Source organism: Balaenoptera musculus, chromosome 1 (assembly GCF_009873245.2).
Source record: "Balaenoptera musculus isolate JJ_BM4_2016_0621 chromosome 1, mBalMus1.pri.v3, whole genome shotgun sequence".
Classification (NCBI taxonomy): Eukaryota; Metazoa; Chordata; class Mammalia; order Artiodactyla; family Balaenopteridae; genus Balaenoptera; species Balaenoptera musculus.
Window position 1 is genome coordinate 101408622 of NC_045785.1, and position 71932 is coordinate 101480553.

At 43.6% G+C, this 71932-nt stretch overlaps 1 protein-coding gene across 3 annotated transcripts; it reads right to left on the minus strand.

Moving 5' to 3' along the window:
- Positions 1–3535: 3535 nt before the first annotated feature.
- On the minus strand, positions 3536–46692 carry TSPAN2 (tetraspanin 2). Of its 3 annotated transcripts, none has more exons than XM_036834427.1 (9): positions 46559–46692; positions 31074–31176; positions 22567–22664; positions 20980–21054; positions 19582–19680; positions 18286–18357; positions 15922–16005; positions 7276–7362; positions 3536–4066 (listed from the first exon to the last, which is right to left on the minus strand). In XM_036834427.1, exons 1-8 carry the CDS (start codon positions 46625–46627, stop codon positions 7297–7299), a joined length of 666 nt encoding a protein of 221 aa, XP_036690322.1. In that variant the 5' UTR covers positions 46628–46692; the 3' UTR covers positions 3536–4066; positions 7276–7296. The 3 variants fall into 3 exon arrangements, 2 of the variants coding, with proteins under 2 accessions (XP_036690322.1, XP_036690313.1); XR_005017521.1 differs by lacking the exon at positions 3536–4066 and adding an exon at positions 14601–14770 and having other exon boundaries at positions 7287–7362; XM_036834418.1 differs by lacking the exon at positions 3536–4066 and having other exon boundaries at positions 6057–7362.
- Positions 46693–71932: the final 25240 nt, after the last annotated feature.

Genomic DNA, 71932 nt, shown 5'->3' on the forward strand with positions numbered 1-71932 from the left:
ATGATGTGGTAGATATACATAATGGACTACTGCTCAGCAGACAAAAAGGAAATCTTGCCATTTTCGGCAACATGGATGGACCCCGAGTGTATTATAAGTGAAAAAGTCAGATGGAGAAAGACTGCCAATCACTGCCATTTGATTTCACTTATATGTGGGGAAAAAAACCCCAAAAAAGCCCATAGAAAAAGATAACAGGTAGGTGGTTGCCAGAGGTGGAGGGTGGGGAGGTAGGTGAAATGGATGAAGGGGGTCAAAAGGAAAAAACTTCCAGTTATAAAATAAATAAGTCGTGGGGAGGTACAGCATGGCGACTGTAGTTAATAATACTGTGTTGCATATTTGAAAGTTGCTAAGAGAGTAAATCTTGAAAGTTCTCATCAGAAGAAAAAATTCTGTAACTATGTGAGATGACAGATGTTACCTGGACTTATTGTGGTGATTATTTTGAAATATTTACAAATATTGAATCATTATTTTGTACACCTGAAAGTAATATAATGTATGTCAATTATACCTCAATTTTTAAAAGGTTGTTTTTTTATATAAGAAATTACCTCTCCCCCCTTTATTGAGCAGCAAGTCTGAGTTTAAGTGCCATAAAAATTCTTATATCATGGTATCTTCCACTCTAGTTCTAATGTTCAGTGTTGGGTTCTTCCTTACCCTCTCATTTCTTTTAGCCGATTCTTACTTATCTTTTAACACAACTCTGTCTCACTTTCTCTACTTCTATTACCCTCCTTTCACCTACCATTTTTGCCTGGCTAACATCCATGTCCCTTCTTTTGGTAGCTGCACCTTGATTTTCCTTTGGGGGCTCTCCCCCCACCCTTTTCCAAGTCAAATTGTTTGAGTGGAGCTGATGGAGGTAGGCATGCTACTTAAGCTCAACCAAGCCTGACTGATTAAGGGGGGGACATATGACCTAATCTCTTCCAGTAGGAGTCAGTCTCAGGGCTTTAACTGTAACTGTTGGACAAAGAGGAGTGCTTGGCCTGTTGGGGTTTCTAAGCTGCTAGAATGTGAACCTAGAGCCACTGCTAGCCATCTTTGGCATCTCCTAGAAACAGCCAGCCTGAGAATAAAGCCAACCCAGAGAAGAACAAGAGAGTGAGGAAAGGGAGACCTTCTGATATCAGTAGGTCTAATGTGAAGCCAGCTTCAACCCTTAAAGAAATCATAACTTTCCTGTTCTGCTTAAGCTAGAGTTGGGTTTCTGACACTTTTTCAACTGAAAATTACTGATTGCTTCAGCATCTTTTCCACTAGTTTCAAAAGATGCTCCTCATCCCATCCTCCATTTCCTCCAGGACCTTGCTGTTTCCTCTTCTATCTTCTCTTGCTTCCTCTTTATGGACTCCTTTGCTTCAGTATAAAGCATCCTTGAATGGCTTCTCATCCAAAAAAAAAAAAAAAAGCAAAAGCAAAAACAAGCAAACAGCTCTCTCTCGACCCTGTGCAACCTTATATTTATTTACCTCTCTCTCCTTGAATTCTTATTCCAGGTTCTTTGTGAAATAGCCCTGTCTTTGTTTGGGTTGCTATAGCAAAATACCACAGATTGGGTGGCAAAATGACAAAAATCTATTTCTCACAGCTCTTCCAGCTGGGAAGTGCAAGGTCATGGTGCCAGCATGGTCATGTTCTGGTGAGAGCTCTTCCTGCTTCATAGCTGGCTCCTTCTTACTGTGTCCTCACTTGGTGGAAGGGGCAAGGGATCTCTGTAGGGTTTCTTTTTATAAGAACACTAATCCCATTCATGAGGGCTCCACCCTCATGACCTAGGCACTTCTCAAAGACCCCACCTCCTAATACTATCACAATGGGCATTAGGATTTCAACATATGAATTTTAGGGAGAAACAATCAGACCAGAGCAAGAACCTTACACTAAATATTTACTTCCTCACTTCTCATTCTCTTCTTAACCCATTACAATTTGACTTCCACTCCTATCTTCCCTTGAAACTGTTTTCAGTAAGGTCAACAAAGACTTGTTAATAGTCCAACATTCAGGACAATTTTTAGTCCTGATCTTCCCTGACCTTTCTGCTTCCCTAGAGGGCCCAGTGGAGGTCACATATCTGGAGTCTCAATGTAATACATCCACGGCATTTATAACCAGTCCTAATGAGGCTGAAGTCAACATTTTCTCCTGTCATGGCTTTATACCCCTTTTCTCTAAGATGACTCAAAATCTATGCTGTGGTGTTTAGCAGGCAACAGTAATATAGTTCTGGACTATACTTCCTTCTGGGAATGTAATTTTGCTTGGTGCTGTAGGGGTGAAGGTTATAAACTTTGTGAAGGAAGGGCTAGTGTTGTGATAATCTTATGTGTCCTGTTGACCTTGTGGACACTTAAATGTAGAGCATATGAGAAACTTCAATTTGTATTCATTCGACCTTGGTTGTCCTAAGGAATTACACTCATTGCATTAAAAGACAGTTTAGATGGCAGCTATTGAAGGAATGCAGGTAGCTAAGAGACACTCCAGTCTGAGATTAAGAAATGCATGGGGAGTAAAGAATTGTTTGGGGCTTTTATCTTACTAGAGTAGGAGATTATAATTTTTTAAACTTTATCACTGAAATCTTAAATATGAGAGGTGGCTCATATTGTTCAAATCTGGGCATTACTACTTTTATGTTGCAGATTCCTCAACTACAGTTCTAGTCTAGACTTCTTTCCTGAGCTTCAGAGTCATATATCCAGTGCCTGTTTATATATCCTCTTGGATGTCCTGTAGTCATCTCCAACTTGCATCATCACTACAATCTGCTTTTCCTCCTGTACACCACTATCTTCCAGCTGCCAAGAAACCTAGGCATGACTCTAGGTTCCTCTTTCCCTCAATTTCTCTTGCATCTGTCTACTACTTCTTGGTAGAATTTGCAGTTCATTAGTTAGAAATCCTCATGACTCTGGCCTTTGCCCTCCAATCATTGTTTATACTAAAGCTGAGTAATCTTTAAAAGGCTGAAATTTGATTTTGTAAAAATTAATTTGATTAAAATCAATTAATCAAATTAATTTGATTTTGTTTAAAAATTTCCCAAGGACCTCTGTACAAAACCTAAGACTCCTTAGCACAGTTTAACAGGGCCCTTTATCAACTCAGTTCTTGACCTTCCCTCTTTGAATGTTTCCATGCTTTCTCTGTTTCAGGGCCTTCTTCATACTGTTCCTCAGTAATCCCCTTTTCTTTTCTACCTCTATTACTTTTTACTTGACTCATTTGTATGGGTTCTTCAGGACTCAGTGTGGTGACCTCAAAATTCAGGAAACCTCTTTCCTCTGACCATCCTTCCCAAGGTTGAATGGATTCACTCTGGGTTAATGATTATCATAGCACTTACCTCATGGTAATTATACTTGCCTTTTTTCCACTCTAACCTCCTTGAGGACAGAGACTTGTCTTGTTCATCTTAGCATATCAGCATTCTTATAAAGAGTTTTTTCAACTGTACAAAATAGTAGTTCCAAAACAAAGTAAGAAAACAATTCTAATATTAGAATGGGTTGCATCTTACAAGGCAGAGCAGGCCCAGAGAATTACAAGGCAGAGTAGGCCCAGAGAAAAATATAGGAACTGTAGCTATGGCTCTTGATATATAGTCTTTAAATTAAAATAGAATTGGGAAATATATAAAAAACTATTCATTAATTCAGCAAATGAATGTGTTCAAATAGGTATTTGGTATCATGCAAAAGTATCTTTAGTTATACACAATTACACATGTTTGATTTATAATTAACAAAAACTCATAAACATAATAATTGTAACAATAGGTAATATTCATTAGTGCCAGGCATGCTAGGCACTTTGTTGGTTATTTCTTTTAATTTAATTTAAATTTCTTCTATTTAATATAAGTAAAACCATCATAAATTATACAGGACAAAAACAAAAACAACACCAAAGTTTTGGAAGTGTTTCTGGCATATTAGCTAAAAACTTTGTGAAATCAGCATAGATTTTGCTTTGCAACATTCAGGACATATTACTTCTATTCTTCATGTATTCCATGTCCGCAGGAGATAGCCATCTGAATAGTGGATTCCTGAAATGTATTTAGTGGTTGTTGTTAAAATGAGAAAACCAACAAAATGATTAATAACAACATTTTGCATTGTAGTCTTTTTACCTTTCAAAAGACAGCTACATACAGTACCTCACAAGTACATTTTATAGAAAAAAAAAATTCTTGTTGAAAGAAAATAGAAACCATTTGTCTGTCTTAAAATATACCTTAACACAAATTTGATTTTGATGAGCCCAAACTAAGATGATGTAGTTAAATGACTAGCTTCAAGGGTTCACTAGTGCTCCCTCCTAGGGGTGGAGAAAATGGGGCTGCTGAAATCAAGGGGCTGGTGGTTACATGGGAGTGGTGAACCGGGAAAGCTGGGGTGCACCTCCTGAATACTCAAGGGCTGCCCTTGGGGCCATGGAAACCACATTTTACCCATGACACAGAGGGGGTCTCTTCCTTTTAATCTCTGATAAACTTACTTCAGAAGGGAAAATATGCTATCTCCTTCACTGCCATCTTTCCAGGAGCCTCATTCTCACCACGCCAAACCTACTGGCACTGCTCACAGGGGAAAGGAGAGCACCTGTCATTGATGACTGCACAGGCGGTTACACTGGCCTCTGTATCTGTGTGTAATTTTACAGGTTGTACTATGGATGACAAAGGAGCTACTCTGGGGAAAAGAGGTGTAATTCAGGTGAAACAATATCAATTGAAATATAACTATATGCAATAACTTTGTTAGAGTGTTGTTTTTAAGCCCAGCTGCTATTAGTAACACTATAGAAAGGTTACTACTCTTTCCTTTTTTCACCATATTATTTGGGTTGATTGATAGTTAGGCATTTAGATAAGTTGAATGAGTGTGTATAAAGATATAACAGGATTTTAAGATAAATCAAACAAGAAATTCTGGTACATAGAAAATTTAATTTGAAATAAGTTAAAATATTTCATCAAGAAGTTTTAATTCTGTGCCTTGGCACCATACATTTAAGAAAATCTTTGGGCCTGATCTCAAATTAGGTCAGGTAAACAGATATAACCAAAACTTTATACGTGTGTGTATATATATGTACACATATATGTATACATGTATGTGTGTGTATATACATATATATATACACACACACGTATACATATGTTCAAGCTATATATGTATATATATTCAAGAGATATATATTCAAGATGCATATGTAGATTCAAGATATATATGTATATAATTCTACCCTCACTCAGAGATGAAATTCTCTAATTTTACTCATGGCACATATTTTAGAAAAATTACTCCCAAAAGTCACACTTTAATCACATGTGGAACAAATCTCTACTCTTCCACTTTTAGCTAGACTTCTTTAAGGTTAATTCAGATATAGAATGAAACTCACTTTTGTTGAATCCCAGAAGATTCTGAGCTGGAAGAAACCTAAGTATGCCCTTAAGCCTGTTTCCTGTCTTCAGGCAGACAGGTGAAATAAGCCACCAAGAGAGATGGTGGCTTTTTGTTCTTTACTTAAAAAGCTCTACTTCTCAACTACCAGGGTAGAAACATCTATTTCATGACGTGAGTTTCTTAAAATAATCTTTCTGTTAGCTACAGACACAGCAAAGTAGCCATGCACAATTAAATTTTTGGCTTGCTTCCAGTCTGACTTCTTTTCTAGAAATCTTCCTCCACAGTTAGTAGCAGTAGCAAGTATGGCAGGAGAAATGTGGTTCCCTGTGGGAGTGAGATTATTTCAAATGGTTACGTGTTCTCAGCAAAATGTTTTGTAAAACTTTCTCGGAGTGCACACTCTCCTTTAGTGCAGACCCAAAGATTTGTGTTCTCACATGAGTACAAACTTACTTGGGGGTTTCCAAAAGTCCCCCATACTTTCATTTTTGTGTGGCCTTTTAAAATGTAATTTGAAAAAATCCATGATTTACTAAATGTACCAAGTTGCTATTTAAAAATGGACGTATATGTCAATTTAGATTGTAAATTTGGGATTACAATGAAGCGTCAAGACCATAAAGAACACAAACATTTTATTTTTATAGGAGACCTGCACAGAAGGAACATATTTCTGTTGTGTGTGTATTTTTGTTTCCTTAGCTTGTCTCTGTTGTGTGCACAAAACTAGGAGAGGATGTTTTTCTTTATTTTGGTTTGGCTAAGGATGCTCATGATATAGTATATTTTAAGTGGCAAAAACTGTAGTTCTTAATCTATAAAGAAGAATTCTCTAGGTGAATAAATAAGAAAAATACCAAAAAATTAGGAAAATATGTAAACTCAAGTTATGAGGTATTTTAAAGATACAGTGCCAGTAAAAATTCTCTTTCCCACAATTTGCAACTGCCAGATCTCTTGCTTTAGTCTTTCTATGCTTACATCTGAAGAAACACAGAAAAGCTGGAGATAAAAGCCCTTTTGTGTATGTGGGGGTTACAGTAGTTCAGAGAAGAGTCAGAAAAGGAAAGTCATAAAGCAATATTTAAATGTCTTTATATAAGAACAAAAATATTTCCTTAAAAAGTTGTTAAAAGATTTTCTTTCTAGTCCTAAAAACACTCAGTTTTATAGGGCATGTGATTGTCTGTGTGACACCTCTTTCCAGAGCAAGGTTTTTTTTGTTTTGTTTTGTTTTTTAAATACCAGGAAAGTATGACTTAGTCAAATTAGATTTTCCAAGCTATATTTAGTTTTACAGATGTGTTTAGTCCTAAATTCTGGGGAGAGTATGTATATAAAAAAAATCCCAGGAAACCCTTACACCTAACCCAAACACAGTTACTTTTAACACTGCACCATGATCTCTCAATTCCTGTAGCTTATTGCTTCCATAAACTAGAAATCCCTGAATTCTCTGTATCTAACTTCCTATGGCTAGAGTCTGAGAAACTGACCCACTATCATATTTTTTTCCTAAATAACCAAGTTTTTAAAGTTTATCAAAGCTCTTTGATCTTTTTCTGAGAGTTAAATATGTGTTTCTCTCACATAACAAGAATCAGGAATTCCCAGCAAACAGATTTCATTATTCATATACCAGAAACATGCAGATCACACATGAATATGCTTCAGTCAACATACATAGGCATTCACTCAAGGGGTAAACCAGTAATGAGCCAAACATACATACATGTGCAAATGTACAATTAACAGCAAATTATTTTAGATCCTAATGTCCTTTGAATATTAAAAATGAGCCAGGAGACAGCTCCTGTGACATTTGTATGCTCTAGATTACAATTTTCATGTAGAAGTAGCTTCATATGACATCTCGTGAATTTCGTATCGCACAGCAAAGGACCATGCTGAATATCATGCCAAAGATCTGAAACAGAAGGAACCACTTGTTAATGACTTTCAAATGATGAAAATTGATTAAAAAAAAAGGCCAGCAAACTGCTTGCATGTTTAACTCATATTAACAAATAATTATAACCAATAATTACTGAATATAAGTGGCACTTTCATATGTGCTATTTAATTATGGCTACTGGTTAAAGACTTCTGTTAACTGCTTAAAATACATTCCTATTTTATTATTGTTAAAAAATAGCAAGACTCTGCTTTAAGAAAATGGCTCTATTTCTAGCTTATAGGGCAGTTCTTAATAATTATAAAAGACTCATACACTACTGGTTTTAGAATTTTATATTTCAGGTTAATCCCAGATCTAATTTATATATATATATGTTTTTGAAATTTTGAATTTTATTTTATTTATTTTTTTATACAGCAGGTTCTTATTAGTCATCCATTTTATACACATCAGTGTATACATGTCAATCCCAATCTCCCAATTCATCACACCACCACCCCCAGCCCCCCACCACTTTCCCCCCTTGGTGGGCATACATTTGTTCTCTACATCTGTGTCTCAATTTCTGCCCTGCAAACTGGTTCATCTCTACCATTTTTCTAGGTTCCACATATATGCGTTAGTATATGGTATTTGTTTTTCTCTTTCTGACTTACTTCACTCTGTATGACAGTCTCTAGATCTATCCATGTCTCTACAAATGACCCAATTTCATTCCGTTTTATGGTTGAGTAATATTCTATTGTATATATGTACCACATCTTCTTTATCCATTTGTCTGTCGATGGGCATTTAGGTTGCTTCCATGTCCTGGCTATTGTAAATAGTGCTGCAATGAACATTGGGGTGCACATGTCTTTTTGAATTATGGTTTTCTCTGGGTATATGCCCAGTAGTGGGATCGCTGGGTCATATGCTAATTCTATTTTTAGTTTTTTAAGGAAACTCCATACTGTTCTCCATAGTGGCTGTATCAATTTACATTCCCACCAAGAGTGCAAGAGGGTTCCCTTTTCTCCACACCCTCTCCAGCATTTGTTGTTTGTAGATTTTCTGATGATGCCCATTCTAACTGAGGTGATACCTCATTGTAGTTTTGATTTGCATTTCTCTAATAATTAGTGATGTTGAGTAGCTTTTCATGTGCTTCTTGGCCATCTGTATGTCTTCTTTTGAGAAATGTCTATTTAGGTCTTCTGCCCATTTTTGGATTGGGTTGTGTGTTTTTTCAATATTGAGCTGCATGAGCTGTTTATATATTTTGGAGATTAATCCTTTGTCCATTGATTCGTTTGCAAATAGTTTCTCCCATTCTGAGGGTTGTCTTTTCATCTTGTTTGTAGTTTCCTTTGCTGTGCAAAAGCTTTGAAGTTTCATTAAGTCCCATTTGTTTATTTTTGTTTTTATTTCCATTACTCTAAGAGGTGGATCAAAAAAGATCTTGCTGTGATTTATGTCAGAGTGTTCTTCCTATGTTGTCCTCTAAGAGTTTGATAGTGTCCGGTCTTACATTTAGGTCTCTAATTCATTTTGAGTTTATTTTTGTGTATGGTGTTAGGGAGTGTTCTAATTCCATTGTTTTACATGTAGCTGTCCAGTTTTCCCAGCACCACCTATTGAAGAGACTGTCTTTTCTCCATTGTATATCCTTGCCTCCTTTGTCATAGATTAGTTGACCATAGCTGCGTGGGTTTATCTCTGGGCTTTCTATGCTGTTCCATTGATCTATATTTCTGTTTCTGTGCCAGTACCATATTGTCTTGATTACTGTAGCTTTGTAGTATAGTCTGAAGTCTGGGTGCCTGATTCCTCCAGCTCTGTTTTTTTCCCTCAAGACTGCTTTGGCTATTCGGGGTCTTTTGTTTCTCCATACAAATTTTAAGAGTTTTTGTTCTAGTTCTGTAAAAAAATGCCATTGGTAATTTGATAGGGATTGAATTGAATCTGTAGATTGCTTTGGGTAGTATAGTCATTTTCACAATGTTGATTCTTCCAATCAAAGAACATGCTATATCTCTCCATCTGTTGGTATCATCTTTAATTTCTTTCAACAGTGTCTTATAGTTTTCTGCATACAGGTCTTTTGTCTCCCTAGGTAGGTTTCTTCCTAGGTATTTTATTCTTTTTGTTGCAATGGTAAATGGCAATGTTTCCTTAATTTCTTTCTGATTTTTCAGCATTAGTGTATAGGAATGCAAGAGATTTCTGTGCATTAATTTTGTATCCTGCAACTTTACCAAATTCATTGATTAGCTCTAGTAATTTTCTGGTGGCATCTTCAAGATTCTCTGTGTATAGTGTCGTGTCATCTGCAAATAGTGACAGTTTTACTTCTTCTTTTTCAATTTGAATTCCTTTTATTTCTTTTTCTTCTCTGATTGCCATGGCTAGGACTTCCAAAACTATGTTGAATAATAGTGGTGAGAGTGGACATCCTTGTCTTGTTCCTGATCTTAGAGGAAATGCTTTCAGGTTTTAACCATTGAGAATGATGTTTGCTATAGGTTTGTCGTATATGACCTTTATTATGTTGAGGTAGGTCCTTCTATGCCCACTTTCTGGACAGTTTTTGTCATAAATGGGTGTTGAATTTTGTCAAAAGCTTTTTCTGCATCTATTGAGATGATCACATGGTTTTTATTCTTCAATTTGTTAATATGGTGTTTCACATTGATTCATTTGCGTATATTGAAGAATCCTTGCATCCCTGGGATAAATCCCACTTGATCATGGTGTATGACCCTTTTAATGTTTTGTTGGATTCTGATTGCTAGTATTTTGTTGAGGGTTTTTGCATCTATATTCATCAGTGATATGGGTCTGGAATTTTCTTTTTTTGTAGTATCTTTGTCTGGTTTTGGTATCAAGGTGATGGTGGCCTCACAGAATGAGCTTGGGAGTGTTCCTTCTGCAATTTTTTGGAAGAATTTGAGAAGCGTGGGTGTTAGCTCTTCTTGAAATATTTGATAGAATTCACCTGTGAAGCCATCTGGTCCTGGACTTTTGTTTGTTGGAAGATTTTTAATTACAGTTTCAATTTCATTACTTGTGATTGGTCTGTTCATATTTTCTATTTCTTTCTGGTTCAGTCTTGGAAGGTTATACCTTTCTAAGAATTTGTCCATTTCTTCCAGGTTGTCCATTGTATTGGCATAGAGTTGCTTGTAGTAGTCTCTTAGGATGCTTTGTACTTTTGCGGTGTCTGTTGTAACTTATCCTTTTTCATTTCTAATTTTATTGATTTGAGCCTCTCCCTCTTTTTCTTGATGAGTCTGGCTAATGGTTTATCAATTTTTTTTTATCTTCTCAAAGAACCAGCTTTTAGTTGTATTGATCTTTGCTTTTTTTTTCTTCATTTCTTTTTCATTTATTTCTGATCTGATCTTTATGATTTCTTTCCTTCTACTACCTTTGGGTTTTGTTTGTTCTTCTTTCTCTAGTTTCTTTAGGTGTAAGGTTAGACTGCTTATTTGAGATTTTTCTTGTGTCTTGAGGTAGGCTTGTATTGCTATAAACTTCCCTCTTAGAACTGCTTTTGCTGCATCCCATAGGTTTTGGATGGTCGTGTTTTCCTTGTCATTTGTCTCTAGGTAGTTTTTGATTTCCTCTTTGATTTCTTCAGTCATCTCTTGGTTATTTAGTAACGTATTGTTTAGCCTCCATGTGTTTGTGTTTTTTACATTTTTTCCCCTGTAATTGATTTCTAACCTCATAGCATTGTGGTCAGAAAATATGCTTGATATGATTTCAATTTTCTTAAATGTACCAAGGCTTGATTTGTGACCCAAGATGTGATCAATCCTGGAGAATGTTCCATGTGCACTTGAGAAGAAAGTGTAATCTGCTGTTTTGGGATGGAATGTCCTATAAATATCAATTAAATCTGTCTGGTCTATTGTGTCATTTAAAGCTTCTGTTTCCTTATTAATTTTCTGTCTGGATGATCTGTCCATTGGTGTAAGTGAGGTGTTAAAGTCCCCCACTATTATCGTGTTACTGTTGATTTCCTCCTTTATAGCTGTCAGCAGTTGCGTTATGTATTGAGGTGCTCCTATGTTGGGTGCATATATATTTATAATTGCTATATCTTCTCAGATTGATCCCTTGATCATTATGTAGTGTCCTTCCTTGTCTCTTGTAACATTCTTTATTTTAAAGTCTATTTTATCTGATATGAGTATTGCTACTCCAGCGTTCTTTTGGTTTCCATTTGCATGGAATATCTTTTTCCATCCCCTCACTTTCAGTCTGTATGTACCCCTAGGTCTGAAGTGGGTCTCTTGTAGACAGCATATATGTGGGTCTTGTTTTTGTATCCATTCAGCAAGCCTGTGTCTTTTGGTTGGAGCATTTAATCCATTCACGTTTAAGGTAATTATCGATATGTATGTTACTATGACCATTTTCTTAATTGTTATGGGTTTGTTTTTGTAGGTTCTTTTCTTCTCTTGTGTTTCCCACTTAGAGAAGTTCCTTTAGCATTTGTTGAAGAGCTGGTTTGGTGGTGCTGAATTCTCTTAGCTTTTGCTTGTCTGTAAAGCTTTTGATTTCTCCATCGAATCTGAATGAGATCCTTGCCAGGTAGAGTAATCTTGGTTGTAGGTTCTTCCTCTTCATTACTTTAAATATGTCATGCCACTCTCTTCTGGCTTGTAGAGTTTCTGCTAGAAAATCAGCTGTTAACCTTATGGGAGTTCTCTTGTATGTTATTTGTCATTTTTCCCTTGTTGCTTTCAATAATATTTCTTTGTCTTTAATTTTTGTCAATTTGATTACTATGTGTCCTGGCATGTTTCTCCTTGGGTTTATCCTGTATGGGACTCTCTGCACTTCCTAGACTTGGGTGGCTATTTCCTTTCCCATGTTAGGGAAGTTTTCGACTATAATCTCTTCAAATATTTTCTCGGGTCCTTTCTCTCTCTCTTCTCCTTCTGGGACCCCTATAATGTGAATGTTGTTGCATTTAATGTTGTCCCAGAGGTCTCTTAGGCTGTCTTCATTTCTTTTCATTCTTTTTTCTTTATTCTGTTCTGCAGCAGTGAATTCCACCATTCCATCTTCCAGGTCACTTATCCACCATTCCGTCTTCCAGGTCACTTATCCGTTCTTCTGCCTCAGTTATTCTGCTATTGATTCCTTCAAGTGTAGTTTTCATTTCAGTTATTGTATTGTTCATCTCTGTTTGTTCTTTAATCCTTCTAGGTGTTTGTTCTTTAATTCTTCTAGGTCTTTGTTAAACATTTCTTGCATCTTCTTGATCTTTGCCTTCATTCTGTTTCTGAGGTCCTGGATCATCTTCACTATCATTATTCTGAATTCTTTTTCTGGAAGGTTGCCTATCTCCACTTCATTTAGTTGTTTTTCTGGGGTTTTATCTTGTTTCTTCATCTGGTACATAGCCCTCTGCCTTTTCATCTTGTGTATCTTTCTGTGAATGTGGTTTTTGTTCCACAGGCTGCAGGATTGTAGTTCTTCTTGCTTCTGCTGTCTGCCCTCTGGTGGATGAGGCTATCTAAGAGGCTTGTGCAAGTTTCCTGATGGGAGGGACTGGTGGTAGGTAGAGCTTGGTGTTGCTCTGGTGGGCAGAGCTCAGTAAAACTTTAATCTGCTTGTCTGCTGATGGGTGGGGCTGGGTTCCCTCCCTGTTGGTTGTTTGGCCTGAGGCGACCCAATACTGGAGCCTACCTGGCTCTTTGATGGGGCTAATGGCGGACTCTGGGAGGGCTCATGCCAAGGAGTACTTCCCAGAACTTCTGCTGCCAGTGTCCTTGTTCTCACGGTGAGCCACAGCCACCCACTGCCTCTGCAGGAGACCCTCCAACACTAGCAGGTAGGTCTGGTTCAGTCTCCTATGGGGTCATTGCTCCTTCCCCTGGGTCCTGATGTGCACACTACTTTGTGTGTGCCCTCCAAGAGTGGAGTCTCTGTTTCCCCCAGTCCTGTCAAAGTCCTGCAATCAAATCCTGCTAGGCTTCAAAGTGTGATTCTCTAGGAATTCCTTCTCCAGTTGCCGGACCCCCAGGTTGGGAAGCCTGACATGGGGCTCAGAACCTTCACTCCAGTGGGTGGACTTCTGTGGTATAAATGTTCTCCAGTCTGAGAGTCACCCACCCGGCAGTTATGGGATTTGATTTTATTGTGATTGCACCCCTCCTACCATCTCATTGTGGCTTCTCCTTTGTCCTTGGATGTGGGGTATCTTTTTTGGTGAGTTCCAGTGTCTTCCTGTCGATGATTGTTCAGCAGTTAGTTGTGATTCCAGTGCTCTTGCAAGAGGGAGTGAGTGCACTTCCTTCTACTCCACCATCTTGAACCAATCTCTCTCATTTATATGTTTATTTTGGAAAATGTGTTTGTAACCACTTGTTTAAATACACTTGTGGTCTAAATAGTTTTCTATTGCCGGCAAAGCTGTGAATTTTTGCAACAGTGACCACATATTAAAAAGTGGAGCATCTCTTCATTCCCAGTTCATTTTTAAGTGTACATTATGCTTTAATATTTAACTCAATAGTTTTACCAAAGCATAAATTGAGGTGTTTGTACTATGGTATTACTGACATTTTCTATCACTTGGATGCTTCTTTGAAAAGCCAAATATTTAGCAAAATTAATAGCTACTTAAATGGTTTGAATAGAAGGATGGCAAAAAATCCTTCTTGTCCTCAATCGCTTCCCCTATTAATTTTGCAGAGCCTATGATATGCTATCTGTAGGTGCGTTGTTCATAGACTACTATAATGTTTGTTCAAGGAAATCAGTACCATAACTCTCTGATTCTCTACTCAATCCCATCCTACATTAGACTAGGATCTGTAAATGCTGAATTTAAAAAGGCATGTGTTATCAGTTATTGGAAGGGAAGGGGCAGACTTAAGGGAATAGCTGGGATCATGGCTCCAAGCTTTTGGCTGACAGAACTCAGTACCAGTGTGTGGCAGGGGAGACACCTAATGGACATTTTGTTAGCTGATTACATTGTAAAACTCTTACCTTATGAAGAAAAGAATTAAAGAAGGAACTCTGGGGGTTTCTTATGAGTCAAGATGGCCAACACAGGGCCTTCCCCTTTTCCATGGTTGTAAGGTTGGATGCAACCCCTGCTTAGACCTCTTTGTACCTAAAGGGATCCCCTCAGACAGAAACTTTTTCAGTCTCATCCTGCCACTGTCATGAGTCAGGGGTGACCACTTCTAGAATGCTCGTTCCTTGAGATTGTAGAATTGTTGGGAGGGTCTATTTGATACCTCTGTTAATGCAGAATATTTTCAAATCTTCTGCCTCAGAATTGTCCTTGGGAAGCTGCAGACTGGCCATCAGGCTAGCCCCAGGTCGGGTGGGGAGGCCCTGAGAGAAGTCCCTGGATTGGGAGGTCCTCAGCATAGTATTTTCACCCACTGCCCCAGTCCTCTGTGCTCTAAATACAGAAAGGAGGGAAGATGATTGTGTGTCCCCTGAGAACTGCCAATTCATTGATTTCCTCACAATTCCATTGCCCCTGCCTCAGCTTAGGCCATGAATTAATCTACATAGGAGGGCTAGAGGGTAAGTACTATCTTAGCATTAGCTATTATCACTCAGCCCCTGGACAATGGGAATCACCTCTTTATGGGCTTACCTGACTCCAATCTTACTTCCCTCCAACTTTATCTCCACACTGCACTACAGGTCCTTCCAAACCTGGGTGGCTCCCCTCTACCTTAAGGATAAAGCCCAACCTATCAAAAAGGCACACAAAGAACTCAATTATGTGGACCCTCATAACCCTCTCCAGTGTCATCTCTTGCTACACTTACCATAGCCTTCTGCCCCTATGAACTCTTGCACACTCTTCTTTTGTACTTTAGAAGTACTGAGCTACCTACAGGTGAAAGGATGCACTATGCTTCATACTTCCATATATGGTTTGCCTGGGTTCTGGGTTTGGGAACACTCAGATTCTATGTAGAGCTAGCATTTATTGAGTGCTATGTTCCAGACCCTTTATATGAATTAATTCCTAATAATACTTTATATGTATTATCCCACTTAATTGTCACAACAATTTTCTGAGGTTGGTATATTAAAATCCCCATTTTGCAGATGAGGGAATTGAGACATAGAGAAATTAAGAAACTTACAACAAGGGCTTGTAAGTAGTGGAGCTAGCAGTTGAATCCAGACAGTGTGATGCCAGAGTTTGCACTGTTAATCACTACACTGTGCTACCTCTGTAAATCATAGGTGAGAGAGTTTAATCTATGTTATCTTAAATATCTAACAAAGGAAGAGACCCAGAATTAAAAATCACTCATCTAGTTTAAGCTTGGTGGCCTTAAAATGGGAAGTTACTGCAATGATAAACTCAAAGTCATAATTAGCTTAAAACTGAAATTTGTATCATATTTGAGAAAACTAAGTATTGATGTATTTAATTAGCTTTGTTCTTAGATATTCTGTCAAAAACATCTTTGTCTTTTATGAAAAATCTCTCCTAAGATACTGTCATATCACACTTGAAGAGAAATAAGATACAAAGGTTCAAGGCTTCTTAGGGGTCAAAGAAGGTGTGTTCTGGAACTTTCTCACCGTGAGACCTGCGATTCCAATACCGACAATTCCGATGAGGTGGAGCTTAACACTGATTATGCTCTCAATTTCATCAATGCAATTCTGTTTTGGAAAAGAAAAAGTCAGGAGTAACAACTGATGGTATGTGTGAATCATCACCCTGATTCAATCCTTTCCCTCTCTACAGAGCATCCTGTAAGAGTTAACCCATGTCAGCTTCTGTTCATATTTAAACCATTCCTCCCAGATATCACTCTGCTAACTTTAAAGCAAAAATGTTGTTGGGGGAAAAATGATAATACTCTCCTTTTGGTGGAATTTTCCTATTTAGGCCAATGGCTGCTTCAAAGCCCTGAAACCTGGCTGGATGAAGCTATTCTGGGATCTGAGGCATTAAAAATTGGGGGCCTCTTCTTACTTTCAGCAAATAAAAAAAAAGTAAAATATCCCCAAAATAATAGCCCCTTGCTTTTGGATTGTTATTTATAGTTTAAAAGACTTTCTACATACTTGGTCCAATTTACTATGCAAGGTAGGCATCACGTAGTAAGAAGCTATAAAGTCTGTATAGGTTCAAATTTAAAAAAGGAAAGCCAAGTGTTGGGGGCTGGAGGACTGTTCTCTTCTATGGCGGCTGGGCTGGGTGGCCCTATTCTTTCATCTGTGTCCCATAGAGACTTGTGCAGTGTAGGTCCAAAGAACCTTCATGGATGGAGGAATATTGGACAGGGGGCAGAACAGATCACTTGTAATTGCAATTAGTTTCTCCAACTTCTATTTGGTCCTCTTAAATACAGAGGTATTCTCTCAATCCAATTTTGTCCTTAGGCTGCCCAGGTCCTTTTACTTGTCAATGGTCAGCTCTCTCTGATACCCACCTAAGCAGTATGCAACTCTTACTGCTATCCTCACATCTCCTGTCATACTTCATTCATTCATCATTCATTCATTCAGCAAACATTTCTTGAGCATCTGCCTTGCATTAGTCACCAGAATGGCATGGTGGATATGAAGAAAATAAGACATGGTTACTTTTGCCCTCAGGGAGCTCATAGTTTAGAGAAGGACACAGACTCACAAAAATAATTACAATACATTCTGGTAAAAGTTGAGAACCACTGCTCTAGATAGTGGCTCCCTTACTTATTGGAGTCAAGCCGTAGAAATTCTTCCAACCTTCCTCACCTGTACCTATAAACTTACACACTCCATTCATCCGGTGCCAGGTACTGCTGTAGGCAGTGAGCATGCAGATGAGAAAGGCAGACTGCTTCTTACTTCCCCCTCTCTCATTACAGCCAAAGAAGTGCCCTGCTCTGTTGAAAGTCAACCCCTTTACTGGCTCTGGATCTTATTCTCTCATCTCCTCAGGAAGGCTGTGCTGTCACTTATCTCCTTTCCTTCCTACACACTCAGCCTCTCCTTCTCTGTAGCCAAGCAGGCATCTGAAGTCTTAGCTTCCTCCCTTTCACTCCCCACTCACACCCAGTCAGTCACCTGTGCCTGTTGATTCTACCCCTGGACGTCTCTGAATCTGTCGCTTCCTCTCCCTCCCCACGGTATGTGACTTGCTCTAGCTCCTCATCCTCTCTTACCAGGAAAAACATAAGTGCCACCTAAGCGGCCTCCCTCCATTGGCCTCCAGCCTTCTGTTCTACCAGTCACACCCAGCAGCCTGAGTGCTCTTTCTACAATGCAAAACGGATTATGTTAATCCTCTGCTAAGTGCAACGGCTTCTCTAAACTTCCAGGTATAAAACCATGCCATTGCATGCCTTTTCAAAAATGTCCCTCACCATTCCCTCTGGACTCCCTATTCTCTTTCAGTCCTGGAATTTCATGCTTCTGTTCTTGCTGCTTTCTGGGCCTGGAATGACCTTCCTTTGTCAAAACTCGGCTCAAGGATCCATCCTCTGCAAGCTTTCCTGACTCCACTGTATTCTGTACAGATACTGTGCTCTGCCGAGCATCAGCTCCCTTGACTAGTCTGTGAGGCCACTGAAGCAGGGACCATGTGTTTTTCTCCTTAGAGTTTCCAGAACCTGGCATACTGCCTGCCATGCAGCACTTAATAAAGGAAGCATTTATCAGTGCGATGACACCCATGGAAGGGTACGGGGCAACATCCTTAGGGTGCACACCTCTGGCCCTGGTGAGCTTAATTAATGCCACTGCATTTGCATCATTACTGGCAAGTCAGCACACCATTACTCCCCAGGGTACCAGGAGACTGGGACTCATCATTGCTTCACTTATTCTACATAGAATAAAGCTGAGGCTAGAAGCCACTGGCAGAGGGCCTCCCAGAATCACCCCTCCACCCCGAGGGCAAGAACCATCTTAACACCACAGGCAGGATAGGAACCTGGTAGAGAAGATTACCTTGTGTCCTAGGAGCTCCTTTGGGCAGGTGGGTTGGACCTGTTCAGAGCTTTCTTTTCCACAGCACTGAAACTAGAGAGTTAGAAAAGAGATTTTAGGACAAGGAGGGAGAAGCTGCAGCTACAAGTCTGGGTATCACTGCTAAGGACTGGGTGTGCTGAGGCCGCAAAACAGCTCTGAGGCCTGACACTACAACCCAGTGGCCATTCTGGAGATGGTATGAAGAGTCACATAGTCATGCTAGCAAAGCAAGAAACGACTTCACCAAATCTGTCCAAGTTTTATGACAGGATGTGACTGAAGGCAATCCAAACAAGGCAAGAAGCTAGCTGACAGTGTCTGTGTAACTTGCTGTTTTTTAGACAGGAGTTGGGTCTTTAGACTCTTTCTCTCAGCCTTGCTGAGTAGCTAAAGTTTTATGAGCTTCAGGAAAGGCTCATTAACTGAGGAGAGCCTGGGACGGACAGGAGAAGTGGCCACAGTAAACCCCAGGGGCTAAAAGACTGGGGCTTGAATACTGGCCAGGCAACAGGTGTCCTGCCTTAGGGCTACCCTTCAAAGACAAAGGAACCTGTGTGCTGTCTGATGTCCCTGGGGCAGCTGAAGCTGAACAGGATAAATGGTTGGCACCTTCCAGGACAGACCTGTGACAGACAAGAACTGGGCTACCTGAAAACACCTGGCCAGGAGTTCATAGCTACTTCTCCATATCACAGTGGTTGAGAAATCAGGACGACACTGGCCTGGCCCATCTCCCCCGGGGAGCCTTCCTTGATTAACTGCCTGTAGCTGAGAACACTGCACTGACAGCAGGTTCTCACAGGATGTCCCGGGAGAAAAGGAGCATGCCTGTCTCATGTGCCCCTTCATTTTACAACTGAGGGGGCTGAGTGAGGATCAGGAAGGCAAGGAACTTGCTCCAGGTCACCAAGCTGTTCCATGGCACAGCTGCAGCTAGAGATAAGCTTTTCTGACTTGAAGGTCACAGTTGTTTCTGTTACACCACAAGGCCACTCTTGAGAGAACCTGATATTTACTTGGGCGGCTTTCTCGATGTTCTTGTTTGTGTGTGCTCTTTTGTCTCTTTGGGTGCGTGTCCTGACTTCCTCCTGTCGACTCTTTCTCTTCTAGGTTCTACACATAATGCAAACCATGGCTCCTACGAAGGCAGACATATAGTGCTGTTGCCTGGCTTCACTCAATTTATTTTTATTTTTAAATAGGTGATTACAGAGAACCTGGCTCATGTATAATCTTTAGAAGATTCAATTTTAAGGAAGAAGTAAAGTCACTTACTGTTGAGTGGAAGGTGATGAGAGTCCCATTTCCCTTTTCCCTGTCTCTAAGGTAATCGTTATAAGCTTCTTCATACATGGTCTGAACATGTCGTATAGCCTGAGAAAAATACCAGGAAAACAAGAGGACATGAGTGAGAAGTTTCAAACGTTCTCCTTTCATCAAGAAAAAGTCCCTCTTCCCTACCCTTCAAAAATATGGCCTTTCCATATGTTTATCTGGATTTAAGGGTAATTCTGCCTATATGGAACAGATTATAGATTCTGGAGTTTCTAAGATGCTTCTGAAGATGGAAGGATAGATTAACCAAGAATAACTTTCATAGACTAGAAAGATTTCTTAGAGTGGAGGTTCTCAACCTTGAATCGACATCAGCAACAGCTGAACCTCAGTCAGATTCCTGGGCCCCAGTCAGGTGATTCTGGTGCACAGCCAGGGTAGAAACCTATGCATTCTTGGGACTCCATTGGTTACAAGTACTCAAGTCTTTTCATGACCTGGTTTAAAAGGTGTTCACGACCAAGGAAAACTGTTTCAGCATTCAAATATCATAGAAAATGTAGAGAACACTTTTTCTAGTATAATTGCACGTGATCCCCAAATCCATAGGCTCTCAAGAAGTCATAGGATCCAATTCCTCTAACCTACAAATATAACCAGCTACTTTAGAAAAATTCCAGAGGAGGTGACATTTACTTACTCTACATGTTTACCGTTTTTAAAATCTAAAATAAGTTCATAAGCATAATATTGATGGCACATGAATTTATGTAAAATACAGTAAACTTAAGATTCCATTCTTCCTCCTTTTCCATTTCGCTCCTCTCTTCCCCACTGCATGTTTACACCTAAAAAGGCCCCTTCCTCTGTGGATTCTCCTGATAACCTATTCTGCTCACCTATAGTTTGAGCAAAAATCTTAACAAACTGGCTTCACTGGCACCCAGGAGGCTGGCTATAGCCTTTGAGGATGACCTGGCCTCTGCCCAGGCCAAACCCTAAGGACAAAGGACAGGCTAACAAGGGATGAGAATGCGTGTGCGTCCCCATCCTTCTTTCTCATATCTGCAGTCTAACTCCTCCCACATTCCAAACGGGATCATCTTAAATCAGAGAGATCCTTTTGTTACAAAAAAACATAGGCCCCTCTATATATCTAATGAAAGCTATGAACTATCTCCCCAGAAATATGTGTGCACCTATATGCACGCACACACATACACACATATGCTAAAGTCCACACCACACTCCTAGGTTAAAAAGTTCTGCATAAATGATTATTGTGGGGGTTATTTGGCTTTGGAATATCACTGTGGGTACCAATATTCTCATGTCCTTTGCCATAAAGAGAGCACTTTAACCATCGTTAAAAAACAATTATAAGTAATATTTACTTACTACATCCTTGCCTATAAAAGCAAATACTCCAGTGGTTATTTCAGCAGCAAATATCACCAATAGGCAGGTAAAAAACTGTAGAGGAGAGAAAATACTAACTTCATTAATTCAGCACCTTTTCAGTTTACTTAACCTCTTTGACTCTAGTTCCTTTTGAAAAACACTAGGCAAGGTTATTAGTTTGAACAGATCTAGCAGGAAGCATTTGGCCCCTTAGTTCATTTGTAGTTTGTTCATACATTCATTCACTCATTAATTCATTCAGCAATTGTTTATTGAGCATTTGCTCTGTGCCAGGTACTGTCCTTGGTGCTGGGTATACAGTGGTGAATAAGATAAGATCTCAGTGCCTCTGCTCTCAGGGACCTTATAGTAGAGAGAGGAGGACATGATAAATGAGTAAGCAATAAAAGAGTAAGTTAATTTCAGAGAGTGATATAGAAATCCCACAACCTAGAACTGTGCCCGGCACCCATATGTTCAGTGACTACTTGATGAACAAAAGAGATTCTATAAAGATATAAAATAAGACCAGAAGATAGAGGGTGGCTGGTGGGGCTGGGTTTGGGGAGGGGGTGACCTGAGACTGCGTGGTCTGGATGGCTTCCCTGAGGAGGTGGAAGTGGAGGTGAAGGGTGTCCTTTTGGACAGATTTCTGTTCCAATCTCGGGGTCTGCTCTGATTAAACTAAGTTCAGTGATAAACAAGACCTGAGATGCTCAGCAACAGGGGAAAGAGAAAGAATAGAGAACTGAGGGAATGAGTTAGGAACCTTACACGGCAAGAGATCAGGAGAAGGGCTTCCCTGGTGGCGCGGTGGTTGAGAATCTGCCTGCCAATGCAGGGGACGCGGGTTCGAGCCCTGGTCTGGGAAGATCCCACATGCCGCGGAGCAACTGGGCCCATGAGCCACAATTACTGAGCCTGTGCGTCTGGAGCCTGTGCTCCGCAACAAGAGAGGCCGCGACAGTGAGAGGCCCGCGCACCGCGATGAAGAGTGGCCCCCGCTCGACGCAACTAGAGAAAGCCCTCGCACAGAAACGAAGACCCAACATACCCAAAAATCAATCAATCAATAAATAAGTTTATTAAAAAAAAAGAGAGAGAGATCAGGAGAAGCAGCCACAGTTCAAACACCAAAGGTTGCAATGAGTAAGGAGAGGCTGCCTAATAAAACTGCCATTCCTCCTCATGCAGAAACGCAACAACTTTCTTCCTGCTCCTCTTCTTTCTCAGGTCACACCGGCACTGGATGTAGAGCAGTTAACGGAAATTATTTCATTTTTTTTTTAAAAACCAGAGGCTGCTAAACTACATAGGCTTAAAATAAACCACAAGAGATATGTTTGTTTAAATTGCTGATCTCAAACAGCAGTACTTTTCTTATAGATAACAGTACTTCCCTGACTATGGGAATCTTGAAGCTGCCTCACTCACTGTGAAATATTATTAGGCACTTTTTCTCCCAAAACATCTTCACACTAATGACCTATTTTTTTTTTTTTTTCACATTTCCCACAGAGGTAGGGACAAAGAGCACGTCCAGCTCCCTTCAGGCCAAGCCCCTCCCCACCTCGCCCCACTTACAGATCCGAGAACGCACTGGGACTCCCGCGTGGCTCCACAGCACCCGAAGAAGCCCACGGCCATCATCAGGGCCCCCGCTCCAACCAGCACATAGAGCCCTGGGGGGAAGAGGCCAGAGAAGATGCTGACTACTCGGGATTGGCCCTCTCCCCGGCACCAATGCTGCCAGCCCAGCCTCTGCCACCACTGCCCCAGGCGTCCGGCCCGGCAGGGCCTTCAGTTGTTAATACGATAAAGGTAACCCCTGTGGAACGCTTCTGGCTGAGAGCTTCATACCCCTGACTTCATACATCCTGCACAAGGATCCTGAGAGGTAGGGGCCGCTGTAATCCCCAGGGAACAAAGAAAGCCCATGCGTACAGAGGTGAAGGAAGCCGCTCAGGCTCACACAACCAGCGAGGATTGGAAATCGCCTCTGTCCCCCAGCTTACGCTCTTGGTCATCTGCAAGTGCCTCCTACGTGCCAGGCACTTCACCTGCCAGATCTCGGCCACCCCTGTAAAGTGGGCGTTAATACCATTCACAGAGATTGATGACAGTGGGTCCAGGGGCGGTGAGGAGCCAGTGCCAGAGCTGGGACGTGAACCCCTACCGTCCTAGGAGCCCGTGGCCCTCGTGGCACTCTGGAATTAGTGGCTGTCCCCATCTCATGAGAGGCCCTGAGGACAAAGTGTCTGGGAGGGGAGGGGGGCCGTTGATCTGCCCAGGCTCAGATGGAGAAGCAGGGAGGGGGTGGAATGGAAGAGGGGAGCTTTTAGTCAAGGAGAGGGGCGGAGGACACAGCGATAAGACAATAAGGTTTTGTGTGAATGATAAACTTCAGAGGGCAGTACCATATATACTGGATGCACGCAAGGTGGTAAGTGTTACAAGAAAATAGCCAGTGAGGGGAGGTGATAAGGTAATATGCACCAAGTAATATTCTTATTAATATAATATTAGCTACATTTATTTTAAGGGCTTATTTTCTCCAGGCACTGTTCTAAGCACCTAGCACAGATTTATTAATTTAATCTTCATGAAGCAGGTACCATTATTATCTCCATTTTTTTAGACAGAGAAACTGGGCCCCCAAAGGTTAAGTGACTTGCCCAAGGTCACAGAGCTGGGATAAAAATACCCGTCTGCCTCTAAAGCCAGCTTATCACCACTATCCCATCCTGCCTCTCCAACAGTAACGGCGGCCTTAATTCGGGTGGTCGTTTCACTTAGTTCTGAAGTCAAGCCACAGGAACAGCTGTTCCACAGAGAAGGAAAAGGGCAGAGATGTCTTGTTCTGAGAGAAATAAAGGCAAGCCAGTTTCTTACTTCCTTTTCTGATCCTGAGATAAGTTAGAACACAATATGGGGCCTGGCACTCGACTTGCTTAGAATAATGCCAATCACCTCAACTTTATTTTCTGCATTTTATTCACATGAGTCACCTGGGCACCACTCCCATTCATGAGAGGGTGGGGAGCTGGCGTCCCACCTCTGTGGGGCAACCCTGAGGCTGGCCTGCAGGGCGCCTCCGGGGGCCCCTCTCGCTGCTGACAGGGGTTTGTGGGCAGACCTCTCTGTTCCCTGACAGACAGGCTGGGCTGCTCTGCTCCCTGCACCAGCCAGGCTGCTCTCAGGGCCCTTTTCAGGGTCCGGGAAGCCCTGTTCTTCTGAGGTCCTGAGATGGGTATTTATTTATTTCCCGATAGGCAGGCTCAGCCACTTCCTCCCTTTTCCTTTTCTCTAAAAAAATAATTTCATGTGGAATGGAGGTGGTAATGAGAGAAATGATACCATATTAAAAATAATACTATTGTTGGTCCCACTGTCGAAATACCTTATTGTTTTAACATTTTTCTTTACTTTTCAAAGCTCTTTTATTTCCATCATCTCTTTGGCTCCTCAAAACAGCGCCACTAAGTAAGGCAAGTATTATACGCATTTCTATTTTACTAACGGGGGTCAGAGCGGCAAGAGGGCTCCAGGCTGGACACACAGGCCTCGAGCCCCGATTCCCACCCACTGGAGCAGTTCCCTCACAGAATGTCCCCTGGGTGGGCCACCTTACTGTATTGATTTCCTACTTACAAGGTTCATTGCCTCTTCACTGCTACACGATACAGTCTACAGATTCTGCTTGGAGTCACTAGAGACGGACCCACTGGGACCCTTATCCATCCTACACTCCAGCCACATAGGAATTCACTATGATGTGACCCAGCCTACTCTTTTCCACTTTGTACCTCTGTGGGTTCTCATCTATGTCTCTCTCTATAGATGTTAGGTCCTTAAACAAACCTTATTCACCCTACCTAGAATATGCTAGGAACAAGACAGAATCCTCGGTTAGTGTTTGTTGGATAAGAGGATAAAGAGAGAGCAAACTAAATCTGAAGTTCTGGACTGGCTGTCTACTGTTGCCCATCTTTGCTTAGGGATACATGCTGGGGATACATCCCAACAAGCATCCGAGAAGCCACCAGAGGGCTGGGCTCTCCCAAGTCAGGTAGATGAGGGCATGGCTGCACACCACGGGGAAAGCCTCCTGAGAGTGTGGAGTCTAGGAGAGGGGGCTGCTTCTGAGGAGGCTGGGGTACGGTGGACAGAGGCACCGGGGTCTGAGGAGGACAGACCTGCTCCCCACTGCGAACAAGCTAACTCAGCCCCTTGCCCTTCTGAAATAAGAGCTCCCCAAGAAAATTCACTTATTGGTACAATATTCCATTCTTAGGCTATCAGAATTCCAGAGCTCACAGCAAACACCCTGAAAACTGCCCCAGGGGCTCCGATTCCTGAGGCCTCTCCCCAGCAGATCTCCATGTGCACGTGTGGCCACAGGACTCAGTTCAATACCAGATGAACACTGCTGGTTGGAGCTGATGGGAAAATCAGAAGAAATTCTACACGCGGCAAATTTCTTGGGCCTGCTGATTTCAGTTCCAAATCTGGTTGTAATACTCTGCACACCACAAGGCCACTTGTAGCTTCCAAGCATACCTTATCCTTTTTTTTTTTGATCTGGCCCTCAAAACATAGTTGTTGAATGAATACATTTAATTGGCAGTCACATTTTAATTCCAAGATGGTTTCTGTAGAGCCCTCTCGCTCCCGAGGCAGCTTCGTGACAAGTGTATGACCTATTTCCCAATCCCCTGTGCTTTTTGAGTCCTATTTCCCTTGATTTGAAAAAGAGAAAACACTTTGATATTGCATTTTTAGCATTAGTAGCTGGGCCTTGCAATGCCAGTGATCTCCAGGTGACACGCTACCACCAATTTCCTGACGATTCCATCACTTGTCTCTGGTTTCCGATCCTTCTTTTGAAGCTAGAAGTATCATTTCAGTTAACACAGAAAGGAGACAGTGACATCCTAAAAGCCTTGTCTGCATCAACTCATTTTTAAATGGCTCCCCTTTTAAGGACTGGATAGTGACACGTTCATCAATTTCAGTGGCTTTTTGGCTGCAGATGATTTTACATACCCGCCTAATGACCGTTTTTCATCTGAAAATATTTTTCTCTGCCTCTGTGCAACTTTCCCTCCCTCCCTGCTTGCCCTGGATGCACATAATAATATAGGTATTTAGAATATTGGATGGGACTTAGTTTATGGGGAAGGTAAGGACTAGGGTCCTCGCTAAATAACAGCAGCTGTTAGTTATTGAGCATTGTTCTAGGAGCTTAACATACATTAGTCATGGAATCATTCAACAGTGAGTAACCACCACCATTCCCAGTGCCTCAGCTGCTCTATGCAGCATCTGTCCTTTGCCCTAGACAGGCATTATCTCAGGAACCTGCCACCTGGAAGCCTCAGTGCTACCAGTTGGTGTCTCACCCTGACTACATGGCATCTAAACCACACTTTTATCTTCCCCTCTCTTACTCTCCCACATCATTGTGCCTCCCACAGGCTGACTCCTTCCTCAGCCTGCCCTCACTGCTGTAATAGCAGCTGACATTTATTGAGGACTCGCGACACAACAGGTACTGCGCTCAAGCACGTTCATAGGTTAAATCATCTCATACTTCAATCCTATGAGGTATGTAGAAGTGGTATTCATATTTCACAGATTAGGAATCTGAGACACGGAGAAGTAATTTACTGAAGATTGCACAGCTAGTGAGGGGGGAAACTGGAACTGAACCCGGGGTTCTATTCCAAAGTGCACACCCTCACTCCTATGCTGCACTTTCAGTAGGAACTCAGAAGAAACGTGATTTTCTCAGCTAGAAATCTGTGAATTTTGCAATTTACAAATGGCAGGAGGGTTCTTTTCCTTCTTCCTTCAGAAAAGTGCCCGAGGGATCTATCATTGATGATTTCTGGGTTTTCCCTTCAAACCACATTGGTGGGAGCTAGAAATCCAGGCCTGTCAACTGTGCCTTTAGGTAAGTCCTCTTATTCCTCAGTTTTGTTATGTTGCAATATGGCAATAATTATCTCTTAAGTTCTTGTAAAAATGCTTTGGAGAAATTGTCTCAACAATGTAAGCTATGGCACGTGTCTGTTCTGCAACTACTATGAATCTCAGGTACAAATAAAAATTGAGAAGTAAAAAAAATATTACCAGAGTGAGTCAGAGTTTTTAAAAAGTCAAGCCAGCCCCTCAGCACTCAGCACTGGAATGCTTTCCTCACACATAACGTCCAGCCACCATCAAAGCCGGGCTCTGCGGCTGTGGATTCACAGGGAGGGACAGCCACAGGCAGCCTGCGATCCCGGAGAGTGAGTGGCCGCAGTCTGTGTGGGCAGCCCCTTCCCCATCGTGGAGAAGCCTGATGACGTCCTCTGTCCCCTGCTCACAGACATGACTTCACGTGCTCCAGCTTTCTGAGGGCCGAGGGGATCGCGCCTCTCTCTGCCTCCTGGAAAGAAGACCCCTGTGCTGCCTGTACCCCTAAGGGGCAGCCCCAGAGACAAGTTGTAACAGGAAAGCAGAGGGGCACATTGGTGGAACCTGGAAGACACTGGGGCCTTCTCCCAAGAGTTCACTGAAGGAGACTAAAGTGGAAAGGGTCTGGGAAACACCAAGTCACCCAGCCTTTCTTGCTGCCAGCTCCACTCTTGCCAGGCTCTCCTTTCTCCACGATAGCAGCCAGTGGACACAACAGCCTGGGTCAGCCTCCAGGTCTCGACCTGAGCTCAGAGGTCCTTGAGAAGAGGCGGCAGGCGCAGTCGGTCTGACTACCCTGGCTCCCTGGCCTCATTTCCAGCTCCCCTCACAGCTGGATCCTCTCCACGCTGGCCCCTGGCTGTGAAGTCACCTCCAGATCTTTATTATAAGAAGGGACTTTCTCTCCATCACCGAGGAGAAAGACCCAAGGGTCCCAGAGAGGAAAGCATCCCCCTAGAGGCGGCAGTCATCTGCCCAGAAGCAGGGAGCTAGACCACGTGCCTTCCTGAGGTCCCTCTCAGGGAGAGGTGGTATTTCTTTAAGAGTGCTTCAACGGGCCAAGTCTATTCTCCAGGGCTCTTTAACAATGGGGTGATAAGAGTTTAATGGGCTGATTGCTCTGGAACCTATTCTGAAAAGGAAAACACACAGATCAGTGCACAGTACCCTGTGACATGAAGTGAGATTTTCCAAAAACTGGGCCTGCTTCTTCTTTAAAGTCCTGTTACCTCACGCTGTTGGCTATGCAAGTCCATAAAATGGCATCCTGGTGTACTTTTCTTCTCGTTTTATTGCTAGAGAACTGGTGTCTTTCCTATTTGGAAAATTACTTATTGAGGAAAGAAACATCAATTTCTGTAAACATGTATATTGCTCTTTCTATTTATGTTATAAGAAATATTTAAAGTGGAGAAAATGTTCCTGACTTCACAAGGACTTTTTCTTGTTGGCACTCTCCAGAGAGACAGCACAGGGAAACAAACAGAACAAGCACAGGCCTGGGCGTTGGCAGACCTGGGGTGCAGGCTGAGCCCCACCCTGAAGGGCTGGAAAACCACGGCTGGCTGTCAGCACCCCTCCTCCTCTGCTTCAACCCCTGGTCCTCAGTTTCCTTATTCTGTCTAGTGCTAAGACTCTATGATAATCCACTTCTCTGGACTTCAAGCACTGACCGTGAGCATTCTCACCACCAGCCACTCCACGGTGACTCAGAGAGGGGAGGAAGAAGAGCCAAGGGTGGGCAGACCCACGCCCACGCCCCAGGCCGCCAAGAACAAGCGGGAAGGTTTCAGGCCCTGCTGTGAGGGCTGTTGTTTTCCCCCGCCCAGAGTTCACTTCCTTTTCTTTTCTATTAGACAAAGAACCCCCTCCACTCTCAGTCCATGTGGTCTGAGAGGGCTGACTCGCCTCAGCTCCAAGGCAGGTGTGAAGCCCGGGCTTCAGCCAACAAGCCCGTCCCAAGCAGCTGGCCATGATGACTGGTGTGGGAACGGGCACTGGACCCAAGATTGCCGGTGACAGTGAGACCCAGGACTTTGGCTGGATCAGTTGGAATGAAAGAAGAGTGTACTGTTGCTGAGGTTACCCGGGAGATGGCGCCTGGAGCTGTGGGTGGACGTTTTATCTCGTCTAGGGGGAACCTGCCCCAAACTGGAGCCACAGGAAAGCGGAGCTAAGAGGTGGCTACAGACTGGATTCCAATCACATCACTTGTGTCCCTGAGATGAGAACTAATCCTGACTTTTCAGTTATATGAGTCAAGAAATTTCTGTTTTGCTCAAGACAGTTTGAGTCAAGTTTCTGTGATTTGCAATTAAGAGTCCTGACCGATATGTCCATAAATATATGATATTTCTTGCATCTTGGGCTGTTCATATTGCTTTAGTTTAGATTAGGAAATAAGATCAGGAATGTCTGTATAGAACTAGTTCGCTCTCCTATTCAATGCAGGAATCTCCTGTATTGATAAACGCTCCATTCTGATTTTTGGTTAAATACCAAGGTATCAGGAGGGATCACTTTCATCTGTAGAAGTCTGCTCAGCTTCTTTGATTTACCAAGTCATTAGAAAGCTTTTCTTATGTTGGACCCAAATCTACACCTGTGAAATTGCTATCAGTGCTTTGTTTCTGGAGCAACACAGACAGAGGCTGCCCCCCAGACTGGCTTCCATCTTTCCTTCCACATACCCACCCCTCTCTCTAACCGAGCAGGGTCCCTTACCTCCGTAACTCAGGTTTCCATCTGAAAACCATGAGTTGTGACTTCTAGGCTTGACTCTGTCTATCATTGATATCTTTTTTGTTTTGATTCCTTCTGTCCCTGAGTTCAACGATGTTTAATAATAATATTTAATAATGCTTAATAAAGTTTCTTGTCTTTCTGTCCTTTTCTTTACAATTCCTACTGCAACCACCATGGGTTATGCCCTTATTTCTTCAGGCCTGACTGTATCAAAAATCTAGCATGGTCTTTTTCTGTCCTCCCCTCTCATTCCAGAATAATCTCTTTAAAATGCAGTGTAGGTCGTACCCTCCCCCAAACCCTAAATTATCCTTCTATTGTTTATTAAACTAACTAGCCCTGACATTCAAGGCCCTCTATACTTGTCCTCCGTCCCTCCCCAACTTTTCTAATCTTAATTCCTACCATGCCCACATCCTTCACATTCTTGTAAGAGTCCTCTGCCCAGTCTAGGCTTGCTAATCACTATCCTATAGACACACCTTGTGCCCCAAACCTCTGCAGTCCCTATTCTTCCTTTTCTCTCTTGATTATGGTTGGTCTTTCAAACCTAACTCAAATCCTTCTTGCCTCACCAGTTTAGAATGACCCCTGATGCACCAACTGCAAATACCACCAAGTCAGCACTTGGTTACACACGAGTTTCTCATCCCCTACTTAGCACATGGCCTCAGAATTGGAGGCTACGTCAGCCTCCCACCCCTCACCCCTTTCCCACAGTTGGAGGGAGACGGCTATTACTCCTCCCACACTGAGGCCTCTCTCCATGGCAGCCCTCCCTCCGCCCCTCCCTCCTCTCCTCACCCCCCTCCTCTCCCCCTTCTCTCTCCCCTCTGCAGTCCCTAGTCATGGAGGGACTGAGACTGACCCCTCCACATCTTGAGATGTCTCTCTTCATTTTGAACTATGTGTCTCTCCTAGACAATTTAAAATACAAGATCACAAATACACAAAACCAGACCCTGACTGGGCAGGGGTCCCCTGTCACCCCAGATGGATGAGTGAATAACTGACTTTGTGGTGTACCCACTTCACTCAGGGGGGGCAAAGGGGCTTTTCCAATTCTTTGGAAATGGATTGTGGTTACATGCTGGGCTTCTTTTCTGGAAGTGGCTGAAAGAAGCACAACAGTTCAGTCCCACATGGTCTTCCTTGGTTTTAGAAGCAGAGGGATGAACCATGTGTGGGGTGGGCAGGGTAGGGGTGGTAGGGCCCTCTCCTCTCCGCTTGGACCACACATCCTTACCCCAGGGCCAGGTGGGCATCTGGGGCTCACGTTTGCCTCCTTTCTCTCCCTCCATCCCCTGTCCCAGAAGTCCAGGTGCAGGTTCCACTCGAAGCCGGGGCAGCCCCAGCTAAGGCGGACGAGAGCTGAAGTCACTCACCCATGTAGAAGTACTCTGGGGAACTGTCCTCCGATGAGAAATCCTTCATGGTGCCTCCAAACCGAAACCACAGTCCAAAAGCAATGACAGCCGACCCTGCCAGCTGAAAGGTAAATAGCCTGCATTTACAAGGGAGGGGAAAGTGTGTGCAGGACCTGGGAGGCCTGAGGCCACAGAATCTGACGGTTGGAGGGGGTGCCCCTAAGAAACCAGCCCGTCTCCTCTTCACGCTTCTTATAATAGGAGTGGAATGATGTGCTCAAAGCCCCCAGCCCACCCCAGGTCCCTGATGTGATATTAAAACTGGGGTTTCCTGACTGCAAGCCCGGAGTTTCTCCCATTCTGCCAGGCTGCCCTGCGGTTATGGGGCATACACAGCACAGCCCAGGAGGCGTCTCAAAAAGGGTATTCCCACAACAGCCCCCCGGGAAGGTATCTGGTTCCTGCCCTATTGTCCCCTGCTGGGCACTTGGGATTTCCTCACCAACACCACAGTGAGAGGTCACCAAGAGCAAGATGAACTCCAAGACCGGGGGAAACCCACTGCTTTAAATGGGAAGAAAACACGCCAACCTCAGAACCCGCCCACACCTCCTGAGTGCGCAGTGCCCAGTTAGAAAGCCGTTTTAGAGGCGTCTAGAAGCCGTCCTAACCCCCAGGCTTCCACTGTCACTGCGCCGCACTGCCTGGGGATGGTTTTGCAGGCAGTGAGGGAAACTGGCCGGGGTTGTTTTGTTTCTTTTTTTCTTTTTTTTTTTTTTTTTTTTTCTGTTTTTTGTTTTTTTTGTAAGCAAGAAAGGAAAAAGTAATTTTCTGAAAAAGCCTGGTCTGCGTGCTGTGTGGCTCAGGGAGAGGCTGAGTGGCCGGCGCAGGCAGCAGCTGGGCAGGCTGTCGGCTGGTAGACTCATTGCCCTCTTCTTCCCCGCCACTCTGAGGGCTTCTGTGCGGCTCCGCACCTGAGCTGGAAGCCTTTCCTTCGCAGGACTGTCACAAAGGCCCGCCAGCAGGCTCCAGCCACGGTCTCCTCTCTCTCCACAAACACCCATCTCGAATTTCATTGTATCAATCAACAGATGTTCACTGGCACCTTCTGGACTCAAGGCACCACAAGTGAGCAGAGATGTAAAAAGAGCCTCCTGGTTCTGCCAACCCACCCAGTTAGTGTTGGGCTCCCCTAACCCATCCCCAGACCAACAGTTTAGAGGCTGCCCCTGCCCCAGCAGGGAAGAGCAGACCCAGATGCTGGCAAAAGGGAGACAAGCACACAAGTCAGAGAAGTAGAGGTTTAATAAGGAAAAATGATGTCAAAGTCGGGGTCAAACCAGAGGCCTGTTTATACAAGATCCTTCTGTCTGTGGGCTATTTGTAAAGGGCCGGGGCTATCTGTCTGAATATATATGAGGACTTTGTCTTTCTTCATCCTGCATCTCCCCAAGGCCCATTCCCTCCGTGGCCGGCTTCTTCAGAAGAGCGGCATGACTGCTACAGGAGGAATTGGAGGGGCAGAGTTCTACCAGCTGGACTCTCTAAGGTGGAACAACTAAAAGTTTCCAGGACATAGAGGAAAGCACTAATTAGATAATGTGAGGGACAGCTAAAGGAACTGGGTTCAACCAGCTTTAAAAGATTTTTGCATTTTTTAAAAGGGTAGCAAAGCATGGAAAAATATTCAAAGAAGTCATGTTAAAACATTAACGATACTTTTCTTTGAAAGGTAAAATTACAGGTGACTTTTCTCTTTTCACTATACTTTCTAAGTTTTGTGCGTGAAGCAGGTATTACTCTTGTAAGTTTAAAAGTGTGATATGGTAGTTTAACTGATCAGTCCAGAAAAAAAATGGGGAGAGTTTTCTTGGGCTGTGCTTTAGTTTGGGAGGAAATCAGCTTTGAGGTCATTGCTGTTTCTGGTGCAGGGAAGAGGTCATTGTGAGGTCATTGCCGTTTTCTGATGCCCTTGGGAAAGCCCCATCCTCGGATCGCTAGGGGCTGCCTGGGACAGATGTGCCCAGCAAAGCCTCACAGGCAGCCCTGCCTACCCCGCCTCTGCAGCAACTCGGTGGAAAGAGTTTCCAAATACAAAGCAAAAAATCTGTTGACGGAGGCGTCAGGCCAAGGCCTGTAACCACCGAGCAGACTGTGGAGGAGGTGACTGGTCCCAGGGACACCCTATCACGAGGCCACATTTTTGGCATCTCTGTACACAAGCTCTAATTTATAGCTGTCTGGGATCATCCTCCCAGACGGAATACATGTGTCCATTTCTGGCACAGATGTGTTTGATGCATAATGGAAAATTAGAAGAGAGGTTGCCTTTTAAAGCCAAGGGGCAATGAGGAAAAATCTGCGCCTGCTTATCCACACCCCCCAGCCCAAACCCAGGCTTTCCTCCCGGGTCAAGGAAACCGTGGTGTAGCTGAATGTCGTCACTGCGGAGGGAATCCTCCCAGCGTGCCGCCGGATCAGGAATACTGTGGGCGCGGGCCGGGTCAAGCCCGAGGCTGTGCCCGATGACAGCCAACACCGATTTGGAAAGTGGCGTCAACAGAGACAATGAAGTCCTTTGGTCCTTTTTAACTCACTGTTCTTTCAAGACTCTTGAAATACTCTGTGTTTGCTGGACTTGGGTTGCTCTATCACACACCTGAAACTGCTTGAAAAAAATTCACACCAAGTCCATTCCAGTCAGGGGCAAAGTGAGCAAGTCTGGTGTCAGTAAGGCCCATTGCTCTGTGCGTCCCATACCCGGGAAGAGAAGTCTCACTGAGTAGCCTCCAGTGCTAAATTTTAACCCTACTAGACCAACCCCCCAACCCCACCCCATGCCCCCATTCTCCGCCCCTCCTTTGCATTCAGATACAACACTGTACCTCTGGTTGCACCTCAGCACTGCAGCCAACATGAGAACAAATAAGGATGGAGAGGCCGCCCCTTCATGTTGCTTTCCTTCTCGTGCCCCTGCCCGTCCTCATCTGTTTTCCTTCCTCCCTTTCACGGAGGAGGTAACTATGGTCCTGATTGGGTACCGCGTTAAGCATTAGGGAAGCAACGATGAAAGAGACATGTAAAGTCTGACATGGAAGATAATCCCGTAAACTAATAAATGCCACAGGACGCAGGAAGTGTGCTCCGCGGAACTGCTTCACTGCCCAGGGATTAGAGCAAAGCGTGATGACCAGTGTGCAGCAGAAGATGTTCCATTTTGACTTACAGCTTGAAGAATGAGTTAGAAGTGTCGCAGCAGCGAGGGACTGGAGAGAGGAGTGAATGCCAGGCAGAGGGAACAGTGTGGGTAAGGGCTGCGCTTCCTTTCGTGGAACACTGTGCCGGGGAGAGAGAGGAATCTGGGGAAGGTCAGAGTCTGGGGCTTGAAACAGGAGTTAGGGCACATGGCTCACAGCTTGTACTAAGCTTGCTACCATTGTGGAAAGTCCATGGCAGGGCCTTGAGGAGAGGGGAGGTGGGAGCCCTCATTCTGATGGGGACGAGTGCTGCCTGATGCCAGACACGATGAGAAGCCAAAGGTAATGACCTGAGTGGTTGAAGGCCAGAGGGGTTATGTTAGGGGCTGGACGCGGTGATCGGCGAGGACCATGATGGATCCACTCTACCAACCAAAGAACTTTGCTGAGGGCTACTCTGTATTTGCGACTAGTACCAATCCCCATGCCTTTGGAACAATTACCATTAGAAATACTGTTTTTCCAGGGATGGACTTTTTCATACAACAGCATGAGTAGGGCTTTGATATTAATCATTTAATAAACATTTGTTGAGCATCTGTCGTGAGCCAGGAGGCAAGGATTCATAGATAAGGAAGATCCAGTTCCTTCTCCAAAGGATCTCAGGGGCTAGTGGAGAAACTGATCCCGCCTCTGTGGCCCAAGAGGGACTCTAACAATGCAGGTCAGAGAAGCAGCCCCTGAGAAGACTCCAGATGTCATCATTCTTTGCGTCACCATTTCTCTCCTGCGCACCAATTGTGCGTTAAGCACTCAGAGAATGTGATGCAACAGGATTTTGAGGGCAAAAGTGTGTACACTATTTATAAAGAAGAGAGAAGTAAAATAGAAAAAGAAGATAGAAGTGAAAGGAACAGACAATGACATTAGATCGGGGATTACCCGGTACAATTACATTATGCATTTTCATGGACAAGTCATTTCAGCAGCTAACCATATTCCAGAGAGTCTGCAGGACAAAGCTGCAAACTGTAAGCATACGTCCATGGAGAAGACTGTGTGTGTTCTAAAACTAAAGCAGCAGAAAAGGGGACTACAGACCCAACTGGAAAACTTTTAAAGCAAAGTGGATGAACAAAAATTTTCCTTTAAGTAATGCCTATCTGCCAGAAACAAGTCATTTAACATGAAGCAAAGCTTGTTATTGGATTTCAATTTTATTGTGCTGAATTTATTTCCACTTTCCTGGGACTGCTGATGAAATGTTCTATCTTGAGGACATATTCTTTTACTTAAAAAAATTTTTTTTTCATGAATCACAAACGTGGTTCTTAGGAAGGCACCAAATTGGAGGGAGGTGAGTGCTGAGATACAAAAATGCGAAGATCACTCCCCAGGCCTGGGTCCTCAGCTCCCCCCACCCCAACCCTTGCCTCCAGCAGAAGGTAGCCCACCCTGATCACAAAGAGCAAATACGTGCTACTCTGCTATCTGATGACTAAACCCACCAGAAAGCTCCCTTTCTGGGTAAAAAGCATCACTTAGGGATGTTCTCAGGCAGCTCACGTGCTTTTCCCTAGATAGGAGACCCAGTTAGTTATCCTCAGAGGCTCTAGCCGCACAGTTTCAGTTCCTTCTCCCACTTGGGGACCCTGCTCTTGCTATTTCCTTAGCTTACAAAGTTCTCCTCTGCTCCCCCTCCACCTGGCTCACACCCACTCACAGCTGTCAGCTCTCATGTCACTTCCTCTGTGAAGCCTACCCTAGCCTAGGTATGTGTCTTCCTCCATGTCTCATATAACCACTTCTGTTTAAATATTTCTGTAATTAAAAAAGAAAAATTAAGTCCTGAGCTATGTGAGGGCAGGGACAGGGTCTATACTACTGTGTCCCAAGCACCTACCCCTCTGCCTTGCACAGCCAGCTCCCAACAGACATCTGTTAAATGAATGAATGGAGGGCCTTCACAAAGGTACAATTTAGGCTGTGCTGTTGACTGAATTGTGTTCCCTGCCACAATTCATGCATTGAAGCCCTAACCCTCAATGTGATGGCATTTCAAGGTGGGGCCTTTGGGCGGTGATTAGGATTAGATGCGGTTATGAGGGTGGGGTTCCCATGATGGGATTCCCTCATAAGAGACACCAGAGAGTGCTTTCTGCCATGTAGGACATGGGGAGAAGGCAGCTGTCTGCAAGCCAGGAAGAAAGCTTTCACCAGGAACTGAATTAGCTGATACCTTGATCTCCAGGCTCCAGAACTGTGAGAAATAAATTCCTGTTGTTTAAGCCACCCAATCTATAGTATTTTTTTTTTATGGCGACTTGACCTAAGACAGGCTGATAGAAGCAATTGTGAACAAACTCCTTCACAGCCCTCCAAGGGAATACTTCCCAAAGTACTGATTTCAAATTCATCTGCACCTGGGAAACACTGTGCAGACACCTCAGATGGCACTGTGTGAATACACTGTTGAATATACTCAGCAAAACACTTTCCCACAGGAAAGCAAAACAAAACTAGATGGAATCATGTAATGAACACTCACAATTCTTGATCTGATCGCAAATCACATTATGATACCATAAGGGTAATGGGAGTTTCATCCTTTTAGCAGGCAAAAGTCGGAAGCACATTTGCTCTAGAAGATGATACTAATTTTCTCAAAGAGGTAAGCCAGCTCCCAAGATTTTCATCCGATTATGCAGCGAAAGCGAGGCAAGGATTGAGATGGCACTTTCTCAAAATCAAGGATTTTGTCAGAAGAAATACAAGAGCCAAATGCCATATGACATCCAGGTGAAACCACCTCTGAGGAAGCTCGCTGTCCTTGCCTCAACATCAGGACCAGGTGAGGTGGAGTTGGGAGGCAGGACTATGGCAGCACATGATGAGATGGTTGCTAGGTTGGAAATGCATGGCTGTCAGTCTGGAAACGCACTGGTTAGATGCCAGTGTTTCTGATTTCCCCTATTATTTTCCTCACAACAATTTCATAAGAACAAGCTCATGCTAAGAAATTCCTGAAAGACTTCCTTCAGGTAAGGATATATTTTAAAAATCAATGCTTAATTCTCTGCACTAATGGACGGGTTCTGCAATTCAAACCACAATAGAGCAGGAGCGTTCTATGCATCTCCAGAAAGATAATTGGGCTACATATTTGTCCTAACTATACCCTCTGCTGTTTGTTTAGGTTGTTATAGTTAACTTGTGTGGATCAATTGACATTGCTGGGGGGTGGGGGGGGGGATAGTACAAAAGTGCTGGGGGGATACTAAGCTCAAGGGAAGGAAACTGAGCCAGGATGAAAGGCTTGCTCTGAATGATAAAGCAGATAAATATAGATATGGAAAGTGTATGTATTTATTCAGTGGTTGTACACAATGCCTTTTTCTAAAGGAATACAGGGAAAAGGAGAGGAGAGATCAGTAAGAATTAGGAGAAAGATGATGGCTGTATAGTTTTCTTCATACAGTAAAACAAATGCCACAGACTACTGGCTAATGATTCCAGTGAGCAGACAGCTTTATCAAATGAAGATCAAATACAACTAAAGTAAAATCCAATCCACCAAGTTATCAAAGTGATTTAAAGCCAGTGTCTGTCTCACCTGATCTGGGGGATGAGCTCCAGGAGGACAATAATGGTCTTTTCTATGATCTCTGAACCGCCTCCTTGCAGCATCCAGCTGGCTCTTCTCCCAGGCTTGCCCTCTGAGTAAACACTCCTTTGAGGGCTACCCTGACTTCTATGACATCTCAGCTATATTGAGCTTTTACATAAGCAAAGATGGAATATTAAACAATATTTATTTTACAGCCTAATATTTTTCAAGGTAGTTTGAGAGAACTACTTTTGAGCAGATAAACAGGATTTTTGAATATCAATCAATAATAATGATCTTCACCCAGTTTTAGTTGTTACAGACAGACAATGGGAGAAAAAAATGTTTCAGGTAAAACTCAGGATAGATTGGAACAAGCCAAAACACTTTGTTTATTAAAAAGTTAGCTTGAATGGAATCCTGAAAGTCTTGTATTCTAGAGAGAATTTTTCTTACCAGCAAATTGACCAGAAATCATTTGGGGTCAGGGAGGCAGGCAGCACTGGGCCACTTACAGGGGACTAGACAGGTACAGGGAGACCACGTGGGCTTCCTGGATGAGTGGCAGCAGCTTCCAGGCCCCGACCCTGCCCCACTGGGGGGCTCTGTTGTCCCTGCCCAATTAATTCCCTTGCCCTGGTTTATAAGCTGACTCTTTCCCAGTCACCATTACAATGGGGAGGGCAGACACTTTGGAGCATTCCCCAACTGCTCTTGTAGAAAATTTTACCTCTTCTGAGTATTCAGACTGAATAATGATGCTCTTGGACAGGACAGTAACAAAAACAATCCACGTGTATATGCTGTGTTGTCGAGGAGTTGTAGCAGATAAAAACGGGGGTTCTAGGCATCCCGGGTTTGAATCAGGCTCTGCTACTTACTAGTCCTGTGATCTCGGGCAAGTCCCTTAACCTCACTAATCTTCAGCTTCCTCAGCTGCAACGTGGGGTAATAATGGTGCCTCCCTAAGAGATTAAATGAGTTCACCTTACACACTTAGAACCACTCAGAACTGTGATTGCCCAGCACTTATTGTTACTATGGTGGTAGACTCACTAATGTTATATTCAAACTGAAAACTTAATCCTACTCAAGATAGGAAACACCATGGCCATGATTCTAATGACTTAGTCCTCTGCTGCCTTCCTCTACTAATTTTTATTTTAGCACTACACTTTTTCCATGACAGCTGGGATTCCCTTGAGTTTCTAAACCTCTATACTAGGTATGTCGGTTCCGCTTTCCAGAAACTATGTTCCCCCTCTCTCTTTAATTAATTAATTAATTTATTTATTTTTGGCTGTGTTGGGTCTTCGTTTCTGTGCTAGGGCTTTCTCTAGTTGTGGCGAGTGGGAGCCACTCTTCATCGCGGTGCGCGGGCCTCTCACTGTCGCGGCCTCTCTTGTTGCGGAGCACAGGCTCCAGACGCGCAGGCTCAGTAATTGTGGCTCACGGGCCTAGTTGCTCCGCGGCATGTGGGATCTTCCCAGACCAGGGCTCGAACCCGTGTCCCCTGCATTGGCAGGCAGATTCTCAACCACTGCGCCACCAGGGAAGCCCCCGCCCTTTAGTTTTAGTTTTTATAAGACCCAATAAGAGAAAAACAGGAAAAGATGACTTATGAGAGAAAGAATAACTATATTTAGGCTAGAGCTATCCAAAAGGACTTTCTCCAGTGATGTAAATATAAATGTTCTCTGTCTGTGCTGTCTAATACTGCAGCCACTAGCCACCCATGGTCACTGAGCACTTGAGATGTGGCTAGTGCAACTTAGAAGCGGAATATTAAATGCCTTTTAATATAGATTAATTTAAATGTGAAAAGCCACATGTGGTTAGTAGCACAGCCGCCATATTGGAGAGTGCATGTCTGGAATTCACATGCTTATCACAGCTTCAATCTTCTCTTCTTGTCAGTCTGTAGACTTGGAGTGGTTAAGAGGACAGTTTCTGGGGCCACGCACAGAAACCCAGCTCTGCCACTGGCCAGCTCTGAGGCCTCGGAAAAGGCTCTTAAACTCTCTGCACCTCTGTTTCCTTATATATAAACTAGGGGTGACAATAGCTGCTATTTCAGAAGGTCATTGTGAGGATTAAGGAAGTTAATATACAAAATGTGCATGGGAAAGCAGCCGGCACGTACCTTCCATTTATATAATGCTTAATATTCTTCTTCAAGTTTTTGCTACTGAAATTAATTTTAAATACTGTCTCTTGATACATACCCTTTCTCAATTCCCATCTTGCTTTTCCTCTGCCTTAAACTGATCAGGGGTGTTCACAACCTTTCTCTTCTTTCTCCCACATGCCAGAGCGTTATGCATCTCTTTGCACCTGCATTTCTGGAATGCATCAAGACAATCCAACACTGGATATAATCTCCCCGGCCATAAACTTCACGTTTTCTAAGCCAGTAGCATTTATTATACCTTCTATTCCATGTGCCCTCATAAATGTGTACAATGAAAAGAACACAGGGTTTAAAATCAGAAGACCAGGGTGTGAATCTTGGCTTTGCTCCTCCCTAACTCTTTGATCCCAGACATACTGTGCCTGCCTTTCGGCTTTCACATCTGTAAAACGGGGATTACATTATTTCATGGGATTGTTGTGATTCATGATCAAATGGGATAATGTATGTAAGAGCATTTTTAAACCAAAGCATCATATGAATGTTATTTTTGTCCCTAATTAAATCCAAAGAGGATGAAAAAAGCAAGCCAAGGTAACCCCTATTTGTCTGTATCATGTGCTCTCAGCCCATCTGGTCGTCCCATCTTATGGGTCTCTTTCTCAATTCCTTCTCCTTAATTCCTTTGCAAGCATGACATGATGGTTAGTATAGTGTCACTTGCTTTAGGAGAACAGCCCTGTTGTGATATTAACTATCAGTGTTAAGGTGGGGGATGGAAGTTATGTTCTCTTTTGTCACACATGATTGGAGACCCAAAGATACTACATATTCTGGAATAACACGGTGAAGCATAATGGGCAATGGACAGGTGGCCTCCTGGTGATTGTAGAAACCAACAAGTCTCAATGTAAAAGAAAAGTCTTAGAAGAATAACGGTAAAGTGGTAAATGGAATTAAGAGAACTGACACAAGGAAGCCAGGTGAGCAGGCCAAAAGGAAGGGCACTCCCTGCCCCATTCAGAAATGAGAGCCACCAGTGGATCTTTGACCCCTTAAGGCCATGTCTAAACCGGTGCTTCTCAAAGTGTGTTCCCTGGACCAGCAGGGCTTCTTAGAAATGCAGACCTACCAAATCAGAATATATATTGGAACAAGATTCCCAGGTGATTTGTATTCACATTAAAGTTTGAGAGGCACTGATCACCAAAGGTTTTCCTGTTTCTACCCACTGGCCTCCTCTCGGCAGCACAGAAGCAGGGCGGGGAACAAACAAACAGCTCCAGCGCTAGGTTCTGTTAGCCAGAGCTGTGCCAGTGACCGCTGAAGCTATTCTAGGTGCTGAGAGATGGAAGAAGGAGGATACCAGCACAGCACACTCCCTGCCCCGAGGAGCAAAGACATTAGAGAGACAGTAAACTATACTCAAAGGCACAAAGGAGCACCAAACAAAGGTCTTTTGAGTGCCTCAAGATCAAGGACTGTGTCTTAACCATTTCTGAATGCCCAGCATTTGGTAGGGTGCTGGGCACATAGTTGGTGGTAAGCACATATTTGCTGAGTGACTAATTGCAGAGGAAAGAACCTCTCCTTTTGACTTCAGGCCTTTGATAAGCTACAAGACTCTTGCCACTTTGCTTGGTTGGTTGGACTTAGGACACCTGTGATTTCCTACTTCTCCTTACCTTTATTAATCTCTTGGATTCTAGATTCCACTTGTTTTCTAGTGTTTAAATATGACTACCAGTAATGTTTATGTTACTGAATATTTACTATCTCATGTACCATACTTAATACTTTACATATATTTACTCTTTTATCTGCACCAAGGTCATACATTGATGTTGGTACTTGATTATGTCCATTATATAGATGAGAAAATGGAGGCTCAAAGAGGTTAAACAGCTTACTAACCAAGCACCCCTGGTCAGTAAATGCTATGGCCAGGAATAAACCCAGGAAGTGAGATGCCAGTATCCACCTTCCAGGCTTTGAATTCGTGGATATGAATTGCCACGCCGCCTAGACCTGGCCGAGGTCTACCAGACTCCTGGAACCATAGCTCTGGCTCCTGCAGGCTGGCTCCTATCATAGAGTCCTTGCCCCTCCCAGCACCACTGGGCCCCTCTTGTCCAAAATAGGGGAGGCTGCCGCTCTCTCCCCACCTTGACAGAAATCAGAAATGGAGACTATCCAACGACAGGGCCAAGGAAATTCCTATCTGCCTTCTGGGGTGGTCTAGCTTTTGGGTGGACCCCATAGAATACTTTCTTGAGGTATTTTTTTTAAACCAGTCTTTCTGACAGGTGGTAGCTCTGAAGCTACTGTTTGAAATGAATTTGGGAAAGAGGAGTAGACAAGTCAGACATCTCGTAAGCCCGCGAGACACGGTCTTTCCTAAAAGCACCTATTAGGCATCACCAAGTGAAACTCCAGAGCTGCATTAATAACAGTGAGAAGGAAAGGAGAGCAACTTCAAACAAGCCATATATGGCATCTGACTTTCTTTCAACAATGAACAGTCCTGCTTCCTGTTGGTCGGCAACCCTGAGCAGCTCACACAGCACAATGATAGGAAAACGCTGAGTACACAACAACAAACCAAGGAATAAACAGAGCCCAGTTTTTTTTTTTTTTTTTTCTTTAAACCAACATATGTGGCTTGGTAGATTGTGGTGTTTTATTTATATTACTATGCAACAGAGGGGAAAAAAAAAGGTGATCGCAGTGAAAGGCATGGGACCATGCCATGCTATCTGACTGTAATGTCCGAATTTAGACATGACAGATACTGGGAGGGGTTTCACGTTAGACATCAGCCATGATAACAGAAATTAATTTAGTGGGGCTTGGGGCCAGGCTTTACTTTTGTTTTGTTGAGATTCAATGGTGAGCACAGTCAGCAGCTCTGGGCCGGGGAGAGCTCTGCTGGCTCTGGCAGGCTCTAGCTGAATGTTTATAAAACCAGGAGCACAGCCTAGGGAAACTTCACCCAGCTGCCAGAAGGAGGTCGCAAATCGATTTGCAGATCACAAAACGTACCCCACCCCGCCTCTGCGGCTGCCTTCTGGTGAGTTCCTGACAGGAAAGGAAGTGCTGTCACCCAGGGGGACCTCAGACCTCAGAAGGGCAGGCACGCAAGCATCTAAGAGTGTGTAAATAGAACGCTTGAAGTCACGGCGAACGCCTGTCCTTCCAGGAAAACTGTCCCCTGCCCTCTCCCCCTTCCCCAAACTTCCCACAAACCCTCTAACCAGGAAAAAAACAACTTCAAAAACTAGGGTGGGGCTTTTCTGGAATCAGGTTCCCTCAGTTACAGTGAAGGTACATATCTAGACAATTTATCCCAAACAACTGCTTTCCTCTAAATCATTAGGAACCCGTTTCAGGTCGCCCCTTTCCCTTTGGTTGTACAGTTATAGACATGGGAGAGCTGTCTGTGGCTGTTGCTGGTCCCTGGTCCCCATTCCCCGTGGAACTGAGAGTGGGGAAGGCCCCATATTCTCTTCCTGGGCCCAATCTGTACAAAGAACAAATCGACAGGGAATGAGCAGGAAGAGACCTGCTCAGCCCTCCAGATAAAGTTGACAGTTGATTACCTTTGCAAATCGGGAAGGCCATTTGTATCAAGTTCTCTAACCTGCAGATTCATCAATTCTTTCTACAGTTATTTATGGAATGCCTTCTATGAGCTGGGTACTATTAGGCGCTAGAGATATATCCATGAACAAGACAGAAAAAGATTCCTGCTCTCAGAGTATTCTAAGTTCTAGTGGGGAAAATCCACACGTACAAACTGAGAAGCCAGTGTGTAGTTATCCTAAAACAACGACAAGCTGCAAGTTACTTGGCAAATATATACACTATTCTCCGATATTAAGGGACTCTGGGGAAAGAGTGCTAACTTTTATTAAATGCTTTCTATGTGCCAGGCACTTAATAATAAAAATAATAATTAAAAAAATTTGAGCACTTACTGCATACTGGGCTCACAGGAAGGTGAAGTCAGATACTTTACATATTTCCTTTGAATCCTCTCAACAACTCTTTTACCTCAATTGTTCAGCTGAGAAAACAGGGCTAGAAGTAAAAATAACTTGCTCAAGCACACTCCGCTTGCGATCTCTGCACTTGAGCCTGATCAGATGGTGGTCACACTCACCCTTGCTCTGTTCCTCTGCTGGTGGGTGGCATGTCACCCCCTCACCCTTGTCCACCTCCATCCTACCAGTCCTTTGAGCCTCAGCTTAAACATCCCCTTCTTCAGGAGAACTGTCCCAACTCCTCACTATTGCTGTGAACTCCTTAATTAGATCGGATATATAAAAGGTCCTGCTTAACTCCAGTGGCTAATACATGATAGGCACTCTAACATTGCTTTGTTCCTACTTCCCTTCCTTCCTGTGTTTAGAGTCAGAGGTGTGAAATTTGTCACTTGATTATATGCTGTCGTTTTTGTTTGTTGTTGTTCTATATTCATTGGTCATTTCCTCAACCAGATTAGCAGCTTAGGGAACAGTATTTTTAATTTATAAATTATATATATATATACTTTTGTCAATATAAATTATATATATTTATTTATATTTACATATATAAGTTATTTTTACAATTCTTGTGCATTGATTCTTTAACAGAGTGGTTCTCAAACCTGAGCATGCATAAGCATTTCCTGGACTCGTTTAAATAGATTGCTGGGTCCCTCCTCCAGAATTTCTGATTCAGCAGGCCTGTGATGGGGCTGAGAATGTGCATCTCTGACAGGTTCCCAGGAGGTGCTGATGCTACCGGCCCAGGACTCACACTTTGAGAACCACTGGTTAACTACCTGTACCACTGTGCTTAGGAGCATGAAGGCTGAGTTTGAGTCCCACCTCTGCCACTCATTAGCTGTGTGACCTTGGGCAAGTGGACCTATTGGAGCCTCCGTTTTTCCTTATTTGTAAGAATGGGGATAATAATAGTATGCACATCAGGATTGTTGTGAGGATTAAGTTAATAATGAATGCAATGTGCATAGCACTGTCCCTGACACATTGAAAATGCTCAATAAATGTTGCCTGTTATCTCTGGAAAGGCTGGCACAACATCAGGCACTAAATAAGCACTGTACCCAGCCTAAGAATTCCTTCTCAGACTTAGATAAAACCTCTTTTGAATTTGTAAGCAGTGAGAGTGAAGAGTGTCACTAAAGCATGACATTTATAATTAACAGCTTTTGAAATTAAGCCAGACTATTAAAAAGCACAACATAAAGGGCCTTTAGAAATGCCCTTCCCGATAGTATGCTGGATGTAAATGCCCAAGTGTACAAAAGCCATGTGTATTTTTAAAATTCAGGGCTGTCTATGGGGTACCTCCTTCACACCTTCCCCTGCTGCAGGATGCTGAGGATGGCAACCTGACCTCTGAGAGCTTGGAATTGCTGGAGTCACCCAGGCATCTGGGCTAATGGGTTGGCAGACACAAGCAGAGACCATCCTTCAATAATTAATTAGTTGGAGTCACGGGAAAACAAACTCCCCAGAGCAGATAAGACAAACAGCACCCTCCTCTATCCTAGTTATTTTAAAGCACCCAGCCCCCTGCTGCTCCCTCCCAGCTCTAAGAACTTCCTCACCCAAAGCAAGATCTGTATTTTCCTTCAGGGTCTGTCTGAGCAGTTATAGTGACTGACATTCCCTTGAGGAAGCCCAAGAGGGAATGCGCAGACAAGACAATTTTCAGACCTGTCTCCCAGTCCTTCAGGGCCTGAGACAGAATATCCAGGGATCTAGGGATGGTCTAGCCCTAATCTTGTCCCAGTAATACAGGAGACAAGGGTCATGGCCCTATCAGCCAGTGAACCACTAATCCTGGGAATGTTGTTCATTCAATGCAAAGTTGAATGAGATCATCTCTGGGAGCAGTAGGATTTAGCAAAGGCTTGGAGCTGGGGGTTGTGGGGAGGTGCTGCTGCCCCTTGGAAGCCCCTCCCTTCCGCCCATTCCCTCACAGAAGAGCACCACCGCCTCCTTCCATCCAGCGGTACCCTCCCCTAATGCCCAGAAAAAGGCTGAGCCCCGCAATACCACTTCCACCGCTACCCCCAATTTCCTACACAAGCCCGCCACAGCCAGGTGATGTCTCTGCACACGCCGGATGGGGCACCACCTCTGGCAGTCCCGGCGCCCTGGCGGGCCCCTGCTCCAGCGGAAAGACAGAGCGAGAAGGGGGTGTGTGCGCGGAGAAACTGGTGGCCCCGCACCTGGTGTTACCAGGCTCCAGATGAAAACCGAGGCAGAGAGGTTCCTCAAAGGGAAGAACAGCACGGGTCTCCCCCCTTTTCACCATTTCTCATTGCTCAATCTCTCTCTCTGTCGGTTCTCTCCCCCTCCATCTTTCCCTCCCTCCCCCCCCCTCCCCACCCCGCCCGCTTTGTCTGCCTTTTTCTTACCTCCGTCTTTTTGAACACCCTGCCTTCAGGAGCCCGGCTGGGACGCCGCAGCGGTCAGCTCCCCGGGGACCCCTGCCCTGCGCCCCCGCCCGGCCCCCTCCCCTGCCCGGCCCTCTCCGCTCCGGGTCTCACCCAGAAGAGCAGGTTGAAGCCGAGCAGCAGGTACTTGATGCACCGCAGGCCCCCGCCGAAGCGCCCCATGCTGCGGCCCCGGCGGCGGGATCCCGAGTACCCAGGCCCGGGCTCGGAGCTCCGGGAGCGCCGGGAGCCGGCGGGGAGGGGGCGGAGCGCGAGGGGCCTTGGGCGGGGCCTGCGGGGGGCGGGGGGGGGGCGGGGCGGCGGGGCTGGAGCCGGCACAGGGTGAGAGAGGGCCGGGGAGGACCCCGAGCCAAGAGGCTGGCGATGGGTGGGAGCGCCGCTGGGTGGGGGTCGAGCGGCCAGAAGGAGCAGGTATCCCGCTCACCCCCGGAACGAGAGGCCGCCTCCTTCCCTCCCCAGGCCGGGCGACGCGCCCCGCAGGCACCCCGCTCGCGGTGGTTATCGGAGCATCTGCGAGGAAGGAGCGTCCACTGGGGACCCGAGACCCATTTAATCAGCGCTCTGTGCAGAGACTCATTTGAGGCCTGCGGTGATGGTTGAGAATAAGGACACGGCCCTGGTGGCTATGGAAACTAGGAAGATGGCCTCGGGTAGAAGAGATAAGTAGGACCCAAGGCCGCCCAGGAGCTGGCAGTACCCGTGGCGGGACACCCGGCCCGGGGCACCGGGTCCCAGGTTGTGACTCCCCAGCGCCTTGCGAGCGCACAGGCCGCGGAAGCAGCTTCTAGGGGACCCTCCCTCGGCCCCTTCCGCGCGACGCCAACTCTTACCTTAATAGGCAAGAACTGGGAGAAGAAGGCGTGGGATGCGGCTTCCCTGCGCCCAGAAGGCTGCGACCCATCCTGCTCGGCCTGGCCAGAGGAGGGGAGTCAGACACCCCGGGTCCTGCTGTATTCGACTGATGGGAGAGCTAGGAAAGGAATCGAAATCCTCGGGGATTATTGTGATGTGGAAATGGGAGAAAAGGGGGGAAGGTTTTGTTTCGCTTTGTTTTATTAAGTTAGGGGTCTGGTGGGGAAACCAGGCTCCCACTCCCATAGACTAAGTGTCTGCAACACGTGGTGCCGGGCAGTACGGGGGCGACAAGAAAGTGTAAACTCCAGGGAGCCTATGCATTAATTCAGTGAAACTTTAAGTGCCCGTTATAGGCCAGGAATAGTAGCAAGCCCCAGGGACTCACAATGAGGAGACAGCCAGGCCTGTTGCCTTGGGTCTGGTGGTAGAGACAGATCTATGAGCAAATTATAGCACGGTGAGGAGGTGGGGCAAGGTTCCGGTAAGCACCGACTGCCCTCTTGGCACTGGGCAGGGAAGGCTTTGCTGAGGAAAGTGGGCCTGAGCGAGTCCTGAATGAGTCTGAGCAGAGGGGAAGAGCAGACGGGGCTGCACGTGCCAGAGCACGGGGCTGGAGAAGCCAGGGCCTCCTGGGGGGCCTGTGAGAAGCGGAGCAGCCCAAGTGGAGCAGAGGGAGGTGAGGGGGATGGTGCTAGGGCACAGCTTTCAGTCAGCTCACAAAAGTGCAAAACTGTCCTGGGGCCTCAGTTTCCTCATCTGCAACATGGAGACACAAGTACACACGTCGTGGAGTTGTGAAGGTTAATGAGTTAATATTTGTAAAGTACCTAGAACAGTGTCTGGCACAGAGTAAGTAAGTACAATGTAAGAATTAGCTGTCACCGTGTTGTACTCTACCAGTCAGTTGCTACCATGTTGCCGTCTTTGCCATCTGTGTCTTTGGACATTTGTTTGAATATCTCATAAATTTTACTTATGAAAATGAAGAGAAGACAGAAAAATGAAGGTGTGGATTCTGGTAATAAGCATAAGCCCCAAATAGTGAATTAGAGGCAGAGATGGAAGTCATTAGGAATGCAGAAAGAGGCACATCTTTAGTTTCAGTCAAACACTTATTGTCCTCTCTGATCTATCAAAAAAGAAAAGAACTAAACTAAAGAAGAGTGTCTAGTACATGGTGAGCATTCAGTAAATCTCTGAACTAAATGAACAACAATGACATGATACTTTAAATATATTGTTGAATTTTATGTCTCTAAGACAAAATACATTTAGAGACTATATATTCTCGACCCTCTGGGAACAGAACCCCTATTATAAATCTATTATTCTTTCACACTACAATTTTAGCACACATGCACTAGAGACAGAGGGCTGCCTGCCTAACGTAACAGATATAGATTTTGAGGGTAGACTTCCCCAGCCACCCACCCTCCAACAAAGCTGTGTCTTAGGGGAGCTGACCCTTGACAGGACTAGGGTATCCTAACTGATAACACATGTTCAAGAGTACATCATTATATGAAAGTAGGAGACTACATTAAATGAAATAAGGAAGTTAGCCTTTAAACTAGACGTTGTGCAAAGCCAGAGACAGGAGCTAAAGCAGGGCGTAAGATGGTTAGATTTCTATTTTTAGTCAAATTGGGGCTGCATGGAGGATGCTTTGAAGTTAAGGCTTGAGACTGATTAAGAGACTACTATTGCAGTTCAGGTAAGAAATGAGAACCTGAACTGAGACAGTGGCAATGGGTATAGGAAGGAGGCTCAGATCTGAGAGGTATGCAAAAACTTGATGAAAGATCAAGACAGATTGGAATATAGGGATAGGAGGGGAAAGAGAGGAGAGGATGACTCCTGGGTTTCTTACTTGGGTGAGTAACTAGGCAGATCATGGAACCATTAACAGAGATAGAGCTTATAGAAGATGGAGCAGGTTTTGGGGAGAATGTTACAGATACTGTAGGTGGGCTCACCTGTCACCCAATCCTATGTCCAATTTAGAGGATAGGAAGGTTAAGTACTTGCTTCCTGGTATCCTTTGCAGGTAGGGGTGGTAGTTGGACACAGTTCTGATTAATGGGATTTATGTGGAAGTCTGTTGGGAGGTTTTTTGGAAAACCCGAAATTGTCTTGGTAAATGGTTCAGTTGTGGGACTTCCCTGGTGGTGCAGTGGTTAAGAATCCGCCTGCCAATGCAGGGGACACAGGTTTGAGCCCTGGTCCAGGAAGATCCCACATGCCGCAGAGCAACTAAGCCCGTGTGCCACAACTACTGAGCCTGTGCTCTAGAACCCGCGAGCCACAACTACTGAGCCCATGCGCCACAACCACTAAAGTCTGTGCACCTAGAGCCCGTGCTGCACAACAAGAGAAGCCACTGCAATGAGAAGCCCGTGCACTGCAACGAAGGGTGGCCCCTGCTCGCCGCAACTAGAGAAAGCCCGCGCACAGCAACGAAGACCCAACGCAGCCAAAAATAATAAATAAATAAATAAATAAATAAATTTATTAAAAAAAAAAAAAGGTTCAATTGTCACTGGCTTTGCTTCCTTCCCTTTTTTCCTGTCTTGAACTCAGGCATGATGCCTAGAGCTGTAGAACATTTTGTGACTATGAGGAAAGGCCAAGAGAATTGCAGACCTGCCAGCCAGGATATCATTGAACTGCTGAACCAACACCAGCAGGCACCTATCTCCAGGTTTCTTGTTATGTAGGAAAAATAACCCTCATTTTGTTTGACACTTATATTCTGTTGCTTGTAGCTGATGATATTTTAACTGACATATGAAGACAATCAATTCATGTTTAGATCTGTTGAGTTTTAAATGTGATGGGAAATCCAGATGATGTGTCCAGGAGACAGATGGAAATATGATTGGGATTCTGGAGAGAGGTTTGGACTGTAAGTTGTTAAAGATTCATCAGCAAATGATAATAGAAACCAGTGGTCTCCAAACTTTTGCTCACATGTTCCCTAAAAGAATTATGAAAAAATATATTCTCCCTTGCACATTTCCCCCAATATTTTATTATGAATATTTTCAGGCATACAAAAAAGTTGAAAGAATTGAGCAGTGAACACCATATACTCGCCTCCTAGATTCTACTATAGCTGATTCACTTTGTTATAAAGCAGAAACTAACACACCATTGTAAAGCAATTATACTCCAATAAAGATGTTATAAAAAAAAATTCCAATCAGAAATTTTATCATGATTTACAAGAATCAATATCTAGTGATGTATAACATTTTTGTATATTTCTATTTTTGTGACATACTGTCGGTAGGGCATATGTCAGTCAAGCACACCCATACATAACTTATTTCCAGTTTATTAAAAGTCATATAATTCCATCGGCATCCTCAAATTACCCTTAAGGCATTTTAGTAGCATAGTACGCCCAAAAATGTAATATACCAGCATTTTTACTCATAACAAATCAGATTTAATATTATACTTTATCAGATTCAATCTTCAGTTTGTGTTATTGCAGATATTATTCTACTTTAAGAAATAAGCTGCATTTAAAATTTTAAAATTCACACCAACTATCAACTCCGTTTAGCAAGTGTCTGCGTACATCAAAGAATATAGAAAGCCTTCTTCAAGTAGCCCTTATTGCGAAAATCATAGCTTTTGGGAACTACAACAAATAGTTTGAATTAATAAAAACGTTTGAACTTAAAAAAATGTTTTTTGCTTTAGTTACATTACTTACCTCTACATCTGTCCATTTGTCAGCCTATCTTATTTTTTATGCATTTCCAGATAAATTTTAGACATTAATACATTTTACCCCTAAACTCTTCAGAATGAATAACAGTAACGAGTTCAAATATTTGCTTATAGTCTTTCTTTTTTTAGATAAAATTTATCTGAATGAAATGTTCACATTTTAAGCATACCCTTTGATGATTTTTGACAAATACTTTTGCCTTTCTAACTCCAAATCCTATTAAGGTGTAGGACATTACTATCACAACTGAAAAGTTCCCTTGTACCTTTTCCCAGTCAATCCATGACCCCACCTCTCTTAGAGAAAACTACTGTTTCGATTTTTTTTTACTATAGATTAGTTTTTCCTGTTACACAATATTATATAAATGGAATTGTGCAGTATTTACCCTCACACATTGTTGACATATAAAATTGTTTATTATAAGTTTGAATATATGCAAAAGATGTCATTTCTGATGTATTTCAAATTTTGACATTTTAAAAGAAAATGGTCACATCCCTCATTTTAATGCATTCAATAGAAGTTAAATACCAGTGTGATCGGCTACCAACCATCATCCATTTTTTTCTTTTATCAGATTTGATATTTGAAATGACAACATGAAATTTTTGATCAAGACTTGTAGATGATGGTGTCTTCAATTTTTAAACATTCCTCAATGATGAGAAACTTAATTCAAAATAATTTTTTAAATTGAGGTATAATTGACATGCAACATTATATTAATTTTGGGTGTACAACATAATGATTTAACATTTGTATATATTCATCATCTATTTTAAAAAGTACATGAAAAACTCCTCTTTAATACGGTGAAAGTTTTATGTCTTTCTTTTTTTTCCTCCTTAAACTTGTATTTTATTTCACTTTTTCCATGAAGTGTAATCCTAAAGCAATGCATTTTTAATGTGTGAAAGATTTTTCTTGAATGCTCTTTTATACTTGTTCAAACAAATATTATTATATGTTTATTAAAAGAAATTAATGTTTCCTCCTGAGACCATAAGGCTCTGAGTGTTAATTTCTTCTAGGCTGAGTTATCATTAAAATTATTCTTAGTATACAATTAATTAAAATAACAAATACAATTTAAATAAGCAATCATTAAACATAAAATATTACTGGAAATGCATCTGTTAGTGAGATTGGTAGGGTTGGGATTTTTTTCTACTAGTTCATGTATCCATGAATGAATATTCCTTATTGCTAGAACAACACAGGGCTCAGTATAATTTCCCTTAATATTTTTTATTGCTTTGATATTAATGCTAAGAAACTTTGTTTAGACAAATAAGTAGATGAGGATGGAAGGAGTTGTTACAGCAATGCCAATCAATTCTTTAAACCCCTTCTGAATTGTATGCCCCAATTCACATACTGATCTATCATCAAAAACTATTTCTAATGATCAATCAGCTGACAACTTTAGTGTTTCTTCAATTTTATTGAAAACATAGTTGGAACCCTTCTAACTGACAAGAGCATTTGTTACCCATGTTATAGTCATTCACTATATTAATGTCATTGTTAGTGGTCTCAGTACCTAAGGAATTTTTCAAGTTGCTGGCCCAAAGATTTTTATATAAACTCTGGAGAAATGTACTGTAATCGGATTTCAGATGAGTGAGAGGTAGCTTGTGAGGGAAGACACCTTGATCACAGGCATATTCTCAGGCAGATTGATTCTAGGAAGGAATACACGTGAAAATTGAGGATCTGGAAAATTGATTCTTCTATAACTATTCACGTGGGAGTACCCTCTGGAAAGATTTCTTACATTGCCATTATATGCATGCCCCAGAGATAGAAGGCTGTTTTAGGCCACGAGAATGGATGATATGGCCAGGGAGAATGTGAAAAGGGTTGAGAACAGAAACTTAAGAACAACAGCAATTTAGGAAGTGGGCAGAGATGTAACACTCAAAGTAGACTGGGAAGAGATGACCAGAGAGGTAAGAGAAAACTCAGAAGAAAGTGATGTCACAGAGGCCGAGGGAGAAAAGAGCTTCTGAGGAGGGAATGGCCACCGTACAAATACCTCAGCAATAATAGGTGGATTATAGTCCATTGGAATTGGTATTACGGTAATTTAGGGCCTTGACAACTGGTGTAAGAGCTATTTCAGAATAGTGGAGGCAGCTGTGCTGGAGCCAGACTGCAGTTTAGGAGTGAAAGGACAGTGGGGAGCTCATGATGATTGCTCTTTCCGGAAGCTTAGCTAAAGAGGTGAAGCAAGATAAGGGGGAAGCAAGTTTTCCTTTTTTCTTTCCTTCCTTCCTTAATGGGAAAGATCTGGACATGTTCTTAGTCCTTGAGGAAGGTGTCTATGGAGAAAGAAAGGTTGAACAAGAAGTAAAGCGAGGGCAGAGTCTCGGAAGAAATAGAAAGTGGCTGAGAGCCAGAGCGCTGGTGGGGATTTACATCTGGAGACAGGAGAAAATAGGTAAGCGTGGAGTTGTAGAAAGATTTTGTTTTTTGTATCTCATAATCCCAATATTTGAACTCTCTGTCATCTGATTTTGCTGGCTGTGGAATATGGAATATGCTGCTTGGATTTTCGTGTCTCGCCTCCTTGTGTATTGTGTGATTTCTTTCTTCTTTCTTTTCTTATTGTAAGCTGCTCATTTTCCTTGGAAAATTGTAGAGATTCTTTGAGTCCTCAGTTGAGGTTTTGTTCCTCCAGAGAGGGTATACTTTGACTTCTGCAAATCATCTTAAGGCACTACCACAGAGTATTAATTCAGATAACAAGTGCATTTACAGGCTGGCTTTACAAGTTCCCTGGGGAGATTTCCCCCTACTCACCATGATCAAAATACGTACATATCCTTTTGCATGATGGGGTTATTTCCTATCTACTCGTACCTTGAAGGTGTAGCCCTTGGGAGGGGGCACGAGGTTTGGGTGGGGTCTCCTAATAGACTCCTTACCTTAGTGGGATCTCAGGCTTTACTTCATGAACCCCAAGCCTTTGCAACTGTTGAAACAGAAACTCGGGGCCAAAGCTGGTCTTGGTAGCTGCTTACTTCCTCGGGTTCTTGCTTTCACTTCATTTTGGCCTTTGTAGATTCCCTTCCTTTTGTGCTAGCTAAGCAATGTGTTTTTTTTTTTTTTTTTTTTTTTTCACTATTTTATTTATTTATTTATGTATTTATGGCTGTGTTGGGTCTTCGTTTCTGTGTGAGGGCTTTCTCCAGTTGCGGCAAGTGGGGGCCATTCTTCATCGCAGTGCGCGGGCCTCTCACTATCGCAGCCTCTCTTGTTGCGGAGCACAGGCTCCAGACGCGCAGGCTCAGTAATTGTGGCTCGCGGGCCCAGTCGCTCCGTGGCATGTGGGATCTTCCCAGACCAGGGCTCGAACCCGTGTCCCCTGCATTGGCAGGCAGACTCTCAACCACTGCGCCACCAGGGAAGCCCAGCAATGTGTTTTTTAAAAGTTGCTTAAATATTTTCTCCAGTGCTTAGTTTCAATGGAGAAGGTAGTTCAGGATATCAAGTCTGCCCTAGTGCTGGAAAAAGAAGCCCAATGTGCCCACTGTTGTGATTTTGGTTTTGATAAGCAGGACATGAGCAGTGTTTTGACTGCTGGGTTTGCAGCATATTAATCCTGTTGCTATGCAGTTGTTACTGGAAAATAGTCTGTGGGCTCAGGGTTTCTAAACCAACCATGTCTTGGATACCCAGAGAAGGAAGGAAGGTGAGGGCCTTGGTTTGCTAATTACAAACTATCTCCATGGTCACAGGTTACTGAGCTCTCCTCTCACAATGTTTTCCCAGCAGCATTCAGGCAGCTATGGCTTCCTCTCATTATTTTTCAGCTTCTGGTGTTTGCTGGTGAGAGGAAGGAGTGTATACGTGCTTGTGCAGGCATGTAGGAAGCAAGAGAGGACTATGAAACAGGAGAAGGGGGCAAACTCAAAGGATAATTGATTGTTTCCACAGGACAACCTTAGGAGTAGGGAATAACATACTCATTTTAATTTTCACTTTTATAGGGGGATGGAGGAAGGAGAGGAACATAACCAATTCAGGTATAAGTTCTAAGTCTGAATGTTTATTGTGTCTTGTAGATGATCCTCATTTGAATCATCTGAATTAGGAAATTAATTAATTAAAATTTACAGAATAACCATCTGGTATTATTTTAATGTGACTTTTCTTTTTGTTTCTAAGTTTCAACAGAAGTCCCAAAAGACTGAGGGCAAAGTCATAGGTACTTAAGGACCCTTACATTCTAAAGCAAGGTGAAAGATTATCTGCATAGGCAGGGTTCTCTAGAGAAACGGAACCAACAAGATGTATGTGTATATATAGTATAAGGAGTTGGCGCATGTCATTTGGAGGCTGAGAAGTCCCAAGATCTGCAGTCCTCAGGCTGGAGACCCTGGAGAGCCAATGGTGTAGGTCCAGTCCAAAAGCTGGTAGGCCCAAGATCCAAGAAGATCTGATGTTTTCAGTTGGCGTCTGAAGGCAGGAAAAGACCACACAGCTCAAGGAAGTCAGGCAGGAGGAGTTCCCTCTTACTCAAACTTTTTGTTCTATTTGGGTCTTCAACTGATTATATGAGGCCTGCCCACATTAGGGAGGCAACTTGCTTTACTCAGTCTACCAATCAAATGTTAATCTGAACATAGACACATCCTCACAGACACATCCAAAATAATAATCATCACACTGTCTATGTAGGACTTGCAAAAAGATGGAATGAAACCTGGTTCTGCCACCCAAGGGCATCCCTTATCATCTTGGCTAAGAGAAGGCTAAGAGTACATTGACAGATTGAAAAGAGAGGGTCAGTCGCACTTCACCAAGGAGAGCAGTGAGGGAGGGGATGCTTTCCTTCCCCAACTTCAAGTCAGCTGTGAGAGGCTTCAAGAAAACCCCTGGAGGGCTTGATGTATGTCCCCTGGAGTTTGAGGAACAGAAGAACTGGTCCTTGACTCATGATAGGGCTACAATGAGAGTGACAGGACCTAATGACACAAGTGTTTCCTGTGGACCAGACATGGGCCCTTTGGAGAGACCTGGACTTGGGATGTCCTAAAAGAGACCTTGTGCAAGAGGAGTTCCCAGCAGAGGTGGGGACAATTAGAAGTCAGGGGCTTAAGAGATATTCATGATTGCATGGCTGGAAGGGGCCTTACCCAAATCAAGAGAGCTAAAGATGGGGAGGGGGCTTCAGAGACCTTGCAAAGTGGCCCTTGAGAGAAAACAACTAATGTGGACACGTGCTACCTCTAGGGGTCAAGTAAGACCATCTTTCTTTTGCTTGCTTTGCGTACTTGACCCTGGAGAGTGGGGGAGGGGGAGGATGGGGTAAAGAGATGGGAGTTACCACAGTCTCTTCCCTTCAGGCTTCTTAGTCTCAGATAGGCCCAGGCTAGGGCTGGGGGAAGTCTTAGATGGAATGAGGAGCTGGAGATTTGAATTATTCTGGACTGGGATTCTTATTAACTGGAAGGCACCAGGACAGCTTTGGGAACTGCCTGAGATTTCATGCAGGGGCGGTGAAGATGACTGCTGCAGAGCAGATATCCTGGGTACATGGTGAGAAAGGACAAAGTTGCTTGTTTGCACCCTTCTGAGTGTGGAACGATACCTTCAGTGTCCTGAAAGAAATAACTGCCATTCTAGGAATTTGTACCCAGCAAAAATAACCTTCAAGACTACAAGAAACAAAAATATTTTCAGGCCAATAGAAACAGTCTTTGCCACCAAAAGACATGCATTAAAGAAAATACTACAAAATGTATTTCAGGGGCTTCCCTGATGGCACAGTGGTTAAGAATCCGCCAGTCCTGAATGCAGGGGACATGGGTTCGAGCCCTGGTCTGGGAAGATCCCACATGCTGCGGAGCAACTAAGCCCATGCACCATAACTACTGAGCCTGTGCTCTAGAGCCCGCGAGCCACAACTACTGAGCCCGTGAGCCACAACTACTGAGCCCACGTGCCACAACTACTGAAGCCTGCACACCTAGAGCCTGTGCTCCACAACAAGAGAAGCCACTGCAATAAGAAGCCCATGCACTGTAACGAAGAGTAGCCCCCACTCACCACAACTAGAGAAAGGTGTCACGTGGCAACGAAGACCCAATGCAGCCAATAAATAAATAAATAAATAAATAAATAAATAAAAATGTATTTCAGGCAGAAGGAAAATGGTCCCAGCTAGACAGTCAGAGTTGCTAGGAGAAATGAAGAGCAAAGAAAACAGAAAATATATGGGTACAGTAAGTCCCTTACATATGAACCTTCAAGTTGCGAACTTTCAAACATGTCCCTGTATGCCAGCTGCTGTACCGTGCTGCTATACTTTTCAAGGTACTGTACCATAAGATTAAAAATGTTTTCCTTATCTTTTGTGTTTTTTTTAATGTATTATTTGTGTGAAAAGCATTATAAACCTATTACAGTACAGTACCATATAGCCGATAGTGTTAGTTGGGTACCTAGGCTCACTTTGTTGGACTTATGAACAAATTGGACTTACAAACACGCTCTTGGAATGGAGCTTGTTCGTATGTAGGGGACTTACTGTATATCTGAATAAATAGGCAACCACAGTTTTCCCACTAAACATGGAATGCAAGCTTAATCAGTTTAAAAATAATATTAAAGGAGGGTTGACAGGGGAACTCTTGAGGCAAATGACGCTTGGTTTACTCTTATGGTATCTGGTAGTTTAGTGATGTTGAGGGGTGAAGACATGAGGGAACTAACTAGAAAGCCTTTTAAGATTCTTTTAAGGAGAACATAAGAGTTGGAAGGGACCCTAAAGGTCAATCATTCTAATCTCCTCTTTGTACAGCTGGGGAAACTGAGGTCCAGGGAGGTCATGTGGTTTGTTGGTGGTTAAGGCAGGGCCAGATCTCAGGTGCCCAGATTTCTCACCAAGGTGCTTTCAACTCATAAATGCCCATTGTCTTAGGTGTGTATATTGAAATACTTCCATCTTCGTGCACTCACATTATCACTTTATCCATAATGAATCTCATTTGGCCATGTTTCTTCTTCTTCACCCAACTTCTAAAGACTTTTTAGGAATTTAGCAGCAAAAATTTACTGTCATTTACAAACATGGAAAATTCATGGGGCATTCCATGTTCAAGCTAGCTATGCAAGAATTACATGAGACTCATCCGGTCGCAGAGTTTTTGATGGGAATAATGTAAATAACAGACTTTATTGAGCATGTAATGTGCAGAGCTCTATTCTAAGCTCATTACAGTTATTAATTCATTTAATCCTTAAGACAACTGTATGAGTTATTACCATTTTAAAAATGAGGAAACTGAGGTACAGAGGAGTTAAGTAACATGCCCAAGATAAACAGTGACAATGTTTGGTTTCAAATCCCAGAGGTCTGGCTAGAGAGCTTACATTCTTACCCTTGCATTGGTCATTCACCAATGTTGAGTACCTACTATGTGCCAGGCATTGCGCTAGGCACTGGGGATATTGAATAAGATACCTGCTTATGGGAGCTAATGGGCTAAAGGAAGCAACAGTCTTTTAAAGGAGAAATTCTAATATCATTGACAAGTCCTTCAATAAAAGGGGAGGGGGAAGGGTAAGCTGGGACGAAGTGAGAGCGTGGCATGGACATACATACACTACCAAATGTAAAATAGATAGCTAGTGGGAAGCAGCTGCATAGCACAGGGAGATCAGCTTGGTGCTTTGTGACCACCTAGAGGGATGGGATAGGGAGGGTAGGAGGGAGACGCAAGAGGGAGGAGATATAGGGATATATGTGTATGTATAGCTGATTCACTTTGTTATAAAGCAGAAACTAACACACCATTGTAAAGCAATTATACTCCAATAAAGATGTTTAAAAAAATGTATAGAATGATTTGGGAACACAGAGGAGAGCTAGGAAAGGCTTCAAGGTAGAGAGGCCATTTTAGCTAACACTTGAGGACTGAGTTGGAGTTTGACAGAGAGGAAGTATGTTTCATGGGTTGCTGGTAGGGAGACTAGACAAAGAGATAGCAAGGAGTTGGGTGTGGCTAGAGACAGACTGTGTGGCTGGGAGGAGAGCGGAGAGATAGCAGAGTGGATAAAATGACATTTGGGGCCAAATTGTGAAGGACATTTTCTCTTTATGTCTGCTAAGTTATTGGAACTTTATTTCGTGAGAAGCAGGAGAATGACGTCAGATTTGTGTTTTACCAAAGAGAGGACTGAATAGTGAGGGAGGATACATTCATTCAATAAGTGTTAGCTGAGCCAGACCCTCTGTAAAATGACCAGCTACGGCCTCAGAAAGCCTGCAGATGTTCTGAAAGAGGAGAAGGCGTCTACCCAAACCTCCTATTTCAAGACCAACACTGAGTCCTAAGTGAGAAGTACCCAGTGCTCCAAGTGCAGGGAGAGTTCAGAGAGGCGAGACGCCTTCAGGCCGGGAGAGTCGGGGAAGGCCTCAGGAGTGGGGGGCATCGGAGGGCTGGGCTTTGAGTGATTAATGTGATTTGAAAGGCAGAGAAGGGTGGTGGGACAAACATGGGCGTGGGCAGTGTGTGCAGGGAAAGGTGAATCGTCTCTTTTGACTGGAGTGCAGGGTACGTGAAAGGCGCCTGGTGGGAGCCACGGGCAGGCCTTGAATCATGTTTCCCAAAGTGTGGTGCCACTAGGGGATTCACAAGATGATTTCTGGTGGTACATGATGGACGTTTTAAAGTTAGGTGTTTAAATTCATGTACAGTGAAAATATGTAAACAGTAATTATAATATTGCTTACAGTGATGCAAAGTAAATGAGGCAATTTAATCAATATTCAGGAAGTAATAATATAGATGGTACATTGATATGACAGAATCATCAAGGGAATAAAGATTTGGGAAAATTGGGCTAAGGAGTTTAGAATGATTTAGGAGGGTAGGTGCACCAGAGTGGTGATTCAATAGAAAGATCAATCTGAGAGTTGGTGTGAAGTGGATTAAATTGAAAAAAGAGATCTGAGCTGGAGAGATCAGTAAGGAAACGACCATAGTGCATCAGTAATAAGAGTTTCCTCTTTCAGGAGCCTGTGCTGCTCAAGTTCTTATTGTAAATTCATCAGCTTGCGGCACATGGAAGCCACACGTGCTGTCGGAAGTGGCCACGATCTCTCCTACCGCCTTTCTGCAAGAGAGGCATCTCTTGGTTTTGGCAGTGGTGTTTTGAAGATTTGACAGATTACACATCACAGTTTCATCTCTAAGCTCCTTTCCTTGGAATCACTGCCACTCTTTTTGCACCAAAAAGTTCATCTAATGCGATGGAAGAAGTCTGTGAAAGAGGGGAAAAAACAAGTCTTTCAGAAACTGTCAGGCCGATGCCTCAAAACTGCACAAGAACCTCAAGCTCTATTCCAACGAAGCAAAAGAGCACGAAGGCAAGCCAAGGCTTCCCGTCCCACCCCAGTGTCCAACTCTTGTGCAATTTTTATCTTTAGGCCTTTTGCAATGTCTTCTTAAGATACTGCAACCCACATTTGAAATGTTCTTCCTGTGAGAAATTATGCGTTGAATTTACGCATTTTGAGCAAAGCTTGCTTGTCCAGGAAGGAAACCACAATGTTATTCTAACAGACAGATCTCTAGTAGCAGGGGAAGTGGCTCTGCCCATCTTGGGTGCTTCCTGCCTGCAGGTCTGTCAGCAGGTGCCATGACGTATTTTCCTTTTGTCCTGCACACCTGGGGTCTCTTCAATAGGTAATGCTTGTCTCTTCCTTCACCCTCCAAAGCAGAGGAGCCTGTCAGAGGCAGAGGAACATGCTTATACATAAGTATTGGTAGAATGAATATATTTCTTCTCAGTTTCCTCTGTCACCTCTCACTATGCTTGGTGGCTTATTTGTTTAGTGGTTACCTTATCTCTCTGAATGCTATAGATGACTCAGAGAATGAGGCCAGGGGGAGGGTTTTGTGACGTGTGACCTGATATGAGTTGCTGTCTGGTAGCTCCTTTCTCTACTTCCCATCTCCCAAGCCTCCTATACGGTCCACACCCTTGACACGATGCTGTCTGAGTTTGTTTCCTGGGCAAAACCATAGGAATCCAGTTTGTCCTTAATGATCCTCTTGCCTTTCTTTCAGAATCTGTGGTAGGTCTCTGATTTTTTTTTTCCAGAATCTTTTCCCACTTCTTTGGGAATGTCACCACATTTTTTGGTGATTTTCCTTTGGGGAACACTCATCCCTCCTTGGAAGCTGTTTTATCGAGAGACTGCCAGTCTAGGTGTATTGTCTTGTGGCCAAGCTGAGCCCATGAGAGTTGGGCAGATTCCTTCTGATGGTGGTGACCAACCCTTAGTCCCTGCTGCCTGCATCTGTGGCACTTCCTTTGTTCCTGTCCTTTTCAAGGTTCAGTTGTTCCGCCTTTCCTTTGATGTTACAATATCTGCTTGCAATAAATTAGTTTTTTTCTGAAGTAAATCAGACTGTTACTGTTGTTTAAGATCAAAGAACCCTGAAAAGGCCACTCCCTGCTCCCTTTTCTCAGTGCTCTTCTAGCTCCCCCTCTGCTTCAAGTGCTGTCGTGGCTGCACACTTTTGTTAGACCAAGACCCAGATCCCAACCACAGCCTGCAGACACAGCCTGTCCCACTCTTGGTGGCCTCTCCGCCCACCTTCTCCATCACTCTCTCTGCCGCCTGGTTCACTGTCTTCCCTTATCTTGAGTGTTCCATGCACTATCGTGTGGGGAATTCACACACGCTATTCTCTGCCTGCCTGGCTCTTGGAGTTGGCCTTCCCATGCCCTTCCCAACTCATGGCCAGGTTTACTGGTTAGGTGCTCTCTCAACACACCTGGTACTTCCCCATCATAACACTTGTCTCAATTTGTATACGTATACACATATAGCTACTTGTGGCTTATGTGATCATTATTTGTCTCCTTCACCAGGTGACAAGCTCCATGAAGACAGGAACTATGTTTTTGTCCCTGACTGTATGCTGATGTCTAACACAGCACCTACTATGCGGTAATAGTCCAAACCATTTTTGTGGAATGAATACATAAGAAAACGTACAATCTGACCTTGTCAGACAACCTGAGATGTGAATTGTGCTCCCAGCCTTCCTCTCATCGGGGTTTCTGAGTTTCATCTGTCCTCTTTAGGGCTCCGATCTGCACCGGGCAATGGTGGATGCAGTGGTTCAATCAAACACATAAACATAGTTTCTGCTAACAAGCTTTCCCACAGCTCATCTTTCTCCAACATTCTCTCATACCCCTGCCTAATGTCCACCTTATACCACCGGATTGTATTCTCCTTTGGAGGCTCATTTCATGGGAGGATTATTATACCCGTGAAGGCAGGAACTAGGGGTGTAAAGACTAATTCTTTTTCTGGTTCTGCCAAAGTAGCAGGGTGGACATTAGCTAATTCATTTAATCACACTGAACCTTAGTTTCCTCATCTTTAAAATGGGGATAATACCTCTTCTACTATATCATACAGTCAGTCATCTCTTGGTGTCCACAGGAGAATGGTTCCATACCCTCCCCACTTCCCACATCTACCAAAATACAAGATGCTCAAGTCCCTTATGTAAAATGGCATAGTATTTGGATATAACCTCCCACATCCTCCCTTATATTTTATATCATCTCTACTTATGGTACTAATACAGTGTAAATAGTTGCCCATGGGGCAAATACAAATTTTGCCTTTTGGAACTTTCTAGAAATTTTTTCCCTGAATATTTCCGATTTGTGTTTGGTTGAACCCACAGATAGGAAGGGCTGACTACCTGGTGGTGGTGAGGATGTGAAGAGATGATGAATGTCAAAGCACTTGGGAAAACTGCTCAATGGATATAAAGTATAAGAAACATTATCACCTCCATTTGGCACACTCCAAATACTACAATGCCTTAATCTCTCTGCCCTTATTTCATCTAGTAAGTGAAATAAGATGTGCTACTAGTTGCCACTGAGTACCTACCAATAGCCAGGCATGGAGTAAAAGGCTTCGTATATGGGATCTCATTTCATCCTCACAAGATTATGAGGCAGACAATAGTTTTCATCATTTGACTGGGGAGAAAACTCAGGCTGAGAGAGGTTAAGCAATTTATTCAAGGTCACACAACTTACAAGTTGGGGAGCTGGGGTTCAAATCTGAGCCTACTGACTCCAAGGCCAGTGCTCTTCACCAGGACCCACAGGGCCTCCCCTGCAAATCCCTCAGGTGGCCAAAAAAAGGCCCCACTCTGCTAAGTGCTCCCATGCTCTGGGCACTGTGTTGGCTGATAGACATCCTTCCTTTCCCTTAATGTTTACACTATCATCATCATTTCACAAGTGAGGAAGCAGAAACTTAGAGAGGGAACCTGGACTTCCGCTCCTGGGTAGGATAGAGAGAGTTGCAACAGGCCACCACCACTATCACTGCAATAACACAGTAACAGGAAGAAAACTGGGTAAGTTGTCAGAGTCATGTACTGAAACAATGGAGAGCAGTGGAAGCAATGAGCAGGAGGAGAACTAAACTAGAGAAGGAGCCTTTCCTAGGCCAGCTAATCCCTACTCATTTTCTTCCCTGGGGGTACTTGCCTATTCTGAGCATGGGTGTGGACTTGACCTGAGCAAGCAGACTCCACAGAGGGAAAGAGAAACCACAGAGGTTGTGGCCATCTCCAAGGGGCTGGTATGACAGATGAGAAACCACAAAGGCCAGGCTGGTTTTCCCCATGGGACGTTGGCTGAGCTCTGGAGAAGCTGATAAGAGGGCTCAATAAGCCGGGAGCTAAATCTGGGACTGATTTGCCTGCATCACAGGCTAGTTTTGTTTTGAGTTTCTTTTCTGGGGCCCATGGGGCCCAAAGGATCCTTTCCACTTCTTCCCTTTGGCATCTGTATTCCTCTCCACCAAATCCGTCTAGATTTTCTGCGACAGGTAGTTTTTCGGAGACATTGGCGCCCCCTGCTGTCAGAGAGCAGCTCTGCAAGGACTTGGAGCCTGCCTTTAGCATCTTCTGTCCTGATAACCATTCTCCCAAGAATCAGGGGTTTAACCTCGATGATCATTTCCAAAGTCTGAGATTTTGTCTCACTGGTCTCCCTTGAGTGCTGACTGTCTAGATTGGTAGATGCCCGTGGCTGTCATTTCCTCGTCTGTAAAACAGAGTCAACAGTGACCACTTCCCAGGTTGGTTGTGCATTAAGGAAGGCAGTGGATAAAGTTCTTAACGTTGCCTGGTATACAATTAGTGCCTGGTAAACAGTAATAATAGCAGTGGTGTTTGCTAAGGCTGCCTTAGGTTCTTCTCAAAGCTCCTCAAAGCAGGCAGCCCCAGCTGTCCCTCTCAGTGGTGGTGAGAGCTGCTCTGACTCTGGATGTTCTGGGACGTTCAGATGTTCTCAGCCCTCCTCGCAATAGGACACCAAGGACCTGGAGGCTGGTGCCCAAAACCAGGAAGAGGAAGGCCTGAGCTGCGGCAAGGTGAGTTCCAGGCAGTTCCCCTGACTTCAGCCTCCAGTCTTGGCAATTCTCAAGCCTCAGGCCTGTGGGAGCTGAGGTTGCTAAAACTGTCTCTGAAAAACTGCCTTTCTGAAGGTTGCATCTTGGACCCCTCTTAGAAGATGAAACCTCCGACTTCCCTTACGTCTGAGTTTACTTCGCAGGGAGATCAGGCCTTCAGAGTCTGTGGCTTCAGCTCTGGTTCACGCCGTTTCCTGTTTTTCAGTTTCTCCAGCTCTCAAGTTCCCGTGTACCGGTACCCCTCACAGCGTGGGTCTCGCGGAGGTTTCTTTCCCGGCAACAAAGAAGACCTCGCATCACTCTTCATTTTGAAAGCGCACACCGTCCCTTGGGCACCCCTCTCCGTTCCCTAGATCTTGGCACCACCTCCCCCGAGGCCCCGCCCCTGACCCGCCCCCTCCCAGGGTGCTTTGCGTCAGCTCTGGTCGAGCGGACGAGTGGGCGCAGCTGGCTGCAGAGTTGCGGGGCTTCTTTCTCCGGGTCTCACGCGGCCTACGACCCAGGGACGGGGACACAGCCAGCAGCAGCCTGCGGGGACGGTCAGAATCTGAGGTATTCCAGATAACCTGGGCACTGCCGGGCAGCCCCCTGCTGACTCTGAGCCACTCTTTATTTTCTGCCTTCTCAGCATTTTGACGCTATGACTTTTAGATTTCTACCTGCTCACACATTGCCGCATATACGGACTTAGGTTTGGGCCTTGTGATTTTGTTCAGTTCTAGAGTTGCCAGATACAAGATATCTAGTTAAATTTAAATTTCAGATAGAGAAGGAATCCTTTTTTTTAAAGTTTAAGTATGTCCCACATATTGCACACGAGATACACTAAAAAAAGTTTACTTGTTTATCTGAAATTGAAGTTTCACTAGATAGCTTCTGTTTTTATTCAGTAAATGCAGTAACTCTATTCTGGTCTTCCTTGTCAGGGGCCTCCCTGCGCTAAGGAACTTTCTGGAGGAGGCTCTTTAGCTGACAGCGGGGACTGCACCACTCTTAAGATTAGGAGCGTCACCGCGATGACTTCTTCCTTAGACTGGGAGCTCCTTGGAGGCAGGACTGGCGCTCTCCTCCTCCCACTACCGCTTCAGATGCTCTGGGTAAACCTGTCTGCGTGCAGGGTCTCGAGCTACGGCCCGAAGGCTGGGCCCGTTGTGAACCATTTGGGTGAGGGGCTCCCTTTCCTGAAGAGGTACCGGTCAGGGCTAAAACCACCCGTGTCCTGGTGCTGCCTACCTGCACGGGGACTACATTTCCTGAAAGAGTGACTGGCTTGGGAGCAGCAGGGAAACCTGGAGGGGGAATTCCCACGGTCACAGGTCTGGTGATGTCTGCCGGGCTGGGGGATGTGACCTGAGCTTCCACCCAGTGGGCTTCCTCCGGGTGCCTTGTGCCATTTTGCAGGACACAGAGGTTCATTTGATACTTTTCTGCGGCATGTGGTTTAGGATAAAGGGCAGACCTGGACTCCCCACTCTACGCAGTGGCCTTTCAATTTCCTGGCTTGTGCTTCATCTCAGAACAAGGGGAACAACTCCTTTGTTATGTGCATGAGGAGAAACAATTTGAGCAGAATTCGGCTCTTTTGGCTCTCAGTGCTTAGCACTGGCTGTCTCTCTGGGGAGTTGGCGAAGGAGGGTGCAGAGGAGGATGGCTTGGGGCAGGAGATTTACCCATGCCCCAAACTCTGGCAGCGGCGACTGGTTGTTGCTTCTCTTCTCAGCAGAGATGACAGAAAGTGTCAAAGCCACATATTCACTGGAGGCAGAGTCTGAACACTTGAAATAAGATTTAGTGACTCATTCGGTCCTGGGCTTGGGACTCTGAGAATCCCTGCGGGTTATATACACTGATAGCTGAGCTAATCTTAGGAAGGTGGACAGGGGCATCTTCTGGTGTTTATATTTTGAAATTTCCCCTTTTCTCCTCCATTCAGGAAAAATAAGTTTTATCTTTGTGTTGTGAAGCTGAGGAGGCCTCTGGAAGCCTGTCATCAGTGAATGACAAAGTCAAGGTCTGAACACTAGTGACAGAGAGCCTTGGGCTCAAGCAACCCCCTTCCCTTCTCCCTTCTTCCTCTCTGCCCTTTGATGTCCACTCATTTCCAGTAACCTGTGCTGATGTGCAGATCAACCAACGCAGGTTCTCTTACAGGCACAGAGGTTACCCCTACTGTCCCCTGCCTCAGTGGGGCCCATCTGAAAGGGTGTCTCTTTTTTTGAAAAGTGCAGCTGTTTCTGCTTTAGCTGGAGCTCTCCTTAGTTCATTACCCCCACCTCCCATCATTATCATTGTCTTTTGCTACATTTCACATCTCTAAGTGCCCCTTAGAGTCCTCTGTTGGGACTTGCCCAGTCCTCTGGTGGGGGAGGGCTACTCCTGCCAGTTGGTATTTCTAAACTGCAATCCCTTCCCTTGGGCTCTTTTCCACTTCCCCACAACCTCTTGCCCACCTGGCAGCTCTTAAGGGTGACTGATGGTGTTGTCTCCCATTATGTTGCCAGAGGGGAGAAGGTGAAGAGGCTGAGTGAAAGAGAGGGGCCTGGGTCTGGGGGTAGGTGGGCTTGTTTCCCTAAAGGGGCCTGGAGGTCCTTTTTTATTTATTTATTTATTTATTTTTGGCTGCGTTGGGTCTTCGTTGCTGCGTGAGGGCTTTTCTCTCATTGTGGCGAGTGGGGGCCATTCTTTGTTGCGGTGCACGAGCTTCTCATTGTGGTGGCTTGTCTTGTTGTGGAACACGGGCTCTAGGCACGCGGGCTTCAGCATCTGTGGCACGTGGGCTCAGTAGTTGTGGCTTGCGGGCTCCAGAGCACAGGTTCAGCAGTTGTGGTGCACGGGCCCAGTCGCTCCGTGGCATGTGGGATCTTCCCGGACCAGGGCTCGAACCCGTGTTCCCTGCATTGGCAGGCAGATTCTTAACCATTGTGCCACCAGGGAAGTCCCTGGAGGTCCTTTTGAATACCTTAAATTTCATGCATGGACTCTCTGTGGTCAATAACGTAAGTTTTTATTTAAAAAGCAAGTTTTAGAAAGGACTTCTCCCCCTCCCCCCAGCGTTGATGTTCTGGCATGAGAATAGTTTATCCTTAAACAAGACATAAAAAGAATTTACCGTAACGTTGATTATATTAAAATAAAGAATTTATGTTTATTAAACATCTTAAAGACAAGTTGTACACTGGAAGAAGATATTGGCAATACATGTAACTTGCAAAGGATCAGTATCAAGATTATACATGCAGAATTCTTGCAATTCAATAAAAAGAGAACGAACAACTCAATAGGAAAGGGATAAATGACATGAACGGGGGTTTTACAGAAAAGGAAATTTATATGGCTAAGAAACAGGTGGAGAGGTATTGAGTCTCATTAGTTATCAAGGAAAAATAAATTAAGACAACAATGAGTTAACATTTATCTGATTGATTGGCAAAAATTACAAAGTCTGTTAATACAGGGCATTGGAAAAGATGTAGACATTCATTCATTTACTCAATAAAAATTCATCCAACCCTACTTTGCACTAGTTACTCTTTTAGGTGCTCAGGACATAGCAGTGAACAAAAAGACAAAAATGCCAGTTCTTGTGGTGGCTTACATTCTTCTGGGAGGAGATGGACAATAAGCAATAAATATAATAATTAGCTAGTTATATAGTATGCTAGAAAGGGAGATGTAGAAAGAGGTGAGGATAATTGAGCATGATGGTGGGGCTGGTGAGGTTAATTTCAATTTAAATGGAGTAAGTCAGGGTATACCTCATTGAGAAAGTGACATTTGAGAAAGATTTGAAAGGCGTGAGGGAGTGAATTGTGCAATGCCTGAGGGAAGAGCATTTCTGGCAGAGGGGATAGCCAGTGTAAGAGCCCTGAGGTGAGAGATAACAGGATTTCTTATACCTTGTCAGTGGAATGTAACTTAGTACAATCTCTTTGAAAAAACGGTTTGGCATTATCTTGTAAATTTGAACAGCAATTCTACTCCTAAGTATATACCCAAAAGACACTCTTTTAGATGTGTGCTGGGGAAATGTACAAGAAATGTTCATAGCAGCAATGCTCACAATTGCAAAAAAAATGAAATAACTCAAATGTCCACACATGGCGTTTTAAACCATACTGTCAAGGTATAAGTTCCAGTTATATACTGCTGTAAAACAAATCATTGTTTAGTGGCTTAAAACAATGAGAGTCATTTTGTTATCTTTCATGGTTTCTGTTGGTCAGAAATTTGGATAGGTCATAGAAGGAATGGCTTGTCTCTCCTCCACAACATCTGGGGACTCAGCTGGAAAGACTTGAAGATTGGGGTGACTCAACAGCTGGGATCTAGAATTATCTGGAGATGTCAGGAGTCACATAGTTTGTGGTTGATGCTGGCTGTTGGCTAGGATCTGAACTGGGCTGTTGGACAGAAAACCTACACATGGCCTCTCCATGTGGGATAGTTTGGACTTTCTCACAGCCTGGTGGCTGGGTTCCTGGAGTGTGTGCCCCTGAAGAGCAAGGCAGCAGTGCATGAACTTTTTATGATTTAACCTTTAAAATGACAGTGTTACTTCTGTCTCACTGTATTGATAGAGGCAGATACAAAGGTCCACCTAGGTTCAAGGGGAAGGGACGTGGACACCACCACTCAATGGGAAGAATATCAGGACAACATTGTAAGAAAAGCATGTGGGATGAGAGATACTGTTGTGACTATCTTTGAAAAATACAACTTGCCACAGTCTACCCTCTGGCCACAACAATTCAAATCGCTCTCATACACAAAATACACTCATCCCCTCCCCTGAGACTTCCAAGGCTTATCCCATTATAGCATCAGCTTGAAGTCCAGGATCTCATCATTTAAATCAGGTTCAAATGTGAATGAGGCTACTCTGATGAGGTCCTTAAGGATCAACTTGAGTATATTCTTCTCAATCTGAAGAACTGTGGACTAAAGAGATGTTTTCTGCTCCCCACATAGGCAACATACGATGGTAGGTTAGGCATATGTTCTAGACCCTTTGGTTCATAAAGAGGAAAATAAGAGGCATATAGCAGTCACTGGTCCATAGTAATTCTGAAATCTATTTGAGTGCATACTGCAAGTTCGTTTCACAATTAGGGCTCAGTTCTGCTCTCTGGGAATTATTGTGCGTAACTCTTGGCTCTCCCCTCTGGGATCTTGGGATTTTGATCTTACCTTCTGAGTCTCTTCTTTTTACATGTAAAACAGCTCATGTTTACAGCCGAGTGATTTTCTGAGCCTACCTTCGGCTTATAGAAGTTTGGGGGTTCAAAGCCCTCTTCATTTTGTATTGTCTGTCTCTCTCAATTGAAACTGGTATAATCCTTTGAAAACTTTGTGGCCTTTTATGTATCAGTTTATAATTCACTCCATTAATCAAAAGCCATGTCCACAGTGATGTTTGAGATAAGGTCTTCTCTACATTGGGCTCCCAAGGAGGCTGCTTTGAAACAATGCCTTTGAGATATTACAAAGCTCTGTTTTTTAACAGAGAGAATCTGCAAGACATGCCCTTCAAATCGTTATAAGGGAGGAGGCATTTTGGAATGGTGGAATAAGGACCTCTGAAAATCAGTTCCTCTATAAAAGCAGCTAGAACACTGGAAAAGAAATGCCATAATCAGTTTTTCAGAATTCTGGAAATTAAGAAAAACTTGTAACAATTAGATGATTGTTTATTTTAAGAAACCGTCTTGGCAAGAACAGCAAGCTTTGTGGTATTTTAACTTGCTCTTTTCCCATCCACTCTCCCAAGCTCTGTGGTAGCCTTGAAAACCAACAGCCTTGGAACTGTGGAACCTGTGAAAACCAGTAGCATAGCAATCACTGAAGGGGGCAGAATGGGTTTGCAGTGCCCCAAGAAGCCCCATCTCCATGAATGGAGAATTGTCATCACTTGACCAGTCTGGCAGCTTCCTGGAACAGTCCCATTCATAGTGCTTATCTTGATTTGCCTGACTCAGAGTAGACTTAGTGAGGAAAGCTCTATCCCTTGAGTATTTGTTAAAAACAATCAGCTGCAGTTGTTTAACATCAAGCTACTTGAGGCAGTGATACCACTTAGGGCAAGAGACTGACCAAAAACTTGAAAGAAATATCTGAGGAATAAGGTGTACATAGAGGGCTCCATCCAAGAAACTCAACAAGCTCCAAGTAGGATAAATTCAAAGATGTCTACACATGTCATAGTCAAACTGTTCAAAGTCAAAGACAAAGAGAGAATATTAAAATAAGAGGGAAACAACTTACCATATACAAGTATTCCTCAATAAGATTAACAGCTGGCATCATGTCAGAAACTGTGGAGGCCAGAAGGCAGTGAAACGACATATCAAAGTACTGAAAGAGTAATAGTGTTAACCAAGAATTTTATATTGAGCAAAACCCTCCTTCAAAAATGGAGAAATTATGGCATTCCAAGAGAAACAAAAAATTAATAAAAAAATTACTAGAACTTCCCTACAAAAAATACTAAAGGGAGTCCTTCAGGCTTAAATGAAAGGACACTCACCAGTAACTTGAATCCACATAAAGAAATAACATCGTAAAGGTAACTACATAAGTAAATATAAAAGGCAGTGTAAATATATTTTTGTTTGTAACTCTGTTCTTATCTGATTTAAAAGAAAATGCATAAATCAATAATTATAAAATTGTGTTGATGGGTTTACAATGTATAAAGATATAATTTATATGACAGTAATAGCACAAAGGAGGCAGGGAGTGAATAAAACCATATTAGAGCAAAGTTTTATACTATTGAAATTAAGTTGGTATTAATCTAAATGAGATTGTTTTAGTTAAGATGTTAATTATAATCTTCCACCACTAAGGCAATGACTAAGAAACTAAGTAAAAAAATTAAAGGAAACAGCAAGGGAATTAAAATGGTACACTGGAAGATGTCTATTTGACATAAAAGAAGGCAGTGATGCAGTAATAGAGGAACAAAACCCATAAGACATATAGAAAACAAATAGCAAAATGGTAAGTGTAAATTCTACCTTATTAGTAGTTACATTAAATATAAATGTATTAAATACATCCAATCAAAAGGCAGAGATTGGCAGATGGATTAAAAAGCATGATCCAAATACTCAAGTCTACAAGAGACAAACTTTAGATTCAGTGACATAAATAGTTTGACAGTAAAAGTCTGGAAAAAGATATACCATGTGAACAATAAACAAAAGAGAGCTGGAGTCACTATGCTAAAATAGGCTTTAAGACAAAAATTGTCACTAGAGATAAAGAAAGGCATTTTATAATGATAAAAGAATCAATCTAGCAAGAAGAGATAACAATTATAAACATATATGCACCTACATGAAGAAAAAACTGAAAAAATTAAAGGGAGAAGTAGACAATACAAAAA

Excerpts from the sequence above, each read along its gene's own strand:
- TSPAN2 (XM_036834427.1), bottom strand. The coding sequence starts at position 46,627 with ATGGGGCGCTTCGGCGGGGGCCTGCGGTGCATCAAGTACCTGCTGCTC. Across the intron at positions 21,055-22,566 it reads CCCAGTGCGTTCTCGGATCT|TTTTTTACCTGCCTATTGGT; the intron begins GTAAGTGGGGCG and ends TCTCCTCTACAG. Across the intron at positions 7,363-15,921 it reads TTGGAATCGCAGGTCTCACG|ATCTTTGGCATGATATTCAG; the intron begins GTGAGAAAGTTC and ends CTTCTGTTTCAG.